General features: G+C 41.6%; 1 protein-coding gene across 2 annotated transcripts; it reads right to left on the bottom strand.

Moving 5' to 3' along the window:
* Positions 1-6,167: 6,167 nt before the first annotated feature.
* On the bottom strand, positions 6,168-50,372 carry HLF (HLF transcription factor, PAR bZIP family member). 2 transcript variants are annotated; one of them, XM_030534629.1, is made up of 4 exons: positions 49,961-50,372; positions 47,884-48,219; positions 14,775-14,995; positions 6,168-10,293 (listed from the first exon to the last, which is right to left on the bottom strand). In XM_030534629.1, the coding sequence occupies exons 1-4, from the start codon at positions 50,064-50,066 to the stop codon at positions 10,075-10,077; spliced, it is 882 nt and encodes a 293-aa protein (XP_030390489.1). In that variant the 5' UTR covers positions 50,067-50,372; the 3' UTR covers positions 6,168-10,074. The 2 variants fall into 2 exon arrangements, with proteins under 2 accessions (XP_030390489.1, XP_030390490.1); XM_030534630.1 differs by having other exon boundaries at positions 6,168-10,290; positions 49,961-50,371.
* Between the last annotated feature and the right edge of the window lie 1,015 nt (positions 50,373-51,387).

Here is a 51,387-nt window from a genome sequence, read left to right as displayed (position 1 = left end):
GTGCTACAAAATGTTTTATTGTACTCTGTGTGCATATAACACTACCCTATTTAGTTTGGGGCAGGAAAGGTGGGTTGGTGGCTGATTCTTCTAATGATGCCCCAAGGGCTGAGTGGTCTGCAGGAACCAGAAGAGAGTACAGAACCTCTTGATCTGAAGAATAAATAAAACATTAGTCATGGTGTAGCCACTAGAGGGGGACAAAGAGCTATACAGAATGTGGGTTACATACAGGATACTGAGCTAATGGCAAAGCTACTAACAACTCAGGAGTTTGCAAATTCGATTATACAGTGCAATGTAATACCAGTACAAGAGGGGTTGATAGGAAAGTATACATAAGTCATACATGAGATGTGGCAGTGAAAATAGCCAATGCAATTTGGGGAGAGACTTCTGGGCCAGGAGAGACTGGGAGGTGAAGGTGAAACGCTGATGGATTCCTCCGCCTCTTCCTTCTTCCACGTTGGCTGCATTCCCCCGGATGGGGCTCTTCATTGCACAGCTGGGTCTCGCCAAGACAGACCCTGCACAGGACATGCTGCAAAGGCAGAGTAACTACAGCCCAGAACAGCACTACTTGTTATAATATGTCTGTTTCTGCTAGAGCCCAAAATCTCCAAAGTGTGAACTCACACTCCTGGCCCAAGAAGATCACAGTCTAAAGACAGACAGAGAGTAGGGGAATGACATACAACATACAGATGTGTGTAGGTGTATTCCCATGTGCTTCAAGGGGCCATCCATCCACAGCAATCCACACGAGCAGGAAAATGGGCAATTACAGTAAGTAGGTACCTGAATGATGCCCTGCCACTACAGCACTTTTACAATGTGCACTCAGACACTACCCTCTGTCAACAAGTCCCATCCATATCCAGCACGTACAGTAACACAACACACTGTCTCTCTCTAATGTGAAATCTTAATTCCAACCTCATCGGAAAATAACACAGACCATTTAACAGTCTGTGGCTGTCTAACAGACAGGCAGATTATGGGTATTAACAGTGGCGTTCAGGTTCAGCCCTCCCCCCCTGCTCCACACTCTGCCCACCTCCTTTGTTGGTGGTATCCATTTACCCATGCACATCTAAAGCTACAGTCTAAGTAAATCATAAGATATTTCTTACTTCCCTGTGCAGGCATGTAGTCCACTGTCCAAGGCACGCTCTAGCCCTCTGGCACCATTTTAAAAGTCTGTGCTTCCAAAGGACTTTTTAAATCCCTTTCCACTTTCATTTTAAAGCAGCCCCTTTTGGATTTTATCTGCAGCTGCAGTGGCTCAAGCAAAGCATTACAGCTTTTCTCGGTCTTGATCATCCCTGCATTTAGCTGGAAATGAAGTAGCAGCTTCTGTTGTTAATATGATGGTGCTGGGATTTTTTTTTGTTGTTGTTTTTTTTTTGCATGCAGGAACGAGCCATCAATGCCCATTAGAAGAAACCTGCAAAAACATATGCTGTTGTAAGGCACCGACCATACCGCAGAGCTGGGTTAATCAGGAGGGAGGCAGGCTGCAATCAGATGACTTTCTCTAGCTTGCAGGCAGAAGGGGACCAGTAACAGTTATGGGCGAGAAAAGAACACCCCAGTTGCAGACATGTAGCTATGTGCTGTACATTCAGCATTAGTTGCACATCAAAAGCGAAGGGCTAATGGTTTTAGGCGTGGTGGCAACCTCTCTTGGCCTTAAGCCAGTAAGAAGCATTTACCTTTGCCATAGTGCTTCTGTGAAGACAGTATTTTGACTGCCAATTGATGTTCTGTCACGCACAGACAGACGATACCCAGGGACCCCAAGTCTAATTTCACAAAGAATCAGTAATCTCCAATGAAACTACACAGTCCAACAGGCTTTCAGCTTGCAACCTGAAAGGGAGGCCCTGCCTGCAAATCAAATGGCCCTTGCTGTATCAATTAACCTCATCCAGCGCACACTAGCTGCAAAGTTTCATCTCTCTTAAACGGCAACGCTCAAACAAATTAAGACACGGTGATTTAAATTGCCATCTGTTCGCTAAAGCGACAGCTACAGTGGTATATTGGAGGCACGGTAAGTTAAGCTAGTGTAACTGATCAAGGATATTATTTGAACAAGCAAGAGTGTGAACAGCTAAATTAATGTCAAGGACATGCGTTTTTGTTTTTTTTTAAGACAGCAAGTAAGTCTTTGAAAGGCAAAGACTTTTGATTGGAGGAATGAAATCACTGAACGCCAACTGTGTATCTCTCACCAACATAAGTTGGTTCAATAAACAATATTCCCTCGCCCACCTTTTCTCACTAAGTGTCTTTCAATGTTCATTGCGGGTAAAACAGTTATTGACAGAAAAGGCTATTTTCTAGTATATGATCAAATTGAATGAGAGAGATAGGCATCCAATGCTGGCTCTTCCACCCATTGCCAATCCATTTCTTCCCCAAGGATCACAGCTGGAGGCCAGGACACCTGCATCCAGAGCCAGCCCTGCCACTAATTCACTAGTGCTCTGATCCCATGTCCAATTACCCTCAATGGAAAAGCTCCCATTGACTTTAATAAGCATTGACTGAAACCTTGGATATGTCATTTAACCACTCTTGTGCTTCAGTTTTTCCATCTGTAAAATGGACATAATACCTGTCTCCTTGGTGTGCAGCAATTTAATAAATTGGCCGGCTCAACCCTTATTCATAAGCATAGTGCACATATGAGGCATCTCAATGACTTCATTGGGACACCTCATATGGTCATGAGTTGGAATTGCTGGATGCAGTGTTTATGAAGCATGTTGAGCTGCTATGATGCTAGGTGCTGAATGACTGTTAGAAAGGCAATGGCTGGGCCAACCATTAACAAAGATTATACAGCTTCCATCCATGCGTAACCCTTGGGAAAACATGCGCAGTATAATCCTCAAATCCCCTGCCACACCATGGAGCAGGTTCTGCCACTCAGCCTCATTGCGACTAGGCGGTTGGGCTGAGTAGCTGCAGAATAAGGTGCTGCTCAATGGGCCTTTAGGAGCCTGACTCTGACCCAGGTATAGCACACCCCTGCATTTCCCTAGCAGTTGTTCTAGGGCAATAGTTTACAGCCTGTGGTTTGCAGACCCCCCGTCCCCTGGGGGCGGGGACGGGTTGCAGACCATGTCTAAGATTTCCAAAGGGGGTGTGTGTGTGTGTGTGTGTCCATGCTGTCATTTGACATGGGGGGGGGCAAAAAGGGGGGGGGGGCACAAATTAAAAAAAATTGTTGAAACCACAGTTCTAGGGCACTGGGCCCCAAACTGTGGGGTGGGGGCGTTACCGTCTCCCACCCCCCCCCAGGAGGGGCAAGGGCTAGTGCACCTCCCAGCCTGGCTCCAGCCAGCTTGGGCTCCATCGTCCCAGCCCTGCTCCAGGCTCTGGCCCAGGCCCCGCTCTCAGCCATGGTTCTGCTTCTGGCCACGGCGCCACTACTGGCCCGTGGTGCGGGGGCAGGGACACATTCTATAACTGATAAGGGCGGGGTTTGAGAAGAAAAGTTTGGGGACTCCTGTTGTAGGGAAAGGTGACCTAATCCTCATATGATGCAAAACTGAATGGCTCCACCATCCTGGTCACGTGAGCCGCCTGGCTCGCCTCCTGTGGCAGGATGGCAAAATCAGAACAGTACCATGCTTCTAAAGGGAGGGCTGACGTTCGGGGTTGTGCATGTTTAGTGCTGACTCAGCAAAATAGAAGCAGTTTCTATCTGTGGCTGTCATCCATGGTATGTCTAGCAGTGAGCAGTAGATGATGTAAATGAAAACAGACAACCTGGAATTTAGGTTTATGTCATACACCACTTTTGAGTCATAAGAATGCAATACTGTTTCCACACCCTAATTGAGTGGCTCTGCTTTCCCATTATGTAACGCCAAATTCCTGGTTAAAAATCATCTTTTTAGCTGGCTGGAAGAAGCTTCTCACTTTATAGCTCAGCACAATTCAATAGTGATTTATGTCTCCCTATAACATGTAGTGTGGTAGGACCCAGAGGGCTCATACAGGTCTAGAATGCACAGTGCTAGGCACAGTACAAACGTATAATAGCTGACAGTCCCTGCCCCGATGAGCACACTTTTTGAAATTATTTAGTAATTTTAAATTGTTAGTCTTTGGCTTGCCAGTCTCAATAAAATTTCATGGCCTAGTCTGTCCTCTTCAAATCTAGCCTAGCTATAACTTGCCGGGGAAGGGACAAAACCCAAATTCTTTCTCATTGACCTAAGAGTGAATTTCAAAAGACATGAGAGCAGTCAGTACAATGTATGCCCTAGGTACAGCTGGCTGGAAACAGATTTGCTGGAAATTTTCAAGCTTTCACAAATTGATCTTGCTCTGCATGGGGCTGAAACTGAGACCTTTTGTCATAGAGAAGCAAGAGCGAGAACCATTATAGCCAATAGCTTCCTGGTTAGGCCACTCACTTGGAATGCAGGTGACCAGGGTCAATTTGCTGCTCTGAGTCAAGCAGGTCCCAGGTGAGTGCTCTAATCACCAGGCTATTAGCTATTCCATTTGCTCTCTTTTCCTCCCTCTCCTTCCCCACGTCTCCCGATTCCATCCTGGACCTCAGAAACCTTCCTAGACAAAAGGTTTGTTGCACATGACCTGTTTCCATAAACATTTTTTGTTGCAACAAATTGGCAAGTTTGGTCGAACAATTACACACCCACTCTAGTGCTGGTCTTTCCTAGGAAATGTAGATGTAGCTTGTCACGCGTTAATGTTCTCACGTCACCACCATGCGACTGTGGACTCAAAGGTTATGAGGTAAGGCTCCCCCTGCCCTCCCCCTCCCAAAAAAGTGACCGATGCCTTAATATTTAGGAGCACAATTTTCAGACCACACCGAGCAGCTGCCCACCGAAAATCAAGCCCTTTTACAGTGGCCAATTTGGAACCCCAAACCCCTAATATCTTTTCAAAATATTGAATGATAATCATTTCTCCCTGTGCATTTGCAGAGACATGAAGGGCCTTGTGGTATCTTCACCCATAATTCTATCCCCATGTGATGCTGATGGCATCAGTGGAGGTACTCAGCATTTACCCCAGCGTGAGAGCAGAATGTAGAGCAGGGTGAAAGCAATGCATTTGAACTAGTCTGAAAACCGGTGCGAGATCTGAAGCACGTCCTATGTATCTACTGCCATCTAAAGCGAACCAGGGCTGCTGTGACCATGCCATGCTGCCAGTCGACAGTAGTTTGCATATCAGTTCCTCTATTGTAAAAGAGTAGCATATGAGCACGTTAAGTCCTGTCCCTAAACCTTCTGTCTGTTGCTCAATCCATAAGTTATTGGTCATCTGCAAAGCTGTCTCCTTAGGCCCCTAGGCTTGCAAGTCATTGTAATTTGATCACTATTGTAGATGAGAAAGAACAGATATTATGCTTGATCTTAGCTCACAGAGAGCCAAGAAGCAATACTAAGATAGAGAAGAAAACTAGGCTCCCTTAAAAAGAACAAGAGTATGTGTTGCACCTTAGAGACTAACAAATTTATCTGAGCATAAGTTTCGTGGGCTACAGCCCACTTCTTCAGATGCATAGAATGGAACATATAGTAAGGAGATTAGTAAGGCTCCCTTAGCTTTTTATCAGTCTGTCATGGCAAGAGGGACATTTTTTTATTTGTTGATTGTACTACTACTGAGATAGTGGAAAGTATAGGGGTTATAAACAGTTTGGAGTCTACCAGGCCTGTTTGTTTTTCCTGGGGGTAGTAGGGAGTGAGTGTTAGGAGCCGTACTGAGGAACACAAAGAACTTAGGATGTGTATCTACTTCATTAGAGCACCCAGGAACTGGTGGCTTTATTTAAGTAACTTTCAGTCCCCTGTAAAAATTGGGTGTTTTGGAAAGTAGCTTCATGAGCAAAGGTAGTCTGGTATTACGTAATTGCAGCAGCAAGTGTTTTATGGACAGGGGTATTTTCATGTGATTTACTTGCGGTATGGACCTGAGACTAACTGAAGAGGGGCCCTCAGAGGTGTGCTATATTTTGGGTCGTTTCTTCAGGACCAATGATAACTACTAATAGACCTTCAAGTGTATGGGCTGAAAAAAGACCATCCTACTCTCTGACACACTAAAGCAAATATACAGCTGAGAGCAAAAAAATTTAAAAGTTTATTAAACATTAAGAAGAACAGACAAAAAGATCTGGGCTGAACAGCATACAGGATGCAATCCAATTCATGACATACATTTAATTTGATCTTATAAACTTGTATTTAAACAGATGCTGTCTTGTGGTGTTGCCCAAAATACAATGGTTGATCACTTGTAATTTTTAAGTATTTTTTCCAAGTTTTAAAAAACAAAAATTAAACCACACTTCTCTCTCCAATAAACCACATACAACAATCATTTTTAAAGTGACATTAATGGCTGACAAACCCACAAAGGCAAGATAATTCAATCCTTAATTCATCCCATTTTGCAGAGGCTTCAGTGTCTGTGATGTTATGTAGCATATTGACGCTGCAATGGATAGACACAGCAGAAGGAATTAAGTGTGAAATGTCAGCCCAGAATGTCGTCCTGCAGCTCTGAATTCCTTGCTTTTGTGGATTAAAGTCAGCACTTTCATTCCATGATGCTGGTTATTTAAGTGCCAACAGCATCAGAAGACCCCCTAATTCCTAAGGCAATAAAACCTAGAATTGAAAATGATTTATTTTTTAAACAGCGGTATTATTTATTAAAGTTGAAATAATTGACTTAAGGGCTACCATAAAGTAAACATTTAGCCAATGCTTATTGTTTACTTATTAGATTTCAGTGGATTATCGTGTAAATACATTGTTAGATCCTTATTAAGGGCCATATAATTTGACAGGCCTAAGAACTCTTTTAGAGTCAATAAGGCCCATCAGAATCTTGAGTATCCCTGATACAGTGTCCTTATAAGTTGAATACAAGGTAAAAGAATGTTTTAAAAATTGTTATTCTTTGGGAAAAAGGTGTCTTAGGCTGAGAATTTCTATTTCAAGGTTTATCCCAGATGATTATTTTAAATGAGTTAGGTACCCAAATCCCGCTGTAAGAGAGGAGTCCTTGACTCCTTTAGGTGCCTCAGACAATCCTAGCCTAAATGCCCTACTTATAAACCCCTAAAAATGATGGCGCCAATGGTGGCTTTTATGGAAAAGTTGACACAACTCTAGATAGCAGCGCTCCTGGGCGTTACTTTAATATGATTAGCTACTGGACTTCCACAGCCCTTCCTAATTATTCTGAGTCTGTCCAAGTCAAACAACGTGGTTTGGTTTTGTTGTGCAGGGTGCATTTGTCAAACCTTCACACCATGACAACAATATGCATGACCTATACATATAAGGCACCTGAACAGACTCAGAAGTGTTTGTGATGGTGGATGAGGTAGCTGCTAGAAACCTCTGCTGGAACACGGTGGAAAGCCTATCTTGTTCCTCCTCCCCCTCCCGCCCAATAAATAAGTCTGAGATAGCCACCTTACAAAAACAAGTGTGTCTACTCACCCCTTTACCCCACTAAAAAAAAATGTCAAAAGTGCTCATTTATAAATTTTTTCAGCTGCCTGTGTACGTTTGGATGAACGATTGTGACAACAATGCAAACTACTAATAATTCCCAGCTGAATTCGCAACCACAGTTTCTGCTATTTCAAACTTCAGCTGCAGGATGTCACAAAAGATGACTTCCAACACTGTTGCAATTTGCCACTTTGTCTCCACGTTACTGGCATCTTCTAGAAACCTGCCACTACCAAAGAACTTTTTTAAAACATCAGTTTGTTTTCTGGTCAGTGGCTATATTAACATGTATCCAACCAATACATATTTCACACAGCCCATCTGGTTTATACTGGACAATAATTGACTTTCTGTGCGCTGACCCTTCCTGAAGCTCATGCACATGCAATCCACAGAATTAATGGTCCACAGGAAACTACTGAGTATTAAGGGACCCTGTGGATTTGAAGGGGAAAAAAATGGAAAAATCCCACTGATGAAAGAATATGCTTAATGTAGAAAAAAATATTTAGTCCTTTGTAATAACTTCCTTAAGCAGTAATATGATTTACTGGAATGAACAACCATTTTTATTAAAAAAAAAAAACGGGGGACAAAACCCTAGAAAACTGTGAGCCAGACATGTAGCACCGTTTATTCCTCACAGGTAAATAAATGTATGCAATACATAAAAGTGTATAAATGACCAAGGCTATTTATTAAGATTTCAGATGGAAACAAATTCTAGCAGTAGCAGATTTGAAATGAGCGTGAGATTTTTTTGTAGTCTACATTATTTTTCTGCCTCTACAAAATATTACATTGTCCAATATATATTTGCCTAAATTCCATGTTGTACTTTGTCTGTGTCAAACACATTCTTTATATGTTTCTGATGGAAAATTATAAAGCCTTTTAATATTTTAGTTATATGAATCACCCTGTCAAGCCATATTACTTTCAGAAAATTTTAATTTAAAGCACAACATATGCTGATGTGTCAGTGGTAGGTTTAAAATATTAAAGACCTCAAAAAACCTAAAGCACATCCTCTCTGTACAATATTGGTGAATATATATCTTTGCTATATATTTTAAACATGGAATAGCTTTTTCTTTTTCTTTGCTATATATAATATGTTTTTCAAAATACACTGTCAGTATTTGTATTTGAAAAATACTGTACAAAACACCCCATACTATAATTATTCTGTATAAACTTTATACATTTTATAATATCTATTCTTTTGGTCTATAGTAAACATATAAATTGATTGGATTAACCACAGTATATGACAACACCATTGCCTTCTGAAATTCACCAGTGTTTCTTACATTCGTTTTCAGAAGTCCACTTTGTAACAGAACATATGTTCAAAAGCAGGTAGAGGGAAAACAGAATAAAGTTCAGAACAATCAGTTCAAGACATGCTCAAAATAACATCACCAGAAAAAGTGGGGTTTGCAAAACAGTGACTCTTCTAACTGAATAAAAATGATTTTAAAACAGCAAGATACAATCCTCAGAAAATATATTACAAAAAGTGGAAAAATGAATAGTTAATCAATCACAAAATGGGACTCCAAGCAATTCAAAATTAAATGAAAACTAAAAGAAAAACTCCTCTAATTTCAACATCAAATCTGATTTGATACTTTTTAATTTTGTTCTTGTATCGACTAATTGTCCTCTCTCTTTCATACACACATTCTGTTCCAGGGATGCTTTCACCATGCTCATATCAATGGGTCTTTTATTTATAAGACATTAAAACTTGTATTAAGTAGGGAAGTCATCCTACGTCCACTAGGAACACCCAGGCAGCATGCGCTAGTGTACAATAGGATTATTGCTTTAGGTACAGACAGTGCAAAATACACACTCTGTATTTTATTAATAGTACTCCTATCTATCTGGTGTTGGTGGAAATAAAAGAAAGCTTAGTAGATATAGATAAGTCATAATGGGATCTATAACGAGCAGAGCTAACTCAGTCTAACAGCACTTTAAATCTGACGACTGCTATCACCAAAACTTAAAATACAACAAAAGCAATCTATAAATTAATATTTCTGTAGTTTTGTACTGAATTATTGTTTGTGCACTTCATTAGCATGTTAACTTTTCTGATTAGACATAATTAAACAATAGCTTGTTACTCTTGAAAACTGAGATCTACCTTTTTTTAATTGTTATGGTTTATTTTTACTGGGATCTTTGCAAGTAAATGGTGAGGATGAAACTGTTTAGAACAACATAAAAATCCAAATCAGAAGCAGCACTGACAACAACAAAAAAATGAAAAGCACATGGCAGTTCTTAATAGTCCAGGTAAAAATGTGTCACCCTTTGAAGAAGGTTTCATAAAAACGGGAGGTGCTGAGATGTGCACACACACGGATACACAAATGAAAAATAATAATAGTAAGTCAGTTTTGTTTCTGCTTCTGGTAAAGTGCTGATGACAGACAGGTTGGTTTGGGTGTGGTGCTATCAAACAGGAAACACATTGTCCATCTATTAAAATGCCAACCCACAACAAAAAAGAAAGAATAAAAATCGCCATTTACAGGGGCCCGTGACGAGCTTCATACTTCGCCAGCACGTTCTTGCATTTGCCCAGCTCTTTCCGTAAGTCAGCCACCTCTTGGCGGAGGGCTGAGTTCTCTTTCTCCAGGAAAGAGGCACGGATGGCAATCTGGTTTTCCTTCAGCCTCCGGGCGTCTCTCGATCGCTTGGCAGCCATATTGTTCTTTCTACGTCTTGCCCAGTATTTGTCATCCTGCTCATTAAGTACATAAAGAAAGAGACAAGATATTAGATTTCAGTAAACTAAGAACTCCTTAAGGCACAAGGTTTCACTGTTAACCACACTGCTGTCTCTCAGCTCCGAAGGGACTTTAACTTTGATATTTCACTGGCCATTGCTGCTTTCAGTTGCACATCCCACTGAACAGTGACAATATCAGTAATTCTTGGGGCAAATACTAAATCTATGTGCAATAGGCTCTCAAACGGGCATACATGTAGGCCTGCCTAGTTAGCCAAACGTCTGCACTAAGATCCCCATCATGATATCTTGGTTCTGAAGACTTCCAAAGAATAATTAATAAGCACTGGCAGCAGGATACCACTCACCCTGATTACCCCAGTGAGGAGCACAATCAAGCTGAAATAGGGACTATGTATGGGAGTCATTGTCAAGTCAAGGGATTAAAGGCCCCAACCCACTTCCACTGAAGTAACTGGGGATTTCACTGGAGCTAAGGGACAAAACCTGATCCAATGAAAGCAAAGATCAAATCTCCATTGAGGTCAAAGGAAGATCAGGTCCTAGAGCATATCAATTTGTGAAGCACGTGCCCTGGCCTGGAATGCCCCAGCCTGGCTGGGCGTGCTCTCCCCTGTGCTGATTGGCTGTCTGAGCCAGAGTTTCTACTCCTCAGCCTCACTTCACTTGCTCTCCACAGATGTCCTTGGAGAGGCCACTGTGCTGGGTTTGAGACGGGGGGGTGGGGGGGACTAGGGGTGGACTGCTTTTGCCTCACAGCTGCACATACGCTTTTAGTCACATGCCTATGCAGAGTGCCTGCCAGCGTTTGTCCCAAAGTGCTTCAGTATGTTTCCTACGTTAACATGTACTAAAAGTATTATTCATAAAACTCATGTTGCCATCAGGAGTTCAGCCTTGATGGGCATCAAAGGAGACAAATGACCAATTAATTGTACTGGATTTTTCCCCTCACTTAGCGTTAAACAGACTTCAATGAAATAAGCATTCGGTAGTTTTGGCGTTACTTTGATCTTCGCAGATTGGAAGCACACCTCTGGCCACATGCTGACAGGGTCCAAAAAGTGCCTGTATGCTGATTAAGCCACACTCAGAATACCGCCTGGCAAGAACAATGTAGGTCAAAATTCTTCTCTCAGATCCACACAGCCCATCTCAGCACCCATGTTCTGTCTGCCTTCCAAGGGTGGATTCCCCATTGCACATAAATTGGGAGCAGAATAGTGTCTCAGTCCTGAGCTTTACGCTGAGAGGCAAATTCTGTCCTTAGGCTGCACTGAACTTTTCAGGTACCTCTTATGAAATATTTTCTCCCAAATTCCGATGGTTGGAAACAGAAGAGGCAAATATTTTAAACACTGCAGCTGCCCGCCACCATCAGTCAGCACACTAGGCCTGCTGTACTGCTGTTCTGCACCTTGTAAGACAATAGTGCAAAGCAAGAGGAAAACACTTCCCATTTTGTTTGGCTGCATTTTATACCCCCATTACATTCACTTTGCACTGGTGTAAGTGACTATTCCAAGTGCAGGGCAAGGGTGAGTTGGGGCCCAGTGTATCAAAATCTCCATTCACCTGTTCTTAGATGGGACCCCCAAAAAGCCCCTTAAACGCAAAAAGCCACACCCTAAATCTTGGTTTACAATTTCCCATCTCATTCCTCTCCACAAAAATCAGCTTTAACCAATTTATTATTGTGCCATCTAGACCTCATGCATCTTTATTTTAACAAACTGCAATGGCAAATCCCTTAATCCAGCCTGAGAGAGGCCAGCCTGGCGTTTCAGAAACACGTGCAGTCCAGAGACAATTGACTGGCCTAATCCGTTTACCCTTCCCTTCCCAACAGCCAATCCTCACACCAGGGCAGAAACAGAGCTTGGGTCAAGCATTGAGTTAACAGACAAGTGCAACCAAATATGATTATCTTAGATAGGAACCAGGACCCTGAGTCCCCATTCAATCACACACTGAAAACACAAAGCCTCCATGCATAGAGAATACTATGTTTTCAGCTGCTGATATGAAATACTCCAAGAGCATCTCTCGGCTGATAATTTTCTTTTCTTCCTCCACATACTATAAATATAACCTGGCACATAACGATTCTTTGGAGATAACACAAACCTGGGTCAAATTCCCACTTTCCTTACATCTGGTAACCCTTTTGATTTTGAGCACCTATTACATAGATAGGCCCCCTCAGCCCAAACATGAGTGATCTCAGAGGAGTTTTCAGGGTGTCCCCACAAGCAGAATTTGGTGTAGTCATCACATGTTATCAGGAAATATGTATAAAGGAAGGCCGGGGATACTATGGAGAAAGACAGTAACAAATCATTTGATTACCACTTGACTTTTTTTTTTTTTTTTTTTTTTACACTTTAACTATGATGACACCTGCTCCTGACAACCTTCCTGAGGGATAAAAATAGCAAATGATGACAGACTTGTCCTCTACTGCCATCAGCCTACTGTAAACACATACCAGTTCTCTGTCTACATGGGGCCTTATCCAAAGCCCACTGCAGTCGTTGGAAAGATTCCCATTAACATCCATTGGCTAAGGATCTGTCTCAGAGGAAAGAGCAGCAGCTCAATGCCATGCAATGCTGCACGGCGCTATGTCCTCACGGAAGCTGCATTGTAAAAATAGAATTTTCCATGTAAAAGACAACTTGCCCAGGTCTTTAGTAAAGCATGTCCCCTGTTCATGCTACTGGGGTCCCTTCTTTCTGGTATTGCATTTGTGGCTCAGAGATGAGAGGCAGGTGGTGGGTTTTATTTTACTTTTTTCAGTGTTACCTTTCCCTACATAGAACTACATTTAAAATTCACACTTTTGAAACCCTGACAATAGGGTTCGTTAATGGGATTATACTCAATCAGATAGCACTGGACCATTCCAATCACACACACAAGACCGTTTTCTGTTTTTAACAGGGCTGCAGTCAAGTCCTTTTTAAAGTTAGTTTTTAATTTGCTCTGTGATAGTCGTAGATGCTTGAAAACGCTTCTTTCCCTGCTGATTTTGGCCTGTGACTTTTGGCAACCTTCACAAAAAAGAGATGAAATTATCATGCCTTGTCTGTGTGCTAGCGTCATCAACACTGATGTGAGGATGTTCTGAGAACAGGATTCTTAAATACAGCACAATAAGTACATAAATACTGTGATAGTGTAGGTCCTATCTGAACAGCCAATTCTAAAAAAAAAAAAGCCTCAAGCCCCTGAAGAGTATTATATATTTGAAACTATACATTTAAATGTGTGTGTGTGTGTGTGTCTGTATTTATAAAAATCTATATAGCAGCAGCAGTGTTCTTAGGCACATTACAGACAATTTCAAGGTCAAATTATGGGCCTGAACTATTTGTTTTAGAAACACTGTACTACATTTTACTAGATTTAGTTTAGCCCCTTCCACCAACACTTAGCCCTGGTCTACACAGAGGGGTGGGAGTGGAGTGGGGTGGCGTGCGGAGATTGATCTAAATTATGCAGCTTCAGCTACGTGAATAACGTAGCTGAAGTTGATGTACTTAGATCGACTTACCGTGGTGTCTTCACCGCGGTGAGTCGACTGCTGCCACTCCCCCGTCGACTCTGCCTGCGCCTCTTGCAGCGCCAGAGTACAGGAGTCGATGGGAGAGCGCTCGGGGTCGATTTATCACGTCTAGACTAGATGCGATAAATTGATTCCTGCTGGATCGATCGCTGCCCGCCGATCCAGCGGGTAGTGTAGACATACCTTAGGGAAAGTGATATTTCAGCACTTTGTTTGTCCTTTGACTGTCACAGACAGAATTAAGGTAGTCTCAAGATTGGTGCACCGCAGAGAGAGCTTCACTCATCATTTATCAGATAACTGCTCAGTATTCATTCATTCTGGGTGAATTTCATCCAGGGGCAGGTAGCTTTATGCCCCACTTAAGGGATTAGTGGGGAATATGTAGTGCCTCATGCCTCTGTCATGGGATCAATTCCCCCTTACGGGAATAAAGAATAATGGAGATCCCAACTGAGAACAGGGACCTCACCGGACTAGACGTACACTCTTACAGTAAGAGATGGTTTGTGCCTCAAAGCGATTAAAATTTAAGTAGACAAGACAGACAGCGGGGAACGGAGAAAGGAAATATCATTAGCTCATTTTATACAGGGAAAATGAGTCTCAGAGAGTGAAAGAGACTTGTCCAAGGTCACACATCAAGTTTCTGGCAGATCTGGGGAATGGTATCCTGATCTCCTAAATTTCAGCCTGGTGCCTTAACCATAAAGACATCCTTCCCCTCAGACCTGATCAGATCCCAATCTCACACCAATTTTTTCATTTGCCTATTTCCACTGGCTTCAAAGGAGTCACTCCTGATTTAAGTCAGTGTATGAGAATAGATTCAGACTCCAAAACTTCATTTGAGGAAAGAGCTTCTGCATTTTGTTCCTTAACCGCCTGGTCACCAGTTCCAATTTACCTTCAGATCTTCTGGAATGAAGACTTTACGGGCTTTTTTAATCATCGGCTGTGGTTTGAGCTCTTCCTCTGAGAACTTGCGTTTACGAGGGTCAAAGATCTCCTGGCCAGGAATGCTGGAGAGAGCAAGATCTGCGGGGTCAGGTTCATAACCCACGGGAACTCGGATTGTCTCAGGGTCGATGGGACTTGGCGTGTTACGATTTGTTGGCAAGATCTGACCTATAGCAATAGAAGATGGGTTCAAGATGTGTTATAAAATAAAAAGCAAACAGGCTCTTTGCATTTGAATTTTAGAGGGTCTCAAAATACATTACAAGCAATAATTCATTAAGCATCTAAACACACCTGAGAGGAACTCTGTTTATTAAGCATAAGAATATCCATTTTGAAGAGGGTTATATAGCCCCAGAGACACATCTCAAGTCGGGGACATAAAATTTAAGGTTCGTAAAACTTATGGACATTGAACATGTTCGCCTATGTTACTTAGCCAAGGTCATAGAATTAGGAATAGAACCAGTCCCCTGCTCTATGCACTTGACTAAACAGTCTTCCTCACTCTTCTCATAAACACATTTGTTTACGTGCTGCTTTTAAGTAAAGGGTAAATTTGATTTGGAATCAAACAATATATCATGTTTCCAGCAGCGCATACAATGACTGGTGTAAAAGCTATTGAGCTTTGTTAAAATACCTCATCCATGAGCGCAAGATACGACTGTGCAAATTCTGCTTCCATCATGAAATTCTATTAGTGATATTCTGAAAGACACTGCAAGTAACTAGAAATATTAAGAACTATGGCGACCGCTTAAAAATAACCTGCAAAGGGGAAAGAACATGGGTTTATGCCCTTTTTACGGTTTTATAACGGATGAAAAGGGCCTGTACCCAACAGAGATTTTAACTTCTTGTTTTTATCTTAGTAAATAGTGATTCTCATCTTCCCTGTTTTTGATGGCTTCTCTGAGAACCAGATAACTGCTTCTTTGCAAAGTGTGGGGGAATGCCTGAACCTTTAACAGAAAAAGGGTTTTCCTCCCAAGTGTTTTTATGGAGTTTAATAGGTATAAAAAATAGAGTTTTAAACAATCTGACTGAAAAAATCTTTTCCCATTTCCACTGCTCGGGTTTCATTCTCTTCAGTTCTATTTAGATTAGGGAAATTTGTACCAGTGTAGCCACACCAATGGAACTATACAGGTGTAAACTGCTAATGTGATGCATTTTTATAGAATCATAGGACTGGAAGGGACTTAGAGAGGTCTCTATCCAGTCCTCTGCACTTGTGGCAGGACTACGTATTATCTAGACCATCCCTGAGAGGTGTTTGTCTAACCTGCTCTTAAAAATCTCCAATGATGGAGATTCCACAACCGCCCTAGGCAATTTATTCCAGTGCTTAAACTACCCTGACAATTAGGAATTTTTTCCTAATGTCCAACCTAAACCGTCCCTGCTGCAATTTAAGTCCATTGCTTCTTGACCTATCCTCAGAGGTAAATGAGAACAATTTTTCTCCCTCCTCCTTGTAACAACCTTGTAGGTACTTGAAAGCTGTTATGTCCCTTCTCAGTCTTCTCTTCTCCACACTAAACAAACCCAATTTTTTCAATCTTCCCTCACAGATCATGTTTCCTAGACTTTTAATAATTTTTGTAGCTATTTTCTGGACTTTCTCCAATTTGTTCACATCTTTTACTAATATGAAAACTATTACACCTGCAAAAAGAAATGTTATAGACTTCCGTTCATCCTGGGCCAATCTAGCAGTCACCATCTGGGCAGTATTCCTATTGAAATCTATTTTAATAACACAGGCCAATGTTTCCAAAAATGTTTAGGTGCTGTGGGTAAGATTTTTCACAAGCACCTCAGTGACTTAGGAATGCAAGTCTTATTGACTTCAGACTTAGCCTAATTTAAGGGGCTTCTATTTTAGAAAATGTTGGCCATCATTATTACACTTACTATGACAGTAAGTTCATTATCACTTTAGAGATACGATGGCTTTTCATAATAACTTTACTAACATACTGTTACTTTTCATAACATCTACATATTTCTATACACAGTTGTAATATTTACTGTGCAAATTAATACCTAAAATCATCACTATTTTAAAGGTTGTTTCTAACTGCAACTCAAGAGATTTATCTGCAGCATTGTTTTTTATTATTCTATATAAACAACATTGTGGGGAAATTGCATAAGACAAGGTTTTGGTCTCAGAAATCATGGCTTCAGTAACACCCATTTTAAAATAGCACCAATAACATCAGATTCTAGGAAAGGCTGGGATGGAATCAGGAGAAGAAAAAGGTGGATCAAAGTAATTTTTTCCCCCAAAAAAGAAAAAGAAATGTGAGACAGTTCAGTTACTAGTGTTGTACCAACAGTGGAGTGTTTCCTTCTCTCTCTCAGGATGTGGCACTCTGCTGCCAAGATCCCATTGTTAAAAACTAGACATTTCCTGTTGTGGTTCATTAACAAAACCAGAAAAAAGAATTTATCCCAGCACATAACCACATGGGTGACAGTAACCTAGCCAGGACCGGCTTTAGGAAGTGCGGGGCCCAATTCAAACAGTTTCGACGGGGCCCTGGCAGGGATGATTAAAAAAAAAACAACACATGTAAAAAAAACCAAACACATGGGGCTTGTATTCACCAGGCGGTGCTCTGAGTCTTCGGCAGCACTTTGGTGGTGGGTCCTTCACTCCCTCCAGTTCTTCAGTGGCACTAAAGGACCCGCTGCTGAAGTGTCGCCGAAGACCCAGAGTAAGCGAAGGACCCGCTGCTGAACTACCGTTGAAGACCCAGAGAGAGTGAAGGACCGACCGCTGAAATGCCGCTGAAGACCCAAAGCGCCACCAGGTGAGTAAAAATTAAAAAGGCACCTCTAGCCAGGGAAGGAATTCTCACTGGGTGCGGGGCCCTCTTAGGCGCGGGGCCCAATTCGGGGGAATTGGTGGAATAGGTCTAAAGCCAGCCCTGAACCTAGCAGACATATCTACCAGTAATAACTGCAGTTACAGTGTGAAAATCCTGAGAGGGCGCACGCAGCATGCATGCTGCTATGGAGAAGTTACCTATTCCGTTTCAGAACACCATTGGTAGTTGACCTTTCACTGTGATGCATGGTTAGTAGATCTCTTTATACTTTACATAGCAATGAAAACGCAAGTCAGATGTATTTTAGCAAGTGAAGCAAAATGAAATTGAAAGCTTAATGGAAGAAACAAGGCACACTAGTTTTTTTGTCTGCTTGAAAGAATTTCATGAAAAAAGATGTTCCGTTCCCCTGGATACACCGGATGTAGTTTGAAACAGCTTTGATGGAATCATTTTTGCCTATTACATTATATGTCTTTTTTAAGGTGGGGGAAAAAAGCCAGCTTATTGACTCAGTAAACCAAAGGCAACTGTTTGTAGTTTTATTGTAAATGGATGGCTAATCTCATTTCAGATATATGAGGTGGGGGCAGAAATAGGCCTATTTAAATGATTAAATGGAGGCACCTTCCTTTGATGTTAGTACATTTGTATCTGTCAGAACAGAGCTGCCAGATATTTTCTCACACACACTAATAGATCTTGTAAATTTTATATTAAGGGTAGAAATGAACCAAAACCATAGCTGTGAATATTTTTACATATTTACTTTTTGTGGGGAAAAGGGGTGTTCAAAGAACAGATTGGATTTTGAAAATGGCCCCTCGCTTTCTAATGGATCTGAACCAAAAACTTGGTTCTAAATAATTCTGAACTCTGAAATGTTCAATATCTGGATTAAAGATTGATATCTATCTATGGTCCTTGTATGGACTCCATTACCATAGCATCTAAGCGTCTCCTAGTCTTAAACTCACAGCACTCCAGTGCTATTTGCCCCCATTTTACAGATGGGGAACTGAGGCACAGAGATTAAATTACTTGACCAAGGTCACATAGGAATCTGTGGCAGAGCAGGGAATTGAAGCTGAATATCCAGTGTCCCAGGTTAGCATCTGAATCACTGGACCTTCCTTAAACAAATCTCTCAGATACAAAATGTGTTCCTCTACGTTTATAATGCATATATTTTAAAATAACAACACGTAATTCTAGCAGAGATTTGGAAACATTGTGTGAATAAAAAAATAAAATTCCTTATGTGTTGCTGTGATACACAAGTAAATATTTTTCCCATCAAAATTGTTTTTCAGCAGAAAAAAATGGGGTTTTGACAAAATGAATTATTTTGCAAGAAGTGTCTGGATTTCACAGAAAATTTAGCTTTTTCATCAAAATATTGTGGCCAAAAAGTTTGGTTTTCATTCAACATTTTCAGGTGAAAACTTCATGGGACAAAGAAACCTTTTAGACCAGCTTGAGTTAAGCTACTTCCTCTCTGCTTACACACACACACACACACACACACACACACACACACACACTGATCCAGAGGATCCAAACACCAAGACCCTGATCCTACAACTTCACACAGGTGGACGCATCTGTCAATGCTCAGCTCATTCATAAAGCTGTCCAGATGCCCTTAAATGTCCATAAATCATCTAGAACCCCACAGGCCATTTGCTTTTGAAATGTTTGCCACTACATAGGACCCAGTTCTGCACTCCCTTACATTTGGTGTAAATCAGTAACACCACTGGAGTCAATGGAATTAATAGGAATGTGCAAGAGGGAAGAAAATCTATTCTTCTTTGTCCAATATTAGGCAACTCTTGGCGCTCTGCATCTTTGTATTTATTCTATCTGCTGATGCCAATAACATTAGCCAGCAACCTGTCTTTGTTAGTTGACTGGCTAATGGTCTTTGCAGCTACGCAGTGCTGGAACTTGTAACCTAACACGATCGCGTGGGCAGCTTTGGATCCAGTGCAGATATTACTGTAAAATGTACAGTATGTGGGCTCATATTACCTTGTCATACAACCTTCTTGTCTCTGTTTGTTCAGCACTTGAAACTTAGCTCCTTCTGCAGAGTTTGTGCAGGGTGTTTTTTTATGCACTAAATTCCTCCCAATCAGGGACAGGTCAATAGAGAACAGCGATCGAAAGGTCACGTGCCTAGTGGCCAACTAATCTCCACCTCAGCGAGCTCTGCAGCTGTCACATCATCCAGCAAGAGAGTCGGTCAACAGACCAGAGAGACCGTGGTGCACGAAGAAAGCCAATGGTACCTGTTGCAAAGGGCGGGCAACCATAAGGCATCTTGCTGCTGAACATGAGGAATCAGAGTCATTTTTTAAGCACTCAGCACTGGCAACTGGGGCCAAATTTAAAAAAAGAACATCAGCTTCTGTTTGGGCACCTCAGTGAAGTGGCTGGGTTCTCACACATGCCCAGCTTTTGTTGTCAGTGGGAGCCGATGGGGGGGTCTGGAGTGTTTTGGAAAATCAAGAAGTTTCATAAATGGGAGCTGATGAGCACTGACAGCTCGGAAATTCAGCCCTATGACGGACGCAAGCTGGGGACAGTGGTTAAAGGAAGCTGTGGAAGTTTCCCCATATGCAGCCCAAGCGACGTGCCTCAACCCTGACCTAAAAGGAAAAGAACTGGGTCAGCTTTCCCTCTCATACAGAGCCACACTCAACATGCTAGTGTAAACAGGGCTCCGGGTGGCTCCTTGCCTTTTAACCATGGCATCTTGCTCCCAGCAGGTCCAGACGTGACGCACACCTATAGTGGCCTTTGTCTTCATTAATGCTTCTGATGTTGCCACACCAGGTGTTAGCAATGGTAAGCGGGTGGTAGTCTTGGGAGCAGGTGAACAGATCAGCAGTCATGAGCTGTTTGGCCCTTAACCTCTCTGCTACGGTTGCCAGTGGGAAAGCAAATGTGGTGGCAACGCGGATACTTGTACACTGAGAACTGGACTGAGGCCAGCAACTTATGTCACTTGGGTCACCAAACAGGTGTTCAAAAGCAACAACTTTTGTCACTGCCAACATTAATTAAGCTTCACAAACCCATCAGATAGGAGAGTATTTTTATACCCCCATTTTAGAGAGTGGGAAACCAAGGCCAAAAATGATAATGTGCAATGCTCATGGTCACAATGTGACTCAGTAACAAGTGTCCTGAGTCACAGGCCCCTTGTCTAACCACTAAGAAACATTTACTACTAGCATTATACACAAGAGGTAAAAATGAAAAGAACCTTTTCAGAGGTGTCTCTTGGTGATGGAGTCGAGCCCCTAGGTTCCAAGCAGGACCAGGATGCTGAATTATGTTGGTACAGCTGGTCAGAAAATTTTATATAATTCAAATTTGCAATCAATCAAAAATAAATTCACTTCATTTCCTGGAAATTCTCTCTTCCCATCCCCATTTTTCACCTCGGTCTAAAACTGATTAAAAAATTTATACAAAAATGACAGGGAGGGAAGAGGAAAACATTGTCTTGAATTTTTTTTTCTGTTGATCTAGTAGTTTTTGTACATTTGTACACGGGGTTCGATGCAATTGTTAGGAACCCAGCAGAAACAGATTATGTACTTTCAGTTAACGGACTTTCTTATGCAAACTAAAATGTACTTCAGGTTTGTCAATTATAATACAGTCTGTCAGTTAAACTGACATTATTTATTTGACATACAATCTTCTCTCAGAGTTGCCCTAGAAAACAACATTGCAGTGTCAATATGCTTTTCAAGTCTTTCCCTTTGGCAGCTGTTTAGCCATTGGGGGTAGTTCTCTGACCCAAAATCACAGACAGTCCCCGCCTAATCTGTGATCTACTTTTACGTTAACTCTTCCATCCAGATAAGCACATCTGCGCACAGATCACCAGCGCAGCAATCAGGACAGAGCTTGCAGACTGGCAGAATGTAGGGGGGAAGTAAAAGGAGCACGTAGGAGCTTGGTAATTATTTTAGGGCAATCTCCCACTAACTAATGCAACTGCTAGCTAGAAATGTGATTATGTTAACAGAAACTAAACTTTATCTTCACATTTATATTATTAGCATTAATAGTGCTTTACTGAAATAGAGACAATTATATGGAGACTAAAAACATAACCTATGCTTACACTAAATAGAATAAAAACACACAGTATATGAGATATCAACCTTTATACTTCAGGACAATACCAACCACTAGCTGCTGGGGTTAGGAAGAAACTTCACCCTTGGGTGTGTTATTGCAAATAATTATGATCAGGATTATATAGTTTCCTCTGGAGCATCTGATGCTGGCAATTGTCAGTGACAGGAGACCAGTGTATCTGGACCATTAGTCTGATCCAGTGTGGCCGTTCTTATGTCCCAGTGCTATACAAACTGGATTTTATAATATGCATTTGTGGGCTGAGCAGTAAAATTTTCTGAAGGAAGAATATCTTTGAATGACCAACGCAACCTCTCTGGTAAATTAATGGCTCCTAAAGCATTATGATAAAAGACTGGCGAGTTAAAAAAACAAAACAAAAACCAAAAAAACCTTTTAAGACAAAAGTGTTGTTTATAAATTGCATTTGAGTTCTAAAAGAATCACCAGACAGTATGTTTCACCTCTATACATTGTGGGCATTCCTGCTTGGGACCTGTATGAAAATATTGTACAATAATGCATAGCACAAGGTGTGGGGTGGGGGACTGAATTGAGGCTGCAGAGTGTAACCTTTTTGTGTTCCCAATTAATAGTTCAAGTATAAGGAATAGCCATAAATTGAACTCTTTAAGGGTTGAGCCTCCAGAACACTTACAGATCATGTAATTGACTGGAGGACTTGTGAATGACATGCATGATAGATTTAAAGACTATTCAAAATAAAACATAAAATAAAATATTAGTTAAAACGAACAGGCATTATGCCACACACTGCATCTATACTCACATTCCAAGATGAAATGGTGCATTCAGGGGTGATTAGTCCCTGGATGAGAAGAATGGGTGTATAATCCTTTCTCTAATGGTACCTTGATGATGAATGAAACGCTAATCTAAAATTGGCATACTACCCTTTTTATAATCACTTATAATAATACCCCTTATTTACTTAAATTTACCTTTTACCATATCTGTATTTCTGCTACCAAATTTAATCCCAAATATCATTTATTGGCTATTAATGTCAAACATCATTCTAATTATCATTTGCGTCAATGCAAAGTCTGTGATTACCAATATTCCAAAACATCCAGAAGTTCCCCTACAATACCTGCTAACAGCAGTGAAAACACAAACATATTTAATACATGACCCAAGATTGTGCTTTGCTTCATTTCTATTAATACCTCATTCACTCATGCTAACAAACATAGCTTTAGCAAATGCAAAGCTTAAACTTTAGGTCTAAAGGCCTACTCCGTACTTGCAGTTCAGCACATTTTCAATTAGCATAAGCAAACATTACTCTATAGGCTCCAACAGACAACTTCACTTTTGAGAGCTTGACTTTGTAAGCTTAATAGTGTTCTTTTAACAGCTTGTGTGTAGTGTATATACTATGCCTATACTATACTACATTGCCTTGCAAAAGAACATCCCAGGCACATGTACAAGGCATTTCACATAGACTGTAAGCTTTTGGGGACCGCGACTAGATAAAATTCTTGAAAATGCCCAGGTGACTTATCAGCCTAAGCCCCACTGACTTTCACTTAGACTTGGACTCCTAAATTACATTTGAAAAAGGGGATTAGGCACGTCTGAAAATCTTACCCACTGTGTTTTTATTATGTGCATACACAGTACTTGGCTGAATGGGGCCCTGTTCATTGATTGAGGCCTCAAAGTATATGTTTACACTGGAAAGAAAAACCTGCAGGGGGGAGTCTGAACTGCAAGTAAACACCCGTGGCTGGCCTGTGCCAGTTGATTCGAGCTCTCAGGGCTGTTTAATTGTGGTGTAGATGTTCCGTCTTCAGCCGCAGCCCCAGTTCTGGGACCCTCCCACCTCGCGGGTCCTACAGCCTGGTCTCCAGCCCAAGCCTGAACGTCTACATGGTAATTAAGCAGCCCCACAGCCCAAGCCCCGAGAGCTTAAAGTCTATGAGTCTATGAGCTTGAATCAACAAGCACAAGCCAGCCCTGGGTGTCTAATTGCAGCGACTCGCTAATGAACATCCAGGACAGGTGTCTCGCATGGAACACATCTCATGCAAAGACAGCATATGCTGCCCCTGCCTCAAGTATCTATTCCCGAATTATGGTACCCAAGCCCATCTTGTCATCTCACTAGCTGCGTGTGCTCGACAGTCTGCAGCGTGAGATGTCCAGCGACATGGAAAAACCCCACATGGTCACTATGGCAAAGCCAACAAAATGAGCGCATTTTCCATCCCTTTCTTAAAATCACTGACAGTTGCTAAGAGATGCTGTACAGGAGAGTCCTTTAAGCAAGGGGGAACCACTGCAGAGAGTTACAGATCCCTGCAGACCTTTCCTTTCCTTTTTTTGATCTGCACATCTAACTATTAGCAACTGTTCTGGCTTTAGTTTAAGGATTGTTATTCATTAAAACATAGTGTGTTTGTTACATCGCCATAAACATATAGATACTTTACACAAGATTATTTGTAAGAAATGCTTATCAAATTACAAAAGGAGTAAATAGTGGTGATCACATATCTTCCAAATAATGAATAATTTGTGGCTCTGTACATTTCATTTCCTCCCATTTAAATTAAGGGCTGCTGATGCATAGAAGAAATATATATTTGTAATGGGCCAAATTCTGCCACCAATTACATCCCACAGGATAGCTGGAGAAGCAGAATTTGTCCCATGAGAGAGTGTATGTATCTAGCATCTCTCTGTCTTTGCCCACAATTTACATAAGTGCATTAATAGCACAGTAGGCTGAGAGGGGTTTGGGATTAGCTGGAACACATAATGATGTTTAGGGCAAATTCCAAAAGAACAGACTGTTCCAGAAAGAAATTATTCCGCATATCGCTGCTTAATGTGGACCTTGATGGTACATCAAATGCAGAAGAAAATGGGCAGCCATACGCAGGAAGTCTAAGACAAAGGAACTATTATGTTACTGAATACTGAAAGAGACATTTCCTCTTTCTCCTACTGGAAGAGCCATCTAGCATCAAAAGTGTGAAGAAATACCATGTTTTGGATTAAAGGCTTTTAAGAAACAGTAACAAGGGCCAGTGGTTTCTGCTTTACTTAAAAATCATGTTTAGCAGAGCAACAAAAAATTCCAATTAAAATTAACAATGCAAATAAAGGCACTTGTGTTGAAATTTTGTGTTCTTCTCAGTTTGAGGCATCATCTTTAAAAAGGCAGAAAAATCGAAAAATCCACATGCCTGTGGAATTATTTCTTGAGCAAATCCCACTATTCATGTTCATTCTCAACCTTTTCTACATTGCAACCTCATAATATACCAGAAGAAAGTTGTGGGGCCCTCTTCATGTCTAACTGAAGAAAATGAAGATACACCTCTACCCCGATACAAAGCTGTCCTCGGGAGTGAAAAAAATCTTACCGCGTTATATCGAACTTGCTTTGATCCGTCTCAGTGCGCAGCCCCGCCCCCCCTCCCGGAGCACTGCTTTACCACATTATATCCAAATTCGTGTTGTATCAGGTCGCGTTATATCGGGGCAGAGGTGTCGTTCCAATCCTTTGAAACCTGTTCACAACCCCATGTTGAGAACCCATGTGTTAGTACATACATGGCATATAACATACACACCGCCTATTGAATGTTCAGATTAAAGAGTCTACTCAATTTGTAATTCCTCTTCTGTCTATTAGTAAAAGTTCATTTATCATGGTGCCCTCAGGAAGTGTCTCAGCGGATGAGAATTGCTTATGATTACCATTAAAGTTTGTTTTCTTTAAAAAGTTTTTTTTTTAAATGTACAAGTAGGCAAGTAGAAGCTACACACTCAAATCTTGCCACCCTCCCCCACACAGCTGCCAAAGAGAGATTAATAAACTGAACACAATAGAACCTCAGAGTTACAAACACCTCTGAAATGTTTATCACGCTGAACGTAACCTTATGGTTGTTCTATCAAAAGTTTACAACTGAGCATTGACTTAATATAGCTTTGAAACTTTACTATGCAGAAAAAAAATGCTGCTTTCCCATTATTTTTTTAGTAGTTTACGTTTAACACAATACTGTACTGTATTTGCTTTTTGGGGGAGGGGGTTGAGGAGAAAGGGGGTCTCTGCTGCTGTCTGATTGCATACTTCCGGTTCCAAATGAGGTGTGTGGTTGACTGGTTAGTTCGTAACTCTGAGGTTCTACTATACCATAATTGATAATTATCAGGCCAGCTGTAATTAGCAAATGTCATTATCCATTCATTGAGCTTAGGCACTTTTAAACACAAATGCCTGCATCGTATAGACATACACAGGCACGTCTGACTTTGTTCACTGAGAAATAAAGAAAATGTCATCACCAGCTGGAGGTGTACTTTAATGTCACTTTTCTCCAACCAATCAGAGCTGGGGATCTCAAAATTAAATCACCCAGCCAGATGTTTGAAAGAATTTTCAAAAAATGCCTTGCTCCTGAAACACTGCTAACAGACACCCACATTGAATATATACCATGCAGTACCTTTCAGAACACACACACAAAAAAAACAAGGAGTCCTTGTGACACCTTAGAGATTAACAAATCTGATGAAGTGGGTTCTAGCTCACGAAAGCTTATACCCAAATAAATGTGTTAGTCTCTAAGGTGCCACAAGGACTCCTCGTTTTTTTGGCCGATACCAAAAACCACTGAAACCTTTCAGAACACAGTTCAATATATCGACCATACCAATTTAAAATGATCAAAATGTTCTGTGTGGTGCATTTTACTCTTTACTTCCCAACATCCAAAACAAGCTAAATGTCACTCCGATTAGAAAACAATATATTTTCCTAGCCTCAACTAGCCGTACAGTTAATCATTGCTATGCAACATCACAGCTTTGGGATCATTAATGAGGCCAAAAAGTGACCATGTATTTTTCTTTAAGAGTTTTATCAATTTCTACAGTACAGTGATCACCCTCAAACATTTGATTTACATACATGGATATTTTCTTAGTATGAGCCTGCTCCAAAATCAATGGGAGTCTTTCAGTTGACTGGATTGGGCCCTAGTTGCATCTGTCCTTATATATTCTGTAGGGGACACTGTAAATACAGAGATAATGGTATTTAGCTACCTAAGGCAACTGACAAGTTTTTAACGATGACCACAGTAAATTAAGGCTCTTTGCCTCCTTGTGCACCTGGCTACTGTTAATCTTGGTTCAGCCCCTTTCAGTGCAGGAGTTGTGTATGCTTCTAATCAGATAGTCCATACTTATAGGACAGGAGTGAAGCCTCCATATTTGACCCTGAGGAAACAGGTACGTGCACCCCCTAAACAGGAGAAGAAACATCTGACGGTTTGGAAAGCCCTGCAGCTGAGGGCAGTGAAAATTCATGTGCTTGGAAAATTATGTGGGTTTTACCTTTTACACTCCTATTAAACTCCAATTTTCATGAAGTAGGTGGTGTTGCCACAGCAACTGTCATATCAGATCATTTCTGCAGTCTGACATTAAGATATTTTTTCTTTTTTTGGTAAATTCAGGCACATGGATTTTCATGTTTTTAAATGTCCTCTGCATTTTGGATATACGAAAATGTGGGTAACGAAGAGGCTTAATTTAAAATGATGTTTATTTTTTAATGGCTAGGCTTATGCCACTTTTTTTCTTAATCTTCATTTTACAAATGAATAAGGAACAATGAAAACTGCACTGAACAGACTTAAGGAGTTACAGGGTAATGAGATCTATTAGGAGTCTGTCTCACGATGAGGAAGGTATTCTGTGCCACTGTTTATTTGGGCTTTACAAAGAATACAATTCAGTGTTCTGGTACACCTTAATCATCTATTTAGTGGTGAAAAAAGTATGCTTCCTCATACCCAGACCTATTTATGTGCGTTCACTCCCCCAAACAATATTGCACATTCATGGTTCTCTTTGTTTGTCTGGCATACTTCACTGGCCTAACTTGCATTCTAAAAATAATTCTATTGAAATAAGAGACAATATATTCACACCTATTTCGAGTGTGTGTTCTAATGGCTAGAAATGAGGACAGCTAATTTTGGCTTTGCCGCTTACTTGTTGTTTGAGCCTGGCAAGTTCGTTTAACTCTCTGTGCCTCATATTTGTGATCTGTAAAATGGGTATAATACCTTCAGCTAAAGTCTCATTAAATTGCTGTTTGTAAAACAAGGTGATATCTATAAACGAAAGAAAGTGTGGTTGTTATTGACACACATCATCATACAGCTCAGGAGAAAAGAGCTGCACTGACTACCCTACCATCCGGTTCTTGTATTTAGCTTTTTCCTTGTTATTTCTTTTTACACACACACGCACACGCACGCACTCTCTTTCTAGTTAGCAAATAATCAGTAAATCACTTCAGGTTACTCAGGAAACTGGAGAAAGACCCGGCTACCACCAAAAGTGATCTTACAAACAAGTCAGCTGCAGCCAAAGCTCAGATTTACTGCCAGGTCAAGGTTTATCATTGCCACAGCTCAAGTCAAACGTATGTATAGCTGATTCTTATGAAGGATTTCCGGACTCTGCCCAAAACAAACAACCCTGACCCTAGGGTGCAGCAAATCAGGCTAAGCTACAGACTGTGTCCAGAGTGGGTCCAGTGAACACAGATCCTTTGAACAAAACCCTCCCATAGAGGATAATTTGCTGTCTGGAGACTACAGTGCGTGCTGTGCAGCTACTCTGCATACAGTCTTCAGGACAGGAATTCCAGCTGCCCCAACCCTTGCTCCAAATTCTTTTACTTGGGCTTGGTGGACCAGAAACAGACACTTCTCAATACACACAGGATTGAATAGTACGCGTTATAAAGAGAGGACGACCCTTTGAAAGTCAATTCTTGAAATTTCAAGTTCAGTGAAACGTGATGAGTTTAGAAAGGGCCAAGCCTGACCCTCTCCATCACTCCCTCAATGGCCTGATGAAGTCAGTGGGAGGCTTTGATTTTTTGTGGAGCAGGCTGTGAACCCCTGATTTTTAAGTAAACACACCTCAAATGCTTCTAATGACAGTGAATTTGAGGCTTCAAGACTTTCCCACCGTACACTAAACAAACTATAAATCATTAGAAGACATGGAGATACCACATATATTTTAGGTGACCTGTAGCAACACAGCTTGACACAGTATTTTAACCTAAATCTGACCTTACAAAGAAGGCCCATTTTCTAAGATCTCTAGAGCTGGAGGGGTTCCTACAGTGCCCCTTTATAATCAGGAGCTTTTGAGAGAATGGTCCTGCTGTGCCCTTAGTGTATAGCAGCATAGCTCCACTGACTTTAATGCAATTTTGCTAATTTACATCAGCAGAGGGTCTGGCCCACTATTTCCTTTCTTCTACACATTTGTGAACTTAGGAGAGTCCGACAGAGCTGACGGTTGCTATATATTCTCAAGACCCCTCTGCATTTATTTTAGAAAGGCTGCTAAATAGCTATTGTGGGACTAGCTATTTCAGCCTGTTGATCTATACAGTTTCACATAAAGCAATCACAAAAGTTGTCTAGGACAGCTAATTTTTATGTATATATAAAAAAACACATCACAACAAATAGTCCCTTTTAAAATACTACAGTGTTCTCTCATAGCAGCCCCAAATGCCAGAGCAATGCTACCAATCCATGTTTTGGATGGCTGTGGTATTTTTTTTTTATAAGGGCATCATCAGAAATGTTGGGGTTTTGACCACAATGCCAACTTTCCAAAACACACACTGGATTTTGAAAAGTCAATTTTTGATTCACAGAGAAATAAACGAGTTTGCATCATAAAGCCTTTATCTCCCAAGAATCCAAAAGCCTCCTAGACTGCTAAAATCAAATCCAGCTTTATTTTCATGGGTGAGTCAGATTGCATGCAAACAGCTTCAAAGGAAGGCAAGTTGGGGGCAGGAGAAAGAGACCTTAAGAGGAACAAGCATCCATCTCCGGAATTCTAACTGCACCCTCCTATTTCCCAAGGCATTTACTAATATTTTCACTGACAATCTGTATTTTTCACTTATAGCTGGAGGCACAAACAATAAACTTTAAAAAAAGTTTAGAAGATTAGAGACAAGGATAGACTATTAGTTTAACAATTCTTGCTATTTTCAGAGCTCCAGCAAAGCTACTTCCTTCCATATTTGGCCTTCAATCCATCCTGGAGAAGCTTTTGATCTCTGAAAAAGTAACAGTGTAACTGTGTCATCAGCACCCTGGCAGTGGGGAGGGTGGGGGTGTAGTTAAGTAGTTTGGTTTTCAAGCTGTAGAATTATAGCCTCATCCTAAATGCATCCCATGTCATGGTTGTAACATGTTCTGAACACATATACAGAGTGTAAACACTGAACTCAAGTCGGCTGGTTAAACACCAGTGGTGGTGTTATATGACCAGCATGGATGGAAAGAAAGAAGGAAAGAAAGATTGATTACTATCCAAATATACTCTAGCGTGGATGTCCTGCCAAACAGCATATGTGTGATTGCGTGCTCCAAACTGAAATAAAAGCTTGGCCAAGAGCCCAGCACTTTGCTGTATTTTGCTCAGCTAGCCACAATCTGGCAGAACAGAGTGAACACATTCTAATCCACGTGACGGCGAAGCCGATTTCCTTGTGTTGGTTAAATGTGATCTTCAGACTGTACACAGCAGCGGCTCTGGGAAAACGTGAGAAAGTGGGAAAGAACAAGCCAGAGGCTATGACCTGGCATGCAGCAGAAAAAGGAGAAGCAACTTCAGAAATTATTTAGGGGTTTGCTGAACTGTAGATTAAGTAGGATCCAGTCCTTTGAAGTGTAATGAGCACCATTCATTCTCATGGATTTAAATGGGAGTTACAGATGATCAGCACCTCTCGGGCTTGGGACCGTCACACCAGCACACAGGCTCTAATCCTGAAAGGGACTGAGAACTGCCAATGGATGAGGATTCTGAGCACCTCACGGGAGTGGACCGAAAGTGGACTCAATCTTGCAAAGTGCTGAGTACCCTCAAATCCCAAAGTCAGTGGGAGCTAAAAGTGCCCATCACCTCTCAGGATCTGGCCCAGTATCAGAATGATAAAAGTCCATATCTGATGATGGGCCATATGGCTCACGGTTCCAATACCTTTACTTAAAGTCGTCCCCAAGTAGTCCCATGGAAATATAGACTAGTCACAAAGTAAGCGGGGCACAATTTGACCCAAAGTAACATTTTCGGTCCCCCTGGGATAAACGATGCTACACTTGTACGGTATTATTGTTATGATGATATTAATGGCAGTAATGCATTTAACTAATGGACCTAAGTAACAACAAGAGGCAGCCATTGCCAGTATCCGTATCAGCATGTGACTGATTCACTCTCTTACACCTGAGAGCATGTTACAGGTATAACACAACAGAAAGCCTCCAGCACCAGAGCACAGGAAATATATCCTTGCTGCAGAGAAGAATGACGAAGGATAAAACAGAAGCAGGGGTACAGAATGAAAATATATCTGTTTACTTACTACAGAAATGAGAGGATAATCAAGACACATACAGAAGCTCCTGAAATCACAGAACGATATGGACAAGTTCTCTCCTTTTATTTGACCGATGATTCCTTTTCACGTGTTTGATTTTCTCGCAGTAGTTAATGGAGTGCACTTACTCTTTTGGTTTTCTTGTCTCCTTAGATGCAGTGCAAGGAATTAAGCCATGATAAGTGGAATCTATCAGCTTTTTCTAACTCATAAAAAGATACTTACATTGTGATTGCCGATTATTAGATCAGAAAACAAAATGCATTGAGCAACCACAGAGCCACTGCCAGCTTTAGCCACATGTGAGTCATCTAATGCAAAATCTGATGCATTTAGACAAGAAAAAACAACCCTGAAGATGGAATTTTGTTTTAAAAGGAGGAATCTTTCCATATTAGTGATCCATTTGCACATGTAATTTTTTTTTATGATTTCATACATTAAACTACATAGATGACTTGATTTTGCAAACCTCATTCAAGCCAACTTCCACTGGGATTTGACAGAGTACGAAGCATGTGTTTCATCTCTCTGTGCAATTTTTTAATGTCCTTCTAGGAATCAGATTAAATATTCTGGAACTGAAAATCCACAAAATCTGTTATTAAAGCCCCATCTAACCAGAAGTTTTCCCCCTTGGGAAACATGTTTTTTAACATGGTTTCTGCTAACACAGTTTTCCCAACTAGTGTTATGGGTCATAAGTTTGTTTAAAAACAAAACAAAAAACTTTTTTGAGACTAGATACTGCCTAGGGTCTATCCTGGAAAACTCGCATGGCTTTCGACAATGGATATTGAAAATGTCTTGGCTCAGTCTGTTTAGCAAGCAAACCATTTACAACCCTCACTGATGAGTGGGTGCAGGCAGGACCCAAGGATGACATGACTGTCAGAGACTACTAGTCTTAAGAATGGTTTTTAACAACCTTGTGGCTGACACAACTGAGTGACCAGACAGTTTCCCAAAAGTTTTCTAACACAGCAAAAACTGCAGTAGGGACCCAATACAGTAGAAAGGCCTGTTTTTTCAAGTGACCATGGATTTTTGGGTGCCCCGATTTTGGGGGTCCCTTCGTTGTGACATTTGTGGTCTGGTTTTCAGATGGGCCAAACTCCAATCGGAGCTAAGGCCTGAGGTGTTTCAAGCTGGCACCCAACATCAGTGGCCACTTTTGAAAGTTTTCCACTAAACCTTTTCAGAATGCAGGTGCTTGGATTACCTTTAAATGCACTCAATTCTGAGCTGTCTCATTTTAACCTTTGGGTTATATGGGTACAAATAGGATGCCCGTTACCATTCACTGAATCTGCGTTGTCCTCAAAGAGAGAGCAAATTAACGAACAACTGAAAAAAAAAAGTCCCATCCTAGCACTTCTTCAGAAAATGTATCATCCCAAGAGCGACTTCTATAGTTTGTTGTGTGGCTGATGAGAGTCAGGAACTACAGCAACAGGAAGCTAAGAAACGTGACCTTTTCCTTACAGCTGACCTAAACCAGAATCGATTATTCCACCTGGATAGGTCTCGCACTCCCTCCTCCTTCTCCATAATGGAGTGCTGCTCTTTCTTTAAGGGTCTGTATAATATTAAATGTGAAGAACAAGGATATTTAGTCAACCCTTTATTTACACAGAAGCCTGAATTCCCCTGAATGCAAATTCTTCCAACACAGAAACTGAGGAAGATGATCTCCAAAGGACCAACCTGCAAGTGCTAGTGTAGGTGGTGTGACTGGGGAGGGAGGGAGCATACTGGGGCTGGACCTCAGCATATAACTGCTTCAGAGACTTTGGGGAATCAAAGTTTGAGTAGCAACCTGAGCTGTCTAGTCTCCAGAGCAGCCGAGAATTGAAAGCTGCCTTAGAATCATCTCAGCCCCATTTACTCTGGGCTGAAAATTCTGTGCTGCACCTCTTACACTTTGCACAGATGCAGCTCTACTGGTACTGCCCAACAAGAACAACAATCAGACGGATGCCAGTGTAGGCAAAGACCTACTCTCAGACACATACACACAGCTCACTTTGACTTCATATGGTAGCTGTGTGAATATATGATCAATATACAAAACTAATTCACCATATTAAGTCATGTCACTACAAATGTCTCAGGGAAAACTTTGGGCAACTATTTTTTTTAAAAGAGAAAATTTCACTTCAGAGTACGTATGCACGGAGACTTATTTCAAACAGTGGTAAGCCCAGCACCCGAAGTCATTTCGGATCCAGATCTAACTTTTACTTTTCCAGTTACTCTTAAGGCAACATTACTCCTGGGCAATTCTGCATCACTGCGGGAGCACAGAATTCATGGCCCCTGCAGCTTCTTTGCTTCTCCGCAGAAAAATGACATCTGACAGGGAAGCAAAGGGAAGCCGCCAGAGCGGTCACAAGCCCCTCCCCAGCTGCATTCCCTGTAAGCTGTGCACTTGAGCAGCAGGGCAGGAGAGATTTAAGTGCCGCTCAGCTGATAATTTAGGAGAGCATGTGTTGAGTTGCCCTCCCTCCATGTTGCTTCATCCTGCAGCTGCTTCTGGGAGTCTGAGACCCTCCTGCTGGCTGTGCAGAGCAGGGGCGGGGAGAAGAAGGTGCTGATGTCAGCAGGGTGTCCCCGCCCCTCCCTCCTGTACCCCATCTCTGCAGAGCAGGGGAGAGGCAGTGGACACAGCCTTGCTCAGGATTCAGAGCTGCTCGGGGGAAGGGTGAATGATTGAGTGCCTTTCTTAAAGTGACAGTGTACTGTTTCCGAGATTTCCCCAGCAGCCAGCTCACAGAGTCTCTGGGCTTGTCTACATCAGAAAGTTGCAGCGCTGGTGAGGGAGTTACAGCGCTGCAACTTTGAGAGTGTCCACATCTGCAGGGCACCACCAGCGCTGCAACTCCCTGTTTGCAGCGCTGGCCGTACTCCCGTTTTGTCTCGGGTGTAGAGGATCCAGCGCTGGTGATCCAGCGCTGGTAATCCAATGTAGACAGTTACCAGCGCTTTTCTTGACCTCCGTGGAAGGAGGAAGCCTCTGGTAATCAAGCTGGTTTCCTTTCCCGGTTTGCTCTCTCGGTCCCGGAGCCACCCAGCAAACCGCAGGGAAGGAGACCTGCTTGCTCAGCCGGCTCCGGGAACGCGAGAGCAAACCGCGGCGTTCCCGGTTTGCTCTCTCGGTCCCGGAACCCCGAGCAAGCAGGTCTCCTTCCCTGCGGTTTGCTGGCTGGCTCCGGGACCGAGAGAGCAAACCGCGGCGTTCCCGGTTTGCTCTCTCGGTCCCGGAACCCCGAGCAAGCAGGTCTCCTTCCCTGCGGTTTGCTGGCTGGCTCCGGGACCGAGAGAGCAAACCGCGGCGTTCCCGGTTTGCTCTCTCGGTCCCGGAACCCCGAGCAAGCAGGTCTCCTTCCCTGCGGTTTGCTGGCTGGCTCCGGGACCGAGAGAGCAAACCGCGGCGAAGCTGGTCTCCTTTCCCGGTTTGCTCTCGCGTTCCCGGAACCCCCCTTGAAGCCGCCCAACAGCGCTGCAGTGTGGCCACATCTAACACCACTTGCAGCGCTGGTTGCTGTAAGTGTGGCCACTCTGCAGCGCTGGCCCTATACAGCTGTACTAATACAGCTGTAACAACCAGCGCTGCAAAATTTTAGATGTAGACATGGCCTCTGTCTCTCCCTTCCCAGCCCCATGAGACCCATCTCTGCAGAGCGGGAGAGAGGAGACAACAGGGCTCAGGACAAAGCAGGAAAACTTTCAGTAAGCATCTTAAAGAGACAGCGCAGGGTGTCTCAGAAACTTTCCCAGCAGGCAGCGCGCGTGCGCACACACACACACACACAGGGTGTCATACAGTCTCTGTGTCACATAAACACACACACAGTCACAGTGTCACTCTCACACACATACACATAGTGTGTGTGTGAGACAGACTGTCACAGTCTGTGTCAAACACACACTGTCACAGTGTCACACTCTGTAGCCTTATAAATGCTTATAGTGCTTTAGTGATTAGAACTGAAAACAAAATGTGCTCCATGAACTGTTTGCTACTGAGCTTTCTGGAGATGGTCAGTAGCCAATATAAATTGTGAGTTTGAGTCCCTAGCCCTCGCCTGCTCTTCAGTTGCCTACGATGTAACAGTGACCATATATTTGTTGACTAAATAACTCAAAGTAAGGGTCAATACTAGCTACATTACTATTAGACAGAGGGGGCTTGGGGATTTCCTCCAGTGCTCCCCATTCCCATTCATCCTTCATTGTACTGCAGCGTAAATAAATGACCAAAATAATTGAAATCAGCGGGTTTATACTGCGTTATTTTAACAAATAAAATATGCAGAATTTTAAAATACCGTGCACAGAATTTTTAATATTTTGGTTTGGAATTCCCCCGGGAGTAGGCAACATCTTAAGACAATTATAAAAACAAAAAACAAACATTCACAACATTTCCCAGTAAACTTTAGCTTTGTGTCTGTGGAACAGTCACAACAACTCTCTTTCAAAGCATTACACTTTATACACCAGCCTTCCTCACTTCACATGCCCTTTTATGATGCCATTACTAGATCCAAATACTTTTTTATGTCAAAAGGTGGTTTTCAAGTGATTTGATTGTATGTTGGAAACATAATACAGAGTAGATTAGCAAGCAAAAGGAAAAAAAAATAATCTGCCCAGTACTATACTGATGTACTACATTAAGCAGCAAGGCGGTTGTGTCATTAAAGCTTTCTACGAACACACCCATATTTACAGCACACGATGTACTGTACAATGCACCATGCCAAGAAACTCAACATATCTAATCTGGCAGAAAAACAAAGAGTCATATCAGGTTAATCCAATCCTTCAATTACTCAATTTCTTAAAACCCACAAGAAATCAAATCTCTCTCTCTCCTCTCTACTTTATCCCTCTAAAAACTTAGCTTTCCTCAATCCCTGACTGTTCCTAGCCCACTTCCACCATGATTCCTAATGATTCCTAACCGATCCCCTCCATGCCCCAGCCTATGAATGGAAAGTTACACTGATTAAAACATGCTGCATAAGGTGGAAAGGGCTAATAGACGTATACTTTGGAGATTGGATGGCAAGACATATACACAAAGTCACACAGACACCTCCCAGCCAACATTTCCCCACAACTGATATTGCAACGGCTGTGATAAGATGAGGTGCTTAAGATCGCAGGCACCAAACTGAAATGGGACATGGCTGAGAACAGAGCCATTTCAGCAAGGTGCCCTTGACTACAGAGCTGGGGTGGGTCTGCTTCACAAAGTGGGAAACAGGATGCAAAAAGCCTGTGTAGACAGGCCAAAGCTATCCTATGTAAGGGCTCCCGCTGCCCAAGTACAGAGGGGAGACAGGACAAGCTGCGGCTGCTGAATCTTACAATATGTGGACAATATTGCCACTTCAACGCATTATAAACTGTGAGTCAGGCCTCAAGAAGTCATGCAGTTGGCTTGAAAACAATGAGACTTAAAAAAAAAAGAGAGAGAGTGTTGGGATCTTTTTAGCTTTTAGAGTTCAATGTTTTGAAGATTTTCTCCACAGTCAGGAGGACTAGAAACTGACATTTAAAAAAGGAAGCCAAGATTCTCATATCATCACAAGACTCCAGGAGGAAAAAAAAAACAAAAACCACCATATACCGTGAAACTTGTGATAAGATTGCAAGAGTTAGCAACACTGTGTACATCAAATACCCCCCTTGCATGAAGGTACAGCAGCTGTAGAGACAGACTCTTTGAGACCTCAGTAACAGCTGAAAGAGGGAATATTCCATTTGTCTGATCCCTGAATTGTCCTTGGAACTAAGTCAGTTACCACCCCAGCTTTGACAAGGAACAGGATTTAGCCCTTAGGAAGTGTTCGCTCATATGTAGCAAGAGTTAGAATTTAATCACTTGATATTATCATTGCACTTCTCAATGATGCATCACTCATTTGAGACCCACATTTACCTCTGTCATACTTAAACCTGGTGTTACTCTTTTGCACATTGTTAGAGGTGAGATCTTGAAATTGCATGATGCAGAATTTAAGATCAAACTATTTCAAGATTTCTCCTCTCTCTCTCTCTTTTTTGACTGACTCTCTGTATTATACATTTCGAGGGCCAGTGCAACATTCTGCTCTTGGAGGATTGAGCACTATGACTTTGGTAACTTCATAGGCTACTCCTTCAAATGAGCTATGCTATGTTTAGAATCTGTTTCACATCATGTTTGTTTCCTCCATTTGGAAAAAAAAAAGGGGGGAAAAAAGAGTTACAGTCTCTTTTCCCCCTTAGAAAACAAAACCATGAAAGCAATCGTTCCTGGGATTCTGTTTAGACAGCACTTGGTGTTTGGTTTTAATGTTTTCATCTGTATTACAATTACAGAGTGACCAAGCTATGTAAAATACAGTCATTTTCATGGGCAGTTACTGAACCAGTAGGGGAGTCTCTGAGCACTTTAGAAAGCACGTGGTCCAATGCATGCCATACGAAGTAATGGATTTGCTATGAATTAAGAGACAGGTTTATCCATTTGTTTATTACATTCAGGAGCACCAACCAGTTTTGCAATGAACTACTTAATCTCTGACCTATTGTCCACAGCTGTATTCCAGAGTAAAGAATTTATTGCAGACTGAGATCCCTATGGCTAATTGGAAAAGAAGTCATTGCCATCCCTACTACCAAACCTGAGCCAAATAATATATTTGTGCCTGGCCATTTATGCATATACATTTCTAGGAGGACATTTTGTCACAGATGATTTACTGCTGTAGCTCATTCTGGCATCTGTTTATGACAAATGTACACTAATCGAAGGAAGATGCTGATTTGTAGGCACCTGGTACATTTTGTTTCAGTAATTATCTATGTTTCATCTCCAATTAAGCACTGAAGATCTAAGAAATTTTTCCCTGGCCCTATTAAGATTGGGCTTTTACCATCCTAAACAGGAAAAAAAAAACCCACAAATGGTAGCATATGAGCAAATGCTACCGCTCCGGCATGCTTGTGAATAGTAAATGAAATGTTCTTCTGCTTGGATGAAATTAACAACTTTAAAAGCAAAAGATTAAGACACAGCTACGAATGGAAACGTGAGGCAATGGAAGAGGGCTCAGTGTCAAACCGGCTAAACAATAGGTTTGCATGTGATGTAAATCCAAGCAGAATTTGGCCCTTCAAATTTTTGGCTCAAATGCAGCCCAGAGTAACAGGTGCAACTCCTGTGATGGCTCTGGGCCAGTAACAGCGGTGATGTCAACCAGGGTGTACATTTGGCAGACCATGGGAGTAAGTGGCAAAATATGTAATTTGCACCAATCTGGAATTCAATGGACATATTGTAAATTCCATGCCAAAGAGGGGCATCCAGTAGGAAAAACAACCAATAGAAGTGTAATTTACTCCACTGAATCTGATGCACTGAATATTTTTCAATTTGTGGTTTTCCAGCTCTTGCACTGTCCAAAATATTTTATATGCTAAAGATTATAGCATGTGTGTCTTTGGGTATTGGTTGGCTAAGATGCTGCTTTTCTATCCATCCCAGGCTTTTCTAGAACTTGTCTGGAATTCATAACATTTTAACCACTGATGAAAGTGAGATCGTTTTAATGAAATGTTTATTTTTTTTAAAACATCATTTTTAGTTACTAATATGCCTGTTAAATATATCCCTGGCAAGGCACCACCAGCCAATGAGAGCTTCTGATTATACAATGCTCCAAAGCATTCTTTAATAATATAATATATGGAGATATACCTATCTCATAGAACTGGAAGGGACTTTGAAAGGTCATCAAGTCCAGTCCCCTGCCTTCACTAGCAGGACCAAGTACTGAGTTTGCCCCAGATCCCTAAATAGCCCCCTCAAGGACTGAACTCACAACCTTGGGTTTAGCAGGCCAATACTCAAACCACTAAGCTATCCCACCCCCCTGAGCATGAGTGTCTTTTCACATACAGAAATGACCATTGGCTACCACCTCTCACAGAAAATCCAGAAAGACAGAAGAACCCTTCCCTTCTCCAACACCCCTTAGAGTTAATCGGGGGCAAACAAAGTTCTAGATTGCTCAACCCCTTTCTCCTGCCGTGCAGCACCTCAGGCCTGGTCTACACTTAAAACTTAGATTGCAATAGCTACGGCACTCAAGGGTATGAAAAATCCATACCCATACATGCCATAGTCAGGCTGAACTCATCCCCAGTGTGGACACAGCTAGGTCAGTGGAAGAATGTTTCTGTTGCCCACTGCTCAGTGAGGTGGTGTTCCTACAGTGATGGAAAATATCCCTTTTGTTGCTGTAGGTTACACCTACCCTACAAGGTTATGCCAGCACAGCTACAGTGCCATAGCTATGTCACTATATATGGCCTTGTCAACATTAATAGGATTACTTGAGGAATGAACTACTCATCAGTGTGATTAACTGGGCAGAATCTGGCCATAGTTATCTCCCACTTTTCCAGTCTACTGCCAAATAAATAAGTGAAAATTGATTAAATGTTTACTCGGAGCTACATCTAAACAGACATCCATGTCTTCTTCGCATATAGCTGATGGTGTCCCCTTTCCTAACCATATCATGAAACAAAATTTGAAGACTTCAGGATACCCTGGCTTCTTAAACGGTCAAATAACTGAACTAGTCAAACGCTGCACCACATTTAGAGATGTGAAAGAAGGCTCTTAGAAGTTCACCACAGCTCCTTACTCAGATGATCATGACACACACAGGTTGCTCACCCTTGAAACGTCTCTCCAGAAGTAAATCACCCTTGCTGCCCACTGGGCAACCCTTACTTACCACCTTGAGTCGCACTTACTCACACAAGAAGGCTCATTCATTTGGTAAAAGCTACTCCATGTGAAGTTTGCAGAATCCGGCCCTGTATATTTCCAAATTATCACACAAAAAGGAAAACATCCTTCTTGTTTACTTTTTAACCTCTAAATAGGTTAAATTGCTTGATCACATAAAAAAGAATCTATTAACCAATAATTACAATTTAACAGCAAATATTAAAACTAAATCTACTGAGTGAGGAGGGTACACAAGGTGCTTGCTTCCAGCATTAGCTACGCTTGTGCATTTAGAACTTTTCTTTTTTTTTTTTCCTTGTAATGAAAGAGAGAGTCTATTTTTATACTGGCCAAAACATACTCTGTCTCTTTTTCCTTTGATCCAAAACACAATTTGGTGAGAAGCTTTTGCATATTACATTTCCCTGGCAGCCCATGCAGTTAAACCTTTCCATTTCACTGATTTCACTATCAGCTGGTCATGGCAGGAACAAACAGCCCAACGTGTACTTGCTGCTGTTCTAGCAAAAGTCATGCTGAGCAGGCTGCACAGGGCAGTGCCACGTGCCTAAAACACATGGTCTTGCAGGCAACAGCCACTCCGAGGAGCCTTCACGGGAGAGTCAATGTGAAGCAGCAGCACTCGGTATGGGCCTGCTTGATGGCTCTGCTGGTCACTTCCACATGGCAGTCCAAGGTTCAAGAAATTCACAGGGAGGTAGTGTCCTGAGCCTCTCAGTAAGGGGGCTCATGGCATGGACCATGCACCTAGTAATTGCTTGAAGGAAGCATTACAGCTTAGGAGGAGGTTGTGTGCGTCCCTGGCTGCTAGGAATACGCAAGTCCTTGGATTATGAAAATTGTTCTGGAAGAGGGGGGGGGAATATTAAGATATATGAGAGGGAGAAGGCAAAACCAGAATTAAGGGGTGTTAAAACACACCCCTCCTTGGACTAGGCCACCAATTAAGTCACTCTGTATATGGTGCTGAGAGGCTAGATCAGGGATGGGTAAACTTTTTGGGCTGAGGGCCAAATCTGAGTGGGGAAATTGTTTGCAGGGCCAGGGCAGGGGATTGGGAGGGAGTGTGGGTGTGGGAGGGGGTGCAGTGTGCAGGAAGGGGCTCAGGGCAAGGGGTTGGGGCAGAGGAGGGGAGTGGGGTGTATGAGGGGGCTCAGGGAAGGGGGTTGGGGTGCAGGAGGGGTGCAGAGTGCAGGAGGGGGCTCAGGGCAGAGGTGCGGGATGTGGCAGGGGGCTCAGGGCATGGGTTTGGGGTGCACAGGGGTGCAGGGTGTACAAGGGGTCTCAGGGTAGGGAGTTGGGGTGCAGGAGGAGTGCAAGGTGCAGCCAGGGAGCTTAGGGCAGGGAGTTGGGGGTGGGGTGCAGGAGGGGTTCAGGCTCTGGCACGGCACCACTTACCTAAAACGGCTTCAGGGTGGCAGCGGCGCGCACCGGGGCTAGGGAAGGCTCTCTGCATGCCTGCCCTGTCCCCTGCCCCGCACCGCTCCAGGAAGCGCTGCGGCCCCTGGAGAGGAGGGCTCCGCGTGCGCTGCCCTTGCTGCGCCTCCAGGTACCTCCCCTGAAGGTCCCATTGGCCACGATTCCTGGGCAATGGGAGCTGCGGGTGGTGGTGCCTGGAGGAAAGGGCAGCGCACGGAGCCCTCAACCCCCCTACCCGGGGGCCACAGGGACATGGTGCCGGCCACTTTTGAGAGTGGCCCAAGGCCCACAGCGCCACGAGGGGCAATCCTGCGGGCTGGATCCAAAGCCCTGAGGAAGAACTGGAAACTTCCCAATGGTAACTCGTTTCTCTCATTTCGGTTCAGGATCTTTTTGGCGAGTAAAGGGGAAGAACTATGTCATGCATTGTGCAGGACAGTACTCCACTCCTGCTGTATTCATACACCAAATAAGCAAAATTGTAAGGAAATTCTTTCTACTCCAGCTTCAACTGAGCCCCCTGTGGCCCTACCCACCCTCTGTCATGACAGCTGCACTATCCATTTAAATTATGAAGATGACGGATAAAAAGCCAGATGTTAAACAGATGCCTGTGATCACCAACTAGGTATCATCTGATGACGACAAAATATTACATTCAACATTCATCATACAAAAACAGCGAAGTACAGTTAAGGATTCTTTAACAAGCTCCATAGCCAAATCCAGGTCTGTGGTCCTACTGCCGAACAGATAAAGACAACACAAGGTCTGCAAAGATGGAAAACGCATAATATGGAGCATCAACAAAATGCGTTCATAGTGAACAAGTTAATTTAAAAAACTAACTTTGTAGAAACATTTTCCTTAAGATGACTATGGATTTAAACCAACTAAATCAGAGATAAGTGCTCCTGATAGCAAAGAGAAAATATTTCCAAGTCCATCTACACATTAGCGAAGGATGTAACATTGCACTGGTGGGCTGAACAGTCACTATGCCTCATTATGAAACAAAATCACCATCAGAATCTATTCTTGCAGCACTCGCTATATAGGATAGCTCTTGATCCAAATAAAATCTGTATCCTTTCTATCCAGCCTCTACTTACTCTGAGTGGTATTATTAATTTATTCATTCTTCACTCAGAGAACAAATGATCAATTGATGAACCTATCTTTTTGTCAACCACAATGTAAAAGATACACAGTCCAATAAAAAAAAAGGAGGGGGGGGCGTTTTTCCTAAAAGAAAATCAATCCGTTATAATTCTGTAATGTCATACTTACAATTAAGGTCAGATTAGCTTTGCTGAGCAAATGTCACTGCATGTTTCTGGGTAATTTCCAATAGTGGTAAAGTAAGTTAGTACTTAGGAGCTAATTGTGTCATTCAAACAATGGGTAAATTTCAGTACACATACATGTGATATGCAATATCATAATTTCAACAATGCATTTTATGTTGCTTGCATATGAATGTTGTAAATAGAGTGACCAGATGTCCCAATTTTATAGAGACAGTCCTGATTTTGGGGTCTTTTTCTTATATAGGCTCCTATTACCCCCCACCCCCATCCTGATTTTTCACACTTGCTGTCTGGTCACCCTAGCTGTAAACATACATGTCTCTGAGCCCCCGTTGCACCACACAAACATGTATATAACCCCCCCCACATACACACACAGTACTCACACACGTATGCATGCACATATTTTAGCATCAATGTATAACATACTATGGGCCACATTCCGTTTGTCTTATTCATGGGAACAGACCCATTTAAACCAATACCATCTGATGGGAGGTGAGCAAGATTTGGTCCTATATATATTAACTGCCAAACTGCAAGACAGGCAGCACTAGCAACATTAAGTAGGATGAAACTCAGAGGATGCATGCTGAACACAAAAGAATACAAACATTTTAATATAACTGCGATAGAGTTATCACCCTGGCATCTTAGTTATGCCAACACTAATAAGACCATATGAATCGCATTTGTATTGGTATTGTAATCCTTTTTTAAGTTACCAAAATGACTTCTGCTTGGTTGTCATGATTTATTTTATTATGCCAAGGCACATGACCAATTAGAATTCAAAAAAATAAGCCCACAACTATCAAACCAAGACTTCTTTCTCAAGGCATAAATTTTAAAAACAGACTATAAAATCCACATGGAATGTGTAAATGGCATGCCTCCATTCTAATGCTTTTTTACATTATGAATAATAATTTAGCTGCAGCTTATGTCGTCTATATTTCAGAACAGGACATTTGTTTAAGTCTTTCCATAGCAGTTTTAATTGCTATTTTTTAAATATTAAGAAGTTTGATATGTTTAAAATATATTTGTAGTCTGATTTTAAAAGTAGATCAAATACTAACGTCCATGTTGGAATTCTGATGTTTCCTCAAAACAGAGTGCATGAAAACAGAGATATTTATAAAATGGTGCATGTTAAAATCTATTGACACAGTGAATTTGCATTGTCTTTAAGAAAGTTGCGGCTTAAAAATGTTCTTGGTTTTACTCTGCATCCAGTTATAGCACAGAAAAAATATTGTGACTTACAAACATGAACTCAACTCTTCCTCTAGAGAAAAATAAACTACATGATTGTTCGGCAATAGAAGGTGCCATGAAATTTTAAAAAAACAGCACTCACGTCTATTTCCCCTTTTCCTCCCCACACACTGAGATCTGGATTTCTTTTGCAATAGTAAAAAAAAGTATAACTACATTTGTGAAAAAAGATTATGAGCCCCAAGAATGTTGCAAACAGCTCAGGGAAAAAAAACACTAAAAATCAATGGGCTGCAAAAAACATGCAAACATCTGACCCCATAACTCAGATTACAAATACATTCTGACAGGTGATCATTAAAAGGCTGGCTCACTTTCAGGAGCTTCTGAAAAAAGAATGGCAAGGGATAATCACATCTTAATGTTGTGTGCGCACATGTGTGAGAGAGAGAGAGAGAGAGAGAATCACATGTGTGCACAATGGCTTGTTAAAAATATCTCAAGAAAAGTAGGGGTGTTTTTTCCTCTTGCCAACTCGAAGTGTTATTTAATTTAGGAGGATGGTATCAATTACTGTTCACTCTAAACTCTGAGGCCCCTTAAAACTGAGGGAAAAAGTTTCACAAGAACTAGCCAGTGTCAAGCGAGTAAATAAAAAAATCACAGAATAACTTTCCAGCTTGGGCCCACAACACTGTTCATAGCTTTATGTTTTTTTAAATAAGAAATGAATTTTGCCAATTCATGTGATTTTTGCACATTATTTTTCCTCCCTAACTATTGTCATTCTATTTGTTTATTTTGCTTCTTTATCAAATGGTTTTGACAATGGCATTACATGCTGTGCATGGCAAGTGACCAACCAGAGGGGAGAGGAGTGGTTTCCTGCTCCCAGCAGCAAAGTTTGCTTTCTCAAATATTGTAGGAGTGTAAGGTCACAATCAAAGTTTAGTAAGAATATGCCCCTTTATTGGAAAGCATAAGGTTTCTTATTGCTCCATTTCTGCCAAATTGTTGATATTATGCACCGGGTTATCATCTCGGACACTGGCATAACTCCATTAGAGATACTAAGGGTCTGATTTAAAGTCCCCTGAACTCAGTGAAAAATTCCCATTGGCATCAAATGGTTTTGAATTAGGCTCTATGATCAAAATCCAGCCTTAAGGTGTTTCCTTCTCTGCCTATTGCTTAGGGCAGAATTAGATAAGTTCATAGAGGATAGGTCCATCAATGACTATTAACCAGGATGGGCAGGGATGCAACCCCATGCTCTGAATATCCCTGGCCTCTTTTTGCCAGAAGCTGGGAGTGGGTGACAGGGGATGGATCACTCGATGATTGCCTGTTTTGTTCATTCCCGCTGAAGCACCTGGCATTGGCCAGGGTTGGAAGACAGGATGGGCCACTGGTCTGACCCAGTATAGCTGTTCTTCTGTAGCTTTAAGTCTCATGTAACTCAACTGAAGTCAATAATTACACTCTGGGTTTACACTAGTGTAACAGATCAGACTCTGATGTAAATTTTTGTATTTTATTTCTTGCCTGACATTTAATTATTACTTCTCCTTCTTTTATTGTGTGTGCTTTTTGCCTGCTATGTTACAGGACTATAGGACCTACAATGATATGGCCAATATTACAGACAAGAACCTTCCTCCCTACTATTACCACTGAAATGACAGCTGGGGCCCTAAATTCTCTTCTGTCTTAAAGAATATGGTCCTGTTGACAGCGCGAAAGAGAATTCGTACATTCTCCCTTTTTCTTCCCCTGTTCATTTTACATTGTGGCATCTGTGTATTACTATTTTTACTTCTGTTTGTAGTTTTAGCCTGTTAATAGCTAGGTTACCAGTAGGAAAAAGATGACAGGCAATTTTCCATGGAATTCCCACAGATTCTTGACACGATTTAAGCAAAAATTCCTGCAGAGCTGGTTAGCATTTCTCCAGATTATTATTAGAACTGTCGATTAGTTGCGATTAACTCAACTCAGAAAAAAATGATTGCAATTTATCAGTTTTAATCATACTGTTAAACAAAACAGAATACCAATTGAAATGTATTACATATTTTGGATGTTTTTCTACATTTTCATATATATTGTATTCTGTGTTGTAATTGAAATCAAAGTGTATATTATTTTTTATTACAAATATTTGCACTGTAAAAACAATAAACAAAAGAAATAGTATTTTTCAATTCACTTCATACAAGTACTGTATTGCAATCTCTACTGTGAAAGTGTAACTTACAAATGTAGATTTTTGTTTGTTACATAACTGCACTCAAAAACAAAACAATGTAAAACTTCAGCACCTACAAGTCCACTCAGTCCTATTTCTTGTTCAGCCAGTCGCTAAAAGAAACATGTTTGTTTACATTTACAGGAGATAAAGCGGCCTGCTTCTTATTTACAATGTCACCAGAAAGTGAGAACAGGCATTTGCATGGCACTTTTGTAGCTGGCATTGCAAGGTATCTACTTGACAGATATGCTAAACATGCGCATGCCCCTTAATGCTTTGGCCACCATTGCAGAGGACATGCTGATGATGCTCATTAAAAAAATAATGTGTTAATTACATTTGTGACTGAACTCCTTGGGGGAGAACTGTTTATCCCCTTCTCTATTTTACCTGCATTTTGTCACATATTTCATCTTATAGTAGTCTCGGATGACGACCCAGCACATGTTCATTTTAAGAACACTTTCACTGCAGATTTCACAAACCACAAAGAAGGTACCAATGTGAGATTTCTAAAAGACAGCTATGGCACTCGACCCAAGGTTTAAGAATCTGAAGTGCCTCCCAAAATCTGAGAGGGATGAGGTGTGGAGCATGTTTTCAGAAGTCTTAAAAGAGCAAAGCTCCAATGCTGAAACTTCAAAACCCGAACCACCAATAAAGAAAATCAACTTTCTGTGGGTGGCATCTGACTCAGATAATGAAAATGAACATCTGTCGGACCTCACTGCTTTGGACTGTTATTGAGCAGAACCCGTCATCAGCATAGACGCATGTACCCTGGATTGGTGGCTGAAGCATAAAGGGATATATGAATCTTTAGCACACCTGGCACCTAATATCTTGCGATGCCAGCTACAACAGTGCCATGAGAACGCCTGTTCTCACTTTCAGATGACATTATAAACAAGAAGCGAGTAGCATTATCTCCTGGAAATGTAAACAAACTTGTTTGTTTGAACGATTGGCTGAACAAGAAGTAGGACCGAGTGGACTTGCAGGCTCTAAAATTTTACATTGTTTTATTTTTGAATGCAGTTTGGGTTGTTTTTTTTTTAAACGTAATTCTACATTTGTAAGTTCAACTTTCATCATAAAGACATCGCACTACAGTACTTGTATAAGGTGAACTGAAAAATCTTTCTTTCGGTTTTTTACAAATACTTGTGCAAATACTTGTAAGCAAAAATAAATATAAAGTGAGCACTGTACACGTTGTATTCTGTGTTGTAACTGAAATCAAAATATTTGAAAATGTAGAAAACATCCAAAAATATTTAAATAAATGGTATTCTATTATTGTTTAACAGTGCGATTAATCATGCAATTAATCTTTTTAATCATGCAATTAATCACGATTAATTTTTTTAATCGCGTGACAGGCCTCATTATTATTATTGGCCCTGCCAATGACTTGCTTCGTGTTGGACTTCTCTATGTTGCCAGTGTCAATCACGCAGTCAGAAATAATTATCTACTTCTTTCATTTGTTTGCGGGGCTCATTTAAGAACCTCTAGGGAAGGTCTTATGGCTGATTACCTGGTCTGACTGGGCTCTGCATGCAATTTTGAGACACCATGCCCGGATGGACTGATGTAGATGCCCTGCTGCTGAGGTCCATGACAGAGGGTGCTGCTGAGGTAGCTTGCTGGAGATTTGGCTGGTGTGGACTGTGGTCATGTTGGGCTGGGCTGGGTGGAATTCCATTTTCTGAGAGGAATTCTTCCAGGTCCATGTATTCCAACTGGAAAGTGTCTCCATCATATGGCAGTGTCTTGTCCCATAATGTTGGCCCCAAGAAAGCTGACTGGGGGACTGAGTCGCTGGTGCTGTCATCATCTAGCTTCTTTTCTTTGTCTTTTTCTTTACCAAATGCTTGTAAAAAACACAATAAAGATGTAAGTGCTGAGTAGTTAATACTTATTATTTTCAAGAAGATATTTTCCACTTTCTCCTACTGTAAGAGCCTAACATCTTATCACATACATAAGTCCTTTGATTCTTTTCATCTGGCACAGAATTAAAAGGTCCAACCAAATGACCACGAACTGAATGTAGGCATATTTTCATCAGTTCTGTCTATTTTTAGTTAACAATTCAGCAGAATTCAGTGTGGCTTTAAATAAATGCTCACAGATTTCTTGAGAATGTCTGTACTAATCGAGCAAGCAAGTTATGGGGCAGATGTTGCCAGGTATTTTATTGTGTTTGAAAGGAACAGTTGTCATCTAAAAACCCCAAATACCTTAACATTATTAAATAAAAGGGCCCAATCCTGCAGTCCTTAAACAACAAATCAGCCCTTAAGCTTAAGCTGTTTTGCTTGCTTTGAGGTGGCAGAATCGGGCCCATAATAAGTAATAACACCGTATATCTATCATCTGTAGAATTAAAAATAACGTTAAGCTACTTCATTTTCGGCTGTTTATGTTTACAATAATGATTAAAATATTTTGGGATAAGTATACTCAGGAGATGTAAAAACAGGTAAAAAAAAATAAGAAAAATGCCCAGACTAAAATATTAAGAATCCACCAGTTGTAAAACAACATAAGGTGCCCTTATTCACTCTTACTTAGGAAAATGTTTTACACTCCTACTAAAAATTAACAAGACACAATTACACCATGCATTTTAAGAAGATTTAGCCCCTTGATTTGCTAGAGTCTAAATTATTATAGTTTTTTTCCTAGTTATATTACCATTATGAACAGAATCCACAGATGTTGCAGGAAGTTTGTACGTTTTCTAGGTAACACACATTTTTGTAATAACACATCTGTTAAAATCCTATTATGATTGCATTATCTTATCATCCCCTAAAAGTGTAAGTTGCAATTTTTCAGCTTTAAAATTCTTATTAGTTACCATTCACCCAAATACGTTTTACACATGTTCGTTAAAAAAAAAGAGTGCAAAATCAGGAAGTAAAATTGTCACAAAACCAAAAAAAAAAAGCTCAAACTTCAGTCACCCAGAATTTATACTCATTTCTGGAAGAAAATTTTGAAGATGTGCTGCCTGCTCCTTCCTAGTAAGTCTGTCTTCATTCAGTACAGATGGAATTTATTTTCTGAAGACATGCTGTTTAGTACCCATCGCCTAACTAGAAAGTGATTGCTATGCATTGATTCAAAAGAAAGACAGTTGTCTTTCATTACGTATTGATCATGTTTATCGTTCGTTATCATACTCTTTATCTAAAAAATAAAAATATTCGAATCTTGCAAAAGCTAAATTTTGCTGGGGTTCACAGCTGAACGGCAGGCAGTTTTCTTCCTATTTATATCTGCTTTTCTAACTCTGCAGAACACTCAAGGGAAATGTACTGAACAGATGCAAGAGTGGAATTCTGCACTGGAAAGGCAGCGGTTTGGTACTATCATCCAGACATGCATGGACTTGGGAGGAGGGTGACCAGACGTCCTGATTCTATAGGGACATTCCCAATTTGGGGGTATTTTTCTTATATAGGCTCTTACTGTCTGGTCACCCTACTTGGGACTAACCAGTTAAATGCAACTTAATATTGTAACATCATTCGACTCGCACCCCATCCCCTCCTCATCCCATCCCCCCCCCCCAATTTATATATAAGCAACTTTCTGCGCCTCACCGTCTTCGTGATTCAGCGGCAGCTTGAGAGGGTTTTCCAGCAGGGATTTCAGCACCCCGTAAGTCGGAGGTAGGAAAGTTGGGTTCAAAGGGAGCGGTCGAGACATTTTCTCTATCGCTTAAAATAAAAATGATAATAAAAATCTCCTGAACCCCTCAGTCAAGCGGGAGCCAGCTGAGCGCGTTGGATCCGTTCTGGCCGGAGCTACCCCCGCCTCGGCTGCGCTTGCCCCCTGGCCAACACACCGACCCACCAACAACAAAATAGGCAGCTGACTCCTCCGCCCAGACCCACTCAGCTCAGATCATTCGCGCAGCCATGTGCAGCCCCGGACGAGAATGACGTCAGAGCCCCGGACAGGCCCTGCCGGGGGAGGAGCTGCCAGCTGAGTCCCCGCGGAGCGCTGCACTGAAATTGCGTTTCCTGTCACCACCTGAATGCATTTTCCACGCGTGTGCGCGAACTGCGATGTACTTGTTTAGGGGGAGTCGAGCCCGGTTCTGCTCTCGGTGACACCAGGACAACCCTCCCGCGGCCCGCGCCCCGCTTTGCTCCGGCTGCGGAAGGGAGAGCGCCGCTGGGCTGCAATAATGTTACCTCCAGACCACCGTCTATTTATTACTTTGTGACTCTCTCGCCATTGATCCTGGGAGGGCTTCTAGCGGGTGCTCGGTTAATTTCCACCGTAACCAGCGTTTGTGAGTTTGACCTGTCCTGGTGCATCAGAGCATGCCCAGAGCGCACCTGGAACAACAACAACAACAACAAACTTTCACGCGCACACAGAAGCTTAAATGCAAATATTAACATTGCAATGGGACTAATCAGACAAGGGTCAGGGAATTATTTAGGTTCCTATCCCATGAGGTGTTGACACCCTCCTTCCACTTAGGATGATCAGACAGCAAGTGTGAAAAATTGAGACAGGGTGGGGTGGTGGGTAATAGGAGCCCCTATAAGAAAAAGTCCCAAAAATCAGGACTGTCCCTATAAAATCCAGACATCTGGTCACCCTACTTCCACTGCATTCAAAGAGAAAAATAGATAGTATTGTCAACCCCAAGCATCCAAAAATCATGAGTCAGGCCACCAGAAATACCCAAACAAAAATAGGAGGCTTAAAATTTATGAGTTTAAACATACATTTTGGATTCTCTTTATTTGTCTAGGTTTTTGTTAGGGTCCTTTTATTTTTCTTCCAAGCTTTTATCTGCAACATGAAAGAAAAAATAGCAAATATTGCAGGACTCAGGAGACCACTGAAAGAGCTGGAAACACTAAAAACATAAGTGAAAGCGTCGGGAGCAGTTGCAGATGAGATCAGCTCATAGCTGGGACAGAACAGAACGGTGCTAATTTGGAAGCAGGTGATCCCTTTTGCCATGAATTATTCCTACCTGGGAACATTCCTGTACCGGTTGGTTCAC

The sequence above is a fragment of the Gopherus evgoodei genome, chromosome 15, assembly GCF_007399415.2.
Source record: "Gopherus evgoodei ecotype Sinaloan lineage chromosome 15, rGopEvg1_v1.p, whole genome shotgun sequence".
NCBI lineage: Eukaryota > Metazoa > Chordata > Testudines > Testudinidae > Gopherus > Gopherus evgoodei.
This window is presented reverse-complemented; position numbering and strand designations above follow the sequence as displayed.

Bases quoted from the DNA above. Each gene is read 5' to 3' on its own strand.
- HLF (XM_030534629.1), bottom strand. From the start codon at position 50,066: ATGTCTCGACCGCTCCCTTTGAACCCAACTTTCCTACCTCCGACTTAC. The intron at 14,996-47,883 runs GTAATCAGCCAT...CTATTGCTATAG, and splicing joins GCAGAGCCCAGTCAGACCAG to GTCAGATCTTGCCAACAAAT. The intron at 10,294-14,774 runs GTAAATTGGAAC...GTACTTAATGAG, and splicing joins TCATTCCAGAAGATCTGAAG to CAGGATGACAAATACTGGGC.